The sequence below is a fragment of the Phyllobates terribilis genome, unplaced genomic scaffold, assembly GCF_046119375.1.
Source record: "Phyllobates terribilis strain yellow unplaced genomic scaffold, ASM4611937v1 Scaffold_2__4_contigs__length_985480577, whole genome shotgun sequence".
Taxonomy (NCBI): domain Eukaryota; kingdom Metazoa; phylum Chordata; class Amphibia; order Anura; family Dendrobatidae; genus Phyllobates; species Phyllobates terribilis.
In genome coordinates, this window is record NW_027362762.1 from 604209611 (window position 1) to 604281699 (window position 72089).

Below are 72089 nucleotides of genomic sequence, written 5' to 3' on the forward strand. Positions count from 1 at the left end.
TTCCAGGGTAGCTCGGGACATCTCCATCAGTTTGTCTTGAAGGAGTCTATTGGCTAACCCCATTATGAATTGATCCCAGAGCAAGCGGTCTACCTCTCGGAATGACCCCATGGCCCCTGGGTCTAGTCGCTGCACCTCATTCAATGTTTCCTGTAAAGTGTTCGAATACTGCATCAAAGTCTCACATTCCCTTTGGGGCCTATTGAAAAACAAGGAACGAAGCTGGGCCACACGAGCCCGGCCTCCTGAACTCCCATCTAACAGCTCCAAGATTTTCTCTAACGTGCTCCTCTCTGACTCTTGACGTACCATCACCATCCGCCTAGCGTCGCCCTCTAGTGCATTTAATGCCAACTCTGCTCGTAATGCGGGGGCCAGATTACACATCCACAGAACACTCTGGACCCTCTCAGCCCAATCCTGCAACGGCATGTTACGTCCGTCGTATTTCGGCATGTGCTGGAGTAAAGCTCCTACCGGCACATATCCTCCCACAGTCGTCACGGCTGCCAGGGGTTCCGCTACCAGCGGGGGGGCTGCTGGTGCGGCAGAGCCATTTCTTCCCTCGCCTCCGTCCATGACAAGCACTGGATCCTGCCGACTGCACCAAAAATGTCATGACCGGAGGTCCGACAGAAATCAGTGAGTCACAAACTGAGACAGAGAAAGAAATAAACAACACTTTCTTTACTAAAACAGGGATTAGACTAAAATTCAGTATTGCATGAATCAGTCTCAGGTTCTACCTGGGACACTGTCCCTACTAAATACACACAATCAGCAAAAGCTGAAATCAATGTGCCAATCTCAAGGTTTCCAGCTTATGTGAATTATTCTAAAGATCTGGAACAATTTTACCTTAACACAGTGTCAGTTTAGTGAGGGCGGTCTATAGGGACCCCCTGAGATGGCACACTGAGTACAATCCTACCACTATTAACAATAACAATGCATGAAACTATACCAATTGCTCTTATACCCCTATTATAAGGATACCCGGGTATCAAAGTTACGGTACCGTTAACCTCAGATGTAGTCTATCACAGTTCACACTCTCACAAGACCAATGTAGAGGTTCCGGCAGGGACATTCAGCATAATAAAGTACTCCTTTAGAGCTGCAATTTGAGGGGTTTATGTATCTGAAAAGTTTTGGTGCCATCAAAGTTGACAAATGTCTTGGCTTTCACTAAATTCCAGCAGGCCTTACAATGACCAAAAGGAAAAAAGCCCTGTGGAATGGTAGAGGGTTTGTTATTGTTGGAAGTTGGATCATAGTAACTATGTACTAATATGTCCCTCAGGTTTCTGCATCTCTTTGCCACCATTGATGGGGCTCGAGGAAGGGTTTTGGACAGATTAGGATCCGTAAACAGAACTTTCCAATGCCTATTGATAATTGATGTCAATTCATCCCATTGGTTGTTGTACGTAGATATAAAACGTACTGCTTTGTCATAGTTTGTATTGATCTTTTTAAGGCACATTATGGATAAGCTGCTCTCTTGATGCTTTTTTAGCTCTCATGTACTCGCGTCTAATTTGTCTTCGACTATAGCCCCTGTCTAAAAAGCGTTGAGCAAGATTAGTGGCTTGTTGTTCAAAGTCATGTTCTTCCGTGCAAATCCACTTGGCCCTCAGAAAATGGCCAATCGGAATCCCCCTCATGGTGGAGGGCAGATGAGAAGATTCTGCGTGAAGCAGAGAATTGGTGGCTGTGGATTTACGGTATATATCCGTGATGACACGTCCTTCACTAGAAATATGCATTTTAAGGTCCAAAAAGTCCAGCTCTCTACCATGCTGATACATTAATTTGATGTTCAGGTTGTTGTTATTGAGAACTTTCATCAATATTTCCAAATCCTCCACTGACCCCTCACACAAAAACCATACATCATCGATATATTGCATCCACCCTTGTACAAGATTAATGACAGGAATTGATTCCCCCTGGAATATGTCCCTCTACCAAGCCGCCACTCTCAAGCCATCTTCATGTTTTACAGAAGTATACAAGGCTTCTATGTCTGCCGTTACCATGATGGCTTGGTCCGGAATGTAAAGATGGTTCAAGTTTTGGAGGGCGGCATTGGTATCCTGGATGAACGATGATAGGGTGGATACAATAGGTTTTAAAAAATGGTCAATGACATCGGAAATAGCCTCACATAATCCACCATTGCCTGAAACGATGGGTCTGCCGGGGGGGGGGGGGGGTCAGTGGGTTTTTTATGGAGTTTTGGGATGAGATACAATGTAGGAAGTTTGGGATGGAAGTTCCTTGAGACTGCCTATCTGGATTAGGGTGCAGCTGGGCATCTCATCCAACAGACCCTTGTGGAACGGTTTCAAGTCCCTACTCAACGTCTTTCGGATCCGTTAGCAGTTTCCTCCAGTGCATGGGAAGCTCCTTTCAGAGTCCATCTTGTTCGATACCGAGCCTGTAGTTCTTCAGATGGGAATGCTACACTCTGAGAAAATTTCCTTCTACGTTCTGTCCAGCCTCTCTCATCCTTTGCTGCTAGGTCTGCCTTGGCTACAGAGACACGAGACAGTCTTGAATTGGAGCTCGGGTGAGGTGCTCCGCTGGGATCAGGATTGTCATAAGACCTGCTTGGTTCCTGTCCATCCTGCTCGACCTCTGTACACTCCAGCTAACCTACCTGGCTTGCCGGTACCTTACTGGTCATATGCGGATGTCTTTGACAAAAATGAGGCTGAGATACTACCTCCTCATAGGCCGTATGACTGTCCCATTGACCACATCCCTGATGCTTCACCTCCTCGAGGTCGGATCTACCCTTTGTCACTGGCTGAGACCCGTACCATGTCTGAGTACATTGAAGAGAATCTTGGTAGGGGTTTTATCCAGAAATCCACCTCTCCGGCTGGAATAGGATTCTTCTTCGTCAAGAAGAAAGATGGCTCTCTTCCCCCTTGCATCGACTATAGGGGCCTAAATAAGGTTTGACCGCCAAAAGGGTGCAAAGATCTTCACTAAACTCGATCTTTGTGGCGCATACAATCTAATCCGGATTCGCCAGGGAGACGGGTGGAAGACGGCATTCAACACTCGAGATGGCCACTATGAGTACCGCATGATGCCCTTCAAACTCTGCAACGCGCCAGCTGTCTTTCAGGAGCTGGTGAATGACATCTTCTGAGATCTCCTATACTCATGCATGTTAGTGTACCTGGATGATATCCTGGTGTTCTCCCCCGAGTTGCCTTCTCATCAGAGGGACGTTCGACAGGTATTGCAGAGGCTCAGCAAGAATTGTCTTTATGCTAAGTTCGAGAAATGCGTCTTTAAACAGACTTCTCTTCCATTTCTAGAATACATAATCTCGGAGACCGGACTTAGGATGGATCGCAAAAAAGTGTCCGCTGTTCTAAAATGGCCCAGACCTGAGGGGCTGAAGGCTATTCAGCGGTTTCTGGGATTCGCTAATTATTCCCCCCTCTTCATTCTTCATTTCTCTTCCCTGGCCGGCTCCCAGCTCTGCCCTGACCAGAAAAGGGGCTATTGCCAAGGAATCGTCTCCCGAAACAGAAAGTGCCTTTGTGTCCTTGAAGCAAGCTTTCTCTTTTGCTACGGTGCTACATCTCTCCTGACTGTAACAAACAGTTCTTCCTGGAGGTTTATGCCTCTTCATCAGGGGCCGGAGCAGTACTCACCCAGAAATCCTCGTCCGGGCGTATAGTGACCTGCGACTTCTTTTCTAAGCTCTGCTCTCCTTCCGAGCGCAATTACTCCATCGGAGATCGTTCCTGGGTAGAAAGATGTGGAGGAAAAGGGGAAAGAGTGCGCTACCTGAGCGTAGTAAGTAGAGACTAAAAATTTTAAAAGAATAAAAAATCTTTTATGCTCACCTGAGCAAGTTGTGCTGATAGGCACAACTCTATTTGAGGAATTTGTTCATTATTAGGGTTCTCAGACCACGGTTTGCAGCGCTTCCATAGATGGTATATTGGTCCTACCCGACATACAGCCAACACGTGAACAAATTGAAACAAATGGATTCAGGAGGTGCTCCTGTGGAAGAAAGAGTAACCAAAGAATTGTTGAATCTTCCCAATGTGGTGCAATCACATGGAGGATATTCCCCAAGGGATTAATATTTGTAGGTTTATTAAAAAAATCCAAAACCGTGAATACACATAAGGGACATGGATGTACAAAAAAGGGAAGAGCAAAGGGAGTCTTTAAAAAGGATCACATAACGCGTGTCTGCTCATAGAGCCTTCATCAGGTGTGTATGAGACATTATGTTTGACTGAACTTTTATACCCAGCATCTTTACTTGTGGGTGGGGTCACCCTCAGAGGTAACACCCAACTAAAATCTACTCTCTCTCTCTGTTGCGGAGACTGGAGTCTAATTGATGAATATAGGTGGACTTTTGTATACATATATTTCTTACCAATAGTGTCATTGCTCAAATTTTAAAAATCATCACCCAAATGTGAGCTGGAAGATTTTGTCAAAATCTATAATTATCTACTGTGTGAAGTTCCTACAAGAAATCTAAAAACTGATTTAGGGAGGCATTGGATTGATGTGATGGGTAGCAACAAAACAAAACAAAACAAAAAAAAAACAACATCCCAGACCAGACACACAGATGCATGCTCACTCCTGGAGTCTTACCCCCCCGCCGCAGTCCGCGGAGCGGCCCTGAACTGGAGCGGTCATTGTTATTCTGATACAAATTGTAGTTTGATGAGTCAAATTGCTTATATTTTTTCTTTGGGTTGTTCCCCACATATATATATGTATATATGGATTGGATCTCGATTATAATATGATTAGTGTTGAGCATTCCGATACAGAAATATCGGGTATCGGCCGATATTCGCGGTATCGGAATTCCGATACTTAATTCCGAAACTTTTGCAATATCGTATACCGAAATCGGAAGTTCCCATAATGCAATGAGCCAGTTTCATTTTATTCAGCCAATGAGGATCCTAAGAAGTGTGGGCACATCCTGTTAGGCATGTAGGCATCTTAACTAATGGCATGGCTGTGATTGGCTGCTGAAATGATGCTGAGATTATGTCATGATGCACTATAAAAGCCGCCGCCGCCATTTTGAGCTCACTCTGCTGTGAATTCAGTTAGGGATAGGACGCTGTTGTTCTGAGGGACAGTTTTAGCTACCTATTTGCTCTATTCTGCTTTACCCAAGCTACTTTATAAATCGCTGTGCCTTGCAGCTCTAGTGCACAGTTCTCTGTGCTGTTCACCGCTGTCTGCAAGGTCTGTGTGTGTGAGAGCAGCTCACCCTGTAGTGTGTACTTCTGCCACGTCTTGTTGTAGTGCACTCAGTGTGTGTCACTGCCTCATACATTGTCCTTTTTTGCCAATTCATAATTTTTCCTGATATCTCCTATTAATGTGGTGGTTCCATCCGTATTCAGCTAAATTGGTTCCAAACACACTATATAGGAGTAGATAGAGAAATTTTTTTGGTCTTGCAGCGCTAGTGCACAGTGCTCTGCATCTGCACTGTTCACCGCTGTCTGCAAGATCTGTGTGTGTGAGTGCAGCTCACCCTGTAGTGTGTGCTTCAGCCACGTCTGGTTATAGTGCACTCAGTGTGTGTCACTGCCTCATACATTGTCCTTTTTTGCCAATTCATAATTTTTCCTGATTTCTCCTATTAGTGTGGTGGTTCCATCCATATTCAGCTAAATTGGTTCCAAACACACTATATAGGAGTAGTTAGAGGAGCCTTTCTGCAGCATTGGGCCCTGCAGCCCCAGCCAGATTAGTATTAGCCTATTTTTTGTAGCCTCATCTATTGCATTGTAGGTTACCTTCCTACATTGTAATAGCTACAAAAAGTTTGTGATACTATCGGTATTACATCTTTAGGCACATCCAGTGTCTTTTTGTGACAAAAAAAACCTAAATAAAGTTCACCAAACACTCCACTTTACAGTTGTGTAGGCCACATTAGCTCATATTAAAGTCTAGTCCACGCTTTATAAAATGAGTGTTTCTTATACCTGTTAGCAGCTGTTCAGGAATAAGCACACTAAGCCCTTAGTACTTTTCTGCCTATCTTTATCAGTCTACCAAGATGAAGAAGGCAGGGAGTAAGGCATGTGGTCGTGGTCGTGGTCGTGGGCGTGGAGTTCCTGCAGGGAGAGGACGTGAGGATTCTGTGCCTGCAGGGAGAGGATGTGGGGATTCTGTGCCTGCTGCGGGCACCAGTGACTCAGCATCCCCAAGTTTTAACAGGGAACAGTCCTTTATGCGCAGCTTTGTAGGAGCTAGCCATACCCCACTGCTGCGGGAGGACCAAATTGAAGCCGTTGTCGGATGGATGGCAGCTAATGCATCGACTTCAATTAGTTCCATATCCTCTCAGGTCCTGAGCACTGAAGAGCACCCATCTGTCTCTTCACCACCTGCCAAATTGCCCAGGCAGTCAGAGAGCCCTGGACAGGAGCCATCTCTACTTCTGTTCTCTGAATCTTTTGGCTTGGAAAGAGGGGGCCAGCCAAACAGAATTCGAGAATTTGAAGAAGAGGTAGTATGCAGTGATGCGCAACCGTTTTGTCTCTCTGAATCTGAAGAGGAGGGTGGGCCAGTGCCTATGGTCAGCAGCACACCTCAGTACGCATCTGATGATGAGACTCAGGTGCCACTTTCTGGTGCGTACTGTGCTGTCGAGACTACACAGGAGAAGCAGTTGTTTGAAGAGGGTGGTGTAGATGATGAGGTCCTTGACCCATCATGGCGTGAGGGACAGGAAGGTGGTGGAAGCAGCTCTGAGGAAGAGATTCCCCGAACAGCCAAAAAAGGAGGGAGAGGGAGGGGGCACACTTGGTTGCCTGTAGCCTCCACTTCGGCACCCATTAGGAGCATGGCTCTTCCAAAATCCAAAGCGGGTGCTCCCAAGACTTGCAGTGCCTGGTCCTTTTTTGAAACAGTTGCAGATGACATTAGCTTTGTCAAATGCAAGCTGTGTAATCAGAAGGTGAAAAGAGGGAAAAGTGTCAGCAACCTCAATACCACAAATATGTGGAAACATGTGCGGACCAAGCACGTGGTGGAGTTACAAAAACACACGGAAGACCTAGGCCAACCTACAGCGCCACCTACCACCTCTTCAGCTCGTGTTGTAGCCTCTTCCTCCAGCTCACACACAGCTGGTTCGGCTTCCTCACAGGATCGCCATGGAAGAATCTCTGGCACTGTTGTACAGAGACACAGTGTAATTCCACCCACAGCACCACTTTCCCTGTCATCCTCACACTCCCAGGCCAGTCTACAGCCATCGTTAGCACAGGCATGGGAGAAAAGGCGCCCATACTCGGCAAACCACCCCCGAGCACAGGCTCTGAATGCTGGCATTGCAAGCCGTCCCTGCTCTGCAACATCATGTGGAGGGAAAAATTAAACATGCGCTACAAAACGCCGTCAGTAGCAAGGTCCACCTGACCACCGATGCGTGGACCAGTAAGCATGGACAGGGACGATACCTTTCCCTCACTGCCCATTGGGTAAATGTTGTGGAGCCGGGTACAGATCTTGAGAGTGGTGCTGTACATGTTCTGCCAACTCCAAGGATTGCAGGAATCCAGTCTGTACACATTGACTCCTCCTCATACTCCAGTTCCTCTGAATCAGCGCTGCAGGAGCCGTCACGGTCTACCTCCACATCGACCCGTGAACGGTTACCTGTTATGATGACCGATATGAGCACAGCCGTGGCCAAACGTCAACAGAGCGTATTAAAATTAATTTCTTTGGGGAATCGAAGCCACACAGCGCAGGAGCTCTGGAATGCCATCAAGCAGCAGAGCGACATGTGGTTTGTGCCAGCGAATCTCCAGCCAGGCACGGTAGTGTGTGATAATGGCCGAAATCTGGTGGCAGCTCTGGGCCTAGGCAACCTCACTCACATCCCATGTCTGGCACATGTGCTCAACTTGGTCGTGCAGAGTTTTTTGAGGGACTATCCGGATCTTGATGCACTGCTTCACAAGGTCCGCATAGAGTGCGCTCACTTGCGGTGTTCCAGCAACGCAAGATCACGCATTGCAGCTCTGCAGCGCCGATTACGTCTTCCGGAACATCGCATCATATGTGACCTACCCACCAGGTGGAATTCAACGTTACATATGTTGGAGAGGTTGTGTGAGCAGCAGGCAGCAGTAATGGAGTACCAGCTGCAGCAGGTGCAAACAAGTCGCAGTGCGCGCCGTTCACACTTCACCACCACTGAGTGGGCCTCTATGAAGGACATTTGCCACGTTTTGCGTGCCTTCTATTATTCCACGCGGATGGCGAGTGCAGATGATGCACTAGTCAGCATGACTATCCCCCTTATCTGCCTGCTTGAAAAAACACTGCAAGCACTAAGGGACGAGGTTTTGGAAGAGGTGGAGGATGAGGAGTCACAAATGCCATCTGATTCTCTACAGTCTGCGCAACGTGGTTCCTCACAAAGGCCAAGGCAGGGGACACTTTGTGAGGAGGATGAGGAGGAGTCAATGGATGAGGAAGACATCTGTCCAGAGGAGGGAGGTACACAATGCTCTAGTAGTCAGTATCTAGAGCGAGGGTGGGGTGATGCAGATCAGGCAGAGACCACGCCTCAAGCAGGGGACAGCGTTTCTTGGCCAGTTGGCAGTCTGCAGCACATGGTTGATTTCATGCTGCAGTGCCTGAGAAACGACCGCCACATCGCCCACATTCTCAACACGGCTGATTATTGGGTGTTCACCCTCCTAGATCCTCGCTACGGGGACAACTTACAAAGCCTCATAACACCGTTGAACCGGGAGCGTAAAATGCGGGAGTACCAAGACGCACTGGTGCATTCCATCATGTTCTCCATTCCAACCGAGAGCAGTGCTGCTAGTGCTTTACAAAGCAGCTCAGTGCGTCGAGGCAGTGGAGGAAGCTCTGCACAAAGAGGGAGTTAGAAGCAGCGCCTCAACACAAGGCAAGACCAGTATAACCGAAATGTGGCAAAGTTTTGTGTCCCCGCCGCCACAAATGTCTACACCATCACAGACGGCTCCAGTCAGCAGGAGGCAACGTTTCCGTCAGATGGTGACAGACTACTTGTCTTGCCCTCTTAGTGTACTCCCAGACGGCTTTTCTCCCTTCAAGTTTTGGGTCTGTAAGCTGGATACATTGCCAGAGCTTAGTCAGTATGCATTGGAGGTGCTAGCTTGCCCTGCTGCTAGTGTATTATCGGAACGCGTCTTTAGTGCCGCAGGTGGTGTACTAACAGACCGTCGCATGCGACTATCCTCCGATAACGTTGACCGGCTTACTTTTCTCAAAATGAACAAGGCCTGGATCTCTCATGAATTTGCCAGTCCTCTTCCAGAATAAATAATTGGTTGGCAACAGTATCCAGGTCTCCTGTTGTGTTCATGTTTCTACCACCTGAACTGTAATCCCTGAGCTCCAACACCACCAGTTGGCGCTCGGAAGTGCCGTCTGCACAGTCAACACTTGCTGCCGAGTTATTGGGGTTCAGTAACGTCAGCTGTTCCCCTACTGTGCGGACGGCAATTTCTCCTGCTCTGTCCACATTCTCACTACTACAGATTTTAAAGTTGCTCCAATTACACCTCTGGCTCCTCTGTTTTCAGTATTATCCCTGAGCTCCAACACCGCCAGTTGGCGCTCGGAAGTGCCGTCTGCACAGTCAACACTTGCTGCTGTGTTATTGGGGTTCAGTAACGTCAGCTGTTCCCCTGCTGTGCGGACGGCAATTTCTCCTGCTCTGTCCACATTCTCACTACTACAGATTTTAAAGTTGCTCCAATTACACCTCTGGCTCCTCTGTTTTCAGAATTATCCCTGAGCTCCAACACCGCCAGTTGGCGCTCGGAAGTGCCGTCTGCACAGTCAACACTTGCTGCCATGTTATTGGGGTTCAGTAACGTCAGCTGTTCCCCTGCTGTGCGGACGGCAATTTCTCCTGCTCTGTCCACATTCTCACTACTACAGATTTTAAAGTTGCTCCAATTACACCTCTGGCTCCTCTGTTTTCAGTATTATCCCTGAGCTCCAGCACCGCCAGTTGGCGCTCGGAAGTGCCGTCTGCACAGTCAACACTTGCTGCCGTGTTATTGGGGTTCAGTAACGTCAGCTGATCCCCAGCTGTGTGTCCGGCAAATTCTCCTGCTCTGTCCACATCCACTGTACTACTGATTTAGAACCTCCTCCAAATACACCTCTGGCTCCTCTGTTTTTAGTATCTACCCTGGGCTCCAATACCGCTAGTTGCTGCTCAGAAGTGCCGTCTGCACAGTCAACGCTTGCTCCAGTGTTATTGGGGTTCAGTAACGTCAGTTGATCCCCAGCTGTGTGTCCGGCAAATTCTCCTGCTCTGTCCACATTCACACTACTACAGATTTTAAAGTTGCCCCATTTACGCCTCTGGCTCCACTCTGTTTTTAGTATTTACCCTGGGTTTCAGCACCGCCAGCTGTTTCCCAGCAGTGTCTTTGGCACGGGTACTCCCTCCTGCCCAGCCTGGTTCCAGCACGCTGGTTCCAGTTCCGGGTAGTGTCAACGTCACTTTGCATCCAATGCGTTGTCCTGTCGTGTTGCGGTCGGGTTAGCCGACTCTATGGTGCCTGCAGTTTTGGTGACTCCTATGTGGGCTGCGGGATCTGGCAATGAAGGCTGGTTCCATAGTGCCAATAGGACAAGCACCCCCTTGTAGGACTGTGGGTTTTGGTAACTGCGGCCGGCTCGCGGCCTTGAAACTTTTTTTTACATGGGTACCTTCTGCTACCCATCCGGGTTCCAGTACCGTCAGCTGGTTCTCGGCAGTGCCTTTGGATTAGGTGCCTCCTTCTCGGTATCCAAGTTCCACGATCGTCTGCTGGTCCTTGGTAGTGCTTTCTGGCACAGGTACCTCCTGCTTAGTAACCGAGTTCCAGCACCATCAGCTGGTCCTCGGTAGTTCCATTGGCTCCTGTACCTTCTACAACCCATCCGGGTTCCAGTACCGTCAGCTGGTCCTCGGTAGTTCCATTTGCTCTTGTACCTTCTACTACCCATCCAGGTTCCAGTACCGTCCAGCTGGTTCTCGGCAGTGTCTTTGGATAAGGTGCCTCCTTCTCGGTATCCAAGTTCCACCAATGTCTGCTGGTCCTTGGTAGTGCTTTCTGGCACAGGTACCTCCTGCTTAGTAACCAAGTTCCAGTACCATCAGCTGGTCCTCGGTAGTTCCATTGGCTCCTGTACCTTCTACTACGCATCCGGGTTCCAGTACCGTCAGCTGGTCCTCGGTAGTTCCATTTGCTCTTGTACCTTCTACTACCCATCCAGATTCCAGTACCGTCAGCTGGTTCTCGGCAATGTCTTTGGCATGGGTTCTCCCTCCTGCCCAGCCTGGTTGCAGCACGCCTGCTGTTTCCGGATAGTGTCAACCTCACTTTGCCTCCAATGCGTAGTCCTGTCGTGTTGCGGTCGGGTTAGCCGACTCTATGGTGCCTGCAGTTTAGGTGACTCCTATGTGGGCTGCGGGATCTGGCAATGAAGGCTGGTTCCATAGTGCCAATAGGACAAGCACCCCCTGTAGGACTGTGGGTTTTGGTAACTGCGGCCGGCTCGCGGCCTTGAAACTTTTTTTTACATGGGTACCTTCTGCTACCCATCCGGGTTCCAGTACCGACAGCTGGTTCTCGGCAGTTCCATTTGCTCTTGTACCTTCTACTACCCATCCAGGTTCCAGTACCGTCAGCTGGTTCTCGGCAATGTCTTTGGCATGGGTACTGCCTCCTGCTCAGCCTGGTTCCAGCACACCTGCTGTTTCCGGATAGTGTCAACGTCACTTTGCCTCCAATGCGTTGTCCTGTCGAGTTGCGGTCGGGTTAGACGACTCTATGGTGCCTGCAGTTTAGTTGACTCCTATGTGGGCTGCGGGATCTGGCAATGAAGGCTGGTTCCATAGTTGCAATAGGACAAGCACCCCCTGTAGGACTGTGGGTTTTGGTAACTGCGGCCGGCTCACGGCCTTGAAGATTTTTTTTACATGGGTACCTTCTGCTACCCATCCGGTTTCCAGTACCGTCAGCTGGTTCTCGGCAGTGCCTTTGGATTAGGTGCCTCCTTCTCAGTATCCAAGTTCCACCAAAGTCTGCTGGTCCTTGGTAGTGCTTTCTGGCCCAGGTATCTCCTGCTTAGTAACCGAGTTCCAGTACCATCAGCTGGTCCTCGATAGTTCCATTGTCTCTTGTACCTTCTGCTACCCATCCGGGTTCCAGTGCCGTCAGCTGGTGCTCGGTAGTTCCATTTGATCTTGTACCTTCTACTACCCATCCGGGTTCCAGTACCGTCAGCTGGTTCTCGGTAGTTCCATTTGCTCTTGTACCTTCTACTACCCATCCGGGTTCCAGTACCGTCAGCTGGTTCTCGGCAGTGTCTTTGGATTAGGTGCCTCCTTCTCGGTATCCAAGTTCCACCAACGTCTGCTGGTCCTTGGTAGTGCTTTCTGGCACAGGTACCTCCTGCTTAGTAACCGAGTTCCAGTACCATCAGCTGGTCCTCGGTAGTTCCATTGGCTCCTGTACCTTCTACTACCCATCCGTGTTCCAGTACCGTCAGCTGGTCCTCGGTAGTTCCATTTGCTCTTGTACCTTCTACTACCCATCCAGGTTCCAGTACCGTCAGCTGGTTCTCGGCAATGTCTTTGGCATGGGTACTCCCTCCTGCCCAGCCTGGTTCCAGCACGCCTGCTGTTTCCGGATAGTGTCAACCTCACTTTGCCTCCAATGCGTAGTCCTGTCGTGTTGCGGTCGGGTTAGCCGACTCTATGGTGCCTGCAGTTTAGGTGACTCCTATGTGGGCTGCGGGATCTGGCAATGAAGGCTGGTTCCATAGTGCCAATAGGACAAGCACCCCCTGTAGGACTGTGGGTTTTGGTAACTGCGGCCGGCTCGCGGCCTTGAAACTTTTTTTTACATGGGTACCTTCTGCTACCCATCCGGGTTCCAGTACCGTCAGCTGGTTCTCGGCAGTGCCTTTGGATTAGGTGCCTCCTTCTCGGTATCCAAGTTCCACCAACGTCTGCTGGTCCTTGGTAGTGCTTTCTGGCACAGGTACCTCCTGCTTAGTAACCGAGTTCCAGTACCATCAGCTGGTCCTCGGTAGTTCCATTGTCTCTTGTACCTTCTGCTACCCATCCGGGTTCCAGTACCGTCAGCTGGTGCTCGGTAGTTCCATTTGCTCTTGTACCTTCTACTACCCATCTGGGTTCCAGTACCGTCAGCTGGTTCTCGGCAGTGTCTGTGGCACGGGTACTCCCTCCTGCCCAGCCTAGTTACAGCACGCCAGCTGTTTCCGGGTACTGTCAACTTCACTTTGCCTCCAATGCGTTTTCCTGTCGTGTTGCGGTCGGGTTAGCCGACTCTATGATACCTGCAGTTTAGGTGACTCCTATGTGGGCTGCGGGATCTGGCAATGAAGGCTGGTTCCATAGTGCCAATAGGACAAGCACCCCCTGTAGGACTGTGGGTTTTGGTAACTGCGGCCGGCTCGCGGCCTTGAAACTTTTTTTTACATGGGTACCTTCTGCTACCCATCCGGGTTCCAGTACCGTCAGGTCGTTCTCGGCAGTGCCTTTGGATTAGGTGCCTATTTCTCGGTATCCAAGTTCCACCAACGTCTGCTGGTCCTTGGTAGTGCTTTCTGGCACAGGTACCTCCTGCTTAGTAACCGAGTTCCAGTACCATCAGCTGGTCCTCGGTAGTTCCATTGGCTCTTGTACCTTCTGCTACCCATCCAGGTTCCAGTGCCGTCAGCTGGTCCTCGGTAGTTCCATTTGCTCTTGTACCTTCTACTATCCATCCGGGTTCCAGTACCGTCAGCTGGTCCTCGGTAGTTCCATTTGCTCTTGTACCTTCTACTACCCATCCGGGTTCCAGTACCGTCAGCTGGTTCTCGGTAGTTCCATTTGCTCTTGTACCTTCTACTACCCATCTGGGTTCCAGTACCATCAGCTGGTCCTCAGTAGTTCCATTTGCTCTTGTACCTTCTACTACCCATCCGGGTTCCAGTACCGTCAGCTGGTTCTCGGCAGTGTCTTTGGCACGGGTACTCCCTCCTGCCCAGCCTGGTTCCAGCACGCCAGCTGTTTCCGGGTAGTGTCAACGTCACTTTGCCTCCAATGCGTTGTCCTGTCGTGTTGCGGTCGGGTTAGCCGACTCTATGGTGCCTGCAGTTTAGGTGACTCCTATGTGGGCTGTGGGATCTGGCAATGAAGGCTGGTTCCATAGTGCCAATAGGACAAGCACCCCCTGTAGGACTGTGGGTCTTGGCAACTGCGGCCCGTTCGCGGCCTTAAAACTTTTTTTTATATGGGTACCTTCTGCTACCCATCCGTGTTCCAGTACCGTCAGCTGGTTCTCGGCCGTACCTTTGGATTAGGTGCCTCCTTCTCGGTATCCAAGTTCCACCAACGTCTGCTGGTCCTTGGTAGTGCTTTCTGGCACAGGTACCTCCTGCTTAGTAACCGAGTTCCAGTACCATCAGCTGGTCCTCGGTAGTTCCATTTGCTCTTGTACCTTCTACTACCCATCCAGGTTCCAGTACCGTCAGCTGGTTCTCGGCAATGTCTTTGGCATGGGTACTCCCTCCTGCCCAGCCTGGTTCCAGCACGCCTGCTGTTTCCGGATAGTGTCAACGTCACTTTGCCTCCAATGCGTAGTCCTGTCGTGTTGCGGTCGGGTTAGCCGACTCTATGGTGCCTGCAGTTTGAGTGACTCCTATGTGGGCTGTGGGATCTGGCAATGAAGGCTGGTTCCATAGTGCCAATTGGACAAGCACCCCCTGTAGGACTGTGGGTTTTGGTAACTGCGGCCGGCTCGCGGCCTTGAAACTTTTTTTACATGGGTACCTTCTGCTACCCATCCGGGTTCCAGTACCGTCAGCTGGTTCTCGGCAGTGCCTTTGGATTAGGTGCCTCCTTCTCGGTATCCAAGTTCCACCAACGTCTGCTGGTCCTTGGTAGTGCTTTCTGGCACAGGTACCTCCTGCTTAGTAACCGAGTTCCAGTACCATCAGCTGGTCCTCGGTAGTTCCATTGTCTCTTGTACCTTCTGCTACCCATCCGGGTTCCAGTACCGTCAGCTGGTGCTCGGTAGTACCATTTGATCTTGTACCTTCTACTACCCATCCGGGTTCCAGTACCGTCAGCTGGTTCTCGGTAGTTCCATTTGCTCTTGTACCTTCTACTACCCATCCGGGTTCCAGTACCGTCAGCTGGTTCTCGGCAGTGTCTTTGGCACGGGTACTCCCTCCTGCCCAGCCTGGTTCCAGCACGCCAGCTGTTTCCGGGTAGTGTCAACTTCACTTTGCCTCCAATGCGTTTTCCTGTCGTGTTGCGGTCGGGTTAGCCGACTGTATGGTGCCTCCAGTTTAGGTGACTCCTATGTGGGCTGCGGGATCTGGCAATGAAGGCTGGTTCCATAGTGCCAATAGGACAAGCACCCCCTGTAGGACTGTGGGTTTTGGTAACTTCGGCCAGCTCGCGGCCTTGAAACTTTTTTTTACATGGGTACCTTCTGCTACCCATCCGGTTTCCAGTACCGTCAGCTGGTTCTCGGCAGTGCCTTTGGATTAGGTGCCTACTTCTCGGTATCCAAGTTCCACCAACGTCTGCTGGTCCTTGGTAGTGCTTTCTGGCACAGGTACCTCCTGCTTAGTAACTGAGTTTCAGTACCATCAGCTGGTCCTCGGTAGTTCCATTGGCTCTTGTACCTTCTGCTACCCATCCAGGTTCCAGTACCGTCAGCTGGTCCTTGGTAGTTCCATTTGCTCTTGTACCTTCTACTACCCATCCGGGTTCCAGTACCGTCAGCTGGTTCTCGGTAGTTCCATTTACTCTTGTACCTTCTACTACCCATCCGGGTTCCAGTACCGTCAGCTGGTTCTCGGCAGTGTCTTTGGCACGGGTACTTCATCCTGCTCAGCCTGGTTCCAGCACGCCAGCTGTTTCCGGGTAGTGTCAACGTCACTTTGCCTCCAATACGCTGTCCTGTCGTGTTGCGTTCGGGTTAGCCGACTCTATGGTGCCTGCAGTTTAGGTGACTCCTATGTGGGCTGCGGGATCTGGCAATGAAGACTGGTTCCATAGTGCCAATAGGACAAGCATCCCCTGTAGGACTGTGGGTCTTGGTAACTGCGGCCGGCTCGCAGCCTTGAAACTTTTTTTTATATGGGTACCTTCTGCTACTCATCCGGGTTCCAGTACCGTCAGCTGGTTCTCGGCAGTGCCTTTGGATTAGGTTCCTCCTTCTCGGTATCCAAGTTCCACCAACGTCTGCTGGTCCTTGGTAGTGCTTTCTGGCACAGGTACCTCCTGTTTAGTAACCGAGTTCCAGTACCGTCAGCTGGTCCTCGGTAGTTCCATTGTCTCTTGTACCTTCTGCTACCCATCCGGGTTCCAGTACCATCAGCTGGTCCTCGGTAGTTCCATTTGCTCTTGTACCTTCTACTACCCATCCGGGTTCCAGTACCGTCAGCTGGTTCTCCACAGTGTCTTTGGCATGGGTACTCCCTCCTGCCCAGCCTGGTTCCAGCACGCCAGCTGTTTCCGGGTAGTGTCAACGTCACTTTGCCTCCAATGCGTTGTCCTGTCGTGTTGCGGTCGGGTTAGCCGACTCTATGGTGCCTGCAGTTTAGGTGACTCCTATGTGGGCTGCGGGATCTGGCAATGAAGGCTGGTTCCATAGTGCCAATAGGACAAGCACCCCCTGTAGGACTGTGGGTCTTGGTAACTGCGGCCCGTTCGCGGCCTTGAAACTTTTTTTTATATGGGTACCTTCTGCTACCCATCCGGGTTCTAGTACCATCAGCTGGTTCTCGGCCATACCTTTGGATTAAGTGCCTCCTTCTCGGTATCCAAGTTCCACCAACGTCTGCTGGTCCTTGGTAGTGCTTTCTAGCACAGGTACCTCCTGCTTAGTAACCGAGTTCCAGTACGGTCAGCTGGTCCTCGGCAGTTCCATTGCCTCTTGTACCTTCTGCTACCCATCCGGGTTCCGGTACCGTCAGCTGGTTCTCGGCAGTGCCTTTGGATTAGGTGCCTCCTTCTCGGTATCCAAGTTCCACCAACGTCTGCTGGTCCTTGGTAGTGCTTTCTGGCACAGGTACCTCCTGCTTAGTAACCGAGTTCCAGTACCGTCAGCTGGTCCTCGGTAGTTCCATTGGCTCTTGTACCTTCTGCTACCCATCTAGGTTCCAGTACCGTCAGCTGGTTCTCGGCAGTGCCTTTGGATTAAGTGCCTCCTTCTCGGTATCCAAGTTCCACCAACGTCTGCTGGTCCTTGGTAGTGCTTTCTGGCACAGGTACCTCCTGCTAAGTAACCGAGTTCCAGTACCGTCAGCTGGTCCTCGGTAGTTCCATTGGCTCTTGTACTTTCTGCTACCCATCCGGGTTCCAGTACCGTCAGCTGGTCCTCGGTAGTTCCTCAGCCTTCTTGTACCTTCTGCTACATTTCCAAGTTCAAGCTTTTTGAAATGGTTCTTGGTAATCACTCTGGATCTCCCTGACGAGGACCCTGAAGACGAGGACCCTGAAGACCAACCCGAAGAAGACGAGGACCCCGAAGACGAGGACCCTGAAGACGAGGACCCTGAAGACCACCCCGAAGAAGACGAGGACACTGAAGACCACCCTGAAGAAGACGAGGACCCTGAAGACCACCTCGAAGAAGACGAGGACCCCGAAGACGAGGACCCTGAAGACCAACCCGAAGAAGACGAGGACCCCGAAGAAGACGAGGACCCCGAAGATGAGGACCCCCGAAGACGACGACCCTGAAGACCACCCCGAAGAAGACCAAGAAGATGACCCTGAAGAAGTTGACCAAGAGGACAAAGAAGAGAAGACAACGACCAAGATACAGAAGAACAAGAGACAGAAAACCATGAAGCAGAAGTACAAGAAGCTGCAGAACAAAAAGCGGAAGAACGTTAAGCATAAGACTAAAAATCAGAGCAAAAGATAATATCTAAATTATAAGCAGAAGATGACTAAGCAGTGTATGGGGGTGAGTCCGTTCCTCCTCGTGGTGCCCCTGGAAAAGACCTGCTGCTGCAGGCCAAAGTGAATGCGGACAAATCCTGTTGTAAATCTTTTGTGATGGGCAGAACGAAAGGTGTAATGTCCAAACTTTTATAGATAACAACTACAGGAATGCCTGTCACAAATAAGAATATGATGAAGAAGAAGAATATGAAGAAGATGAAGAAGTAGAATATGAAGAATGTAAAAAAAAAGAATAATACGAAGAAGATGAAGAAGAAGAAGATGAAGAAGGTGAAGAAGAAGTGGATGAAAAAGATGCTGATGCTGAGGATGATGAAGGAGAAAGTGTGGGAGAAGTAGAAAAGAAGGTGAAGAGCATGGAAGTAGTGAAACATAAATATCTGACAAAATATAAAAATACTTAACATAGTCAATATTTCCGTAACTCAGAACGTCTTAAAAAAAATATTAATTCCTGCTATTCCATTTGATTGGGATAAACCTCTATGCCTTTATTGTCTCCCCCACCTCCCCCAATACATTCTACATTATTCTTAGTTGTTTTCCTTCATGTAGAATTAACCTACAAGGAAAGAAAGGGTTTATTTTCATTCCGATATCCGATACTTTTTCGGCATCGGTCCGATCCAATCCGATCCGATATTTCCCGATATCGGAAGGTATCGCTCAACACTAAATATGATGCTTTAGCATCTGCTGGATAAAAATTGGGGCATTTGTTAATAAAAATGAAGTGAAGTGATTTGATGGCATAATTTCGATTGTCTCATGAATTTTGGATCTATTGTTATGTTCTGCTACCAGAGCTAAGGAAAGAGAGGAGATCTGTCCCTACGATAGAACTCAGCTTAATCCCTACGATGTAACAGGGAACCTGATCCTGCGATCAGACCTGCTAAAGTCCTAAGCTAGTCTGTACGGAGACCTATAGATGTGGGGAAGGAATCCCTACAAGTACTAAGGACTGGGAGGAATATGGGACACCTCCTAACAGAAATAGTAGCAGACAGACGAACAAACAAAATATATAGAACATAGAGGTCAGTAGACCAAGCAAACTAACAGAGCAAGACACAGAGCACAGGCTAGCTAGAAAGTAGATATACAATGAAGTCCAGCAAAGCCAGAAGGGCGGAGCAGGATTAAATAGGCCAACAAGGTCATGTGACCAGCAAAGGAAAAAAACCTAAGATCAAGGTTCTAACAGTACCCCCCCTTCTAAGAGGATCCTCCGGATCCCCTAGGACCAGGCTTATCAGGAAATCTCCTGTGAAACGCTCTGATAAGTCTGGACGCGGAAACATCATCCGACCTCACCCAAGAGTTATCCTCGGGACCGAAACCTTTCCAGGCCACAAGATACTGCAAACTACCTCTATACCGTCTAGAGTTAAGGATGCGAGAAATTTCATATTCCCCGTCCTCCACCACCGGAGGAACAGAGGCAGAGGCATCACAATCCGATACAACAGCTTTTTTCAACAGAGAGACATGAAATACCGGATTAATTCTCCAGGAGGTAGGAACCTCCAACCTAACAGCAGATTGGTTGACAACCTGAAGCACCTTAAAGGGCCCTACAAACTTGGGACCCAATTTCTTTGAAGGAATCCTCAACCGCAGATTCCTAGAGGACAACCAAACCATGTCACCAACAGCGAACAAAACCTCCTGTCGTTTCCTATCAAAGTAGTCTTTAGATTTTCTGTTGGCCTCCTGAAGATTACCACGCACATCCGTCCAAACTCTCTCCAAATCACCGGAAAAATTCTCCTCCTCAGGCACGGCAGATCCCAACTCGGAGAACGACCCAAACGACGGATCTCTCCCAGAACAACAAAAAAAAGGCGAACAACCAGCAGAAGAAGATGTATGATTGTTCAGAGCAAATTCAGCAAGTGGCAGAAACTCAGACCACCCCTCTTGATTGTCTGCCACAAAACAACGCAAGAACTGCTCAACATCCTGGTTTTTCCTTTCTGTCTGGCCATTAGATTGAGGATGATATCCGGACGAGAACGACAAATGAACTCCCAACCTATCACAAAAGGCACGCCAAAAACGAGCCACGAACTGAGGACCCCTATCAGAAACAATGTCAGTAGGAACGCCATGAAGTCTGACAATTTCCTTGACAAAGGCCTTAGCGAGAGTTTTAGCGCAGGGCAGTTTGACGAAAGGAACCAAGTGACACATCTTGCTAAAACGGTCCACGACCACCCAGATGACAGTAAAACCCTCAGAGGGGGGAAGGTCAGTTATAAAGTCCATAGCCAAATGTGTCCAAGGAGCACTGGGAACCTCCAAAGGACAAAGCAACCCCGCAGCAGGAGTATGTGAGGACTTAGATCTAGCACATATAGTACATTGACGCACACACTTAATGACTTCCTTCTGCCATCCAGGCCACCAAAAACTGCGACCCACCAGTCTCTTGGTCTCAGAGATTCCGGGATGACCTGCCAACCGAGATTCGTGACACTCAACAAACAAATCTCTCCTAAAGGTCCCAGGCACAAACAACCTCCCATGAGGAGTGTTAGAAGGGGCATTCTCCTGTGCTTTAAGAATCTCATTTTCCAAAACGGAGTCCAAAGCAGCTATCACAACACCTTCTTGTAAAATGTTCTCCTCTTTCTCAGCACCGACTATGGGAGAAAAACTGCGAGACAAGGCATCCGCCTTAACATTCTTAGTACCAGGGATGTAAGTAACGGAGAAATTAAACCGCGTGAAAAACAGTGCCCACCTAGCCTGACGGGCATTCAGGCGCTTGGCAGCATCAAGATATATCAGATTTTTATGATCCGTAAGAACCTGAACGGGAAATTCCGCACCTTCCAAGAAGTGGCGCCAGTGTTCAAATGCGAGTTTAATAGACAATAATTCCCGATTACCAATATCGTAATTCAGTTCAGTCTCCGAAAATTTTTTTGAAAAAAAGGCACAGGGATGTAATCCATCCCCGTTATCCTGAGACAATACTGCGCCAACCCCCACAGAGGAAGCATCAACCTCAACCAAAAACGGCCTAGTAACATCAGGCTGCATAAGGATGGGAGCAGAGGTGAACCTCTCCTTGAGATACACAAAAGCTTCAATGGCCTCAGAAGACCACTGAACCGCATCAGCACCTTTCCTGGTGAGATCAGTGAGAGGTTTGACAATACTAGAAATTTTTTTTATGAATTTTCTATAGTAATTGGCGAAACCCAAAAACCTCTGTATCGATTTCAAACCAATAGGCCTAGGCCATTCCTGCACAGCCTGAACCTTAACCGGATCCATCTCAAAACCTTTGCTGGAGATAATGTAGCCCAAAAAACGAATTCTCTGTACAGCGAACTCACATTTCTCCAGCTTAGCAAAAAGCGAATTGTCCATTAATAACTGTAATACCTCACGCACGCTCCGCCAATGAGACTCCAGATCCGGCGAATAAATCAAAATGTCATCCAAATACACAACCACATTTTTACCGATCAAAGGTCTAAGGATGTCATTAATCAGATTCTGAAAAAATGCAGGAGCATTAGTAAGACCAAAAGGCATAACCAGATTCTCAAAATGACCCACAGGAGTGTTAAAAGCAGTCTTCCATTCGTCACCCTCCTTCATGCGCAACAGATTGTATGCCCCCTTAAGGTCAATTTTAGAGAACCACTTGGCCCCCATTAACTGGTTAAACAGATCAGGAATCAATGGCAGTGGGTAAGGATTGCGTACAGTAATTTTGTTAATCTCACGAAAATCCAGACAAGGACGTAAACCGCCATCCTTTTTTTTTACAAAAAAAAATCCAACCGCCACAGGAGACTTAGAGGGCCTAATGTGACCGGCGGCCAAACTTGTCTGTATGTATTCCTCCAAAGCCTTCCTCTCAGGAATAGTAAGGTTAAATAAACGACTTTTAGGAAGAGTCGCTCCAGGGACAAATTCAATAGAACAATCATAGTCTCTATGGGGAGGCAAAACCTGCGATTCCTTCTCAGAAAAAACTCTCCAAAAATCCTGAATAGGAACAGGCAATTCTCCCCTATCCAAAGCTGCAATACGCCCGTTACAACACTTGTCATAACATTTATGGCTCCAGGATTTAATTTCACTGGTAGACCAATCCAGTGCAGGATTGTGAAATTTTAACCAGGGCAATCCCAATATTACTGGAGAAGGCAAGTTATTCAACACTACCAAATCCAATTTCTCATGGTGAACACCATTAATAGTGAGAGGAAATTCACAGACCTTGAGAGTAATATTCTTCAAAGGGGAACCATCCACAGAAACCACAGCAATGGGGGATGATAAAGGTTCAGGTTTTAAATTGAGTCTTTCCACGAATCCCCCATCAATAACATTCAGAGTAGACCCACAATCGACAAACACCCGAAATTCCATTAATTTTTCCTGAGCAATCGTGGAAGCAGCTAAAAATACACCCTTGGAATTTAAACAGGCAATACGGGCATGACTGACCATTTTTTTTTCTTTCTTCATACGAAGCTCACAGCCTTTAATCAAATGACCAGATTTTCCGCAATAGAAACACAAGCCTTCAAAAAATCGACGGTCTTTTTCTTGAGAGCGAGGTGCCACCGATCCAATCTCCATCGGTTCACCACTGTTAGTACACACATTCTCATAACCAGAAACTGACATAGCAGAGGATTTGCTCTCATTAACCCTTGCACGCAGTCTTCTATCCACCCGTATAGCTAATTGCATAGCCTGTTGCAAATCTTCAGGTGTAGGATAAGCAATTAGCAGGTCTTTAACCCTTTCACTGAGCCCAGCAAGAAATAGACTTTTCAGAGCAGAATCGTTCCACCCTGTTTGAGTAGACCAACGACGGAAATGAGTACAATATTTTTCCACATTACCTGATCCCTGTTTTAAACGTCTCAACTCAGTCTCAGCTGATGCGACATGGTCAGGATCATCATATAATAGTCCCAAAGCAGAAAAAAAACTATCCACTGATCTGAAGCATGTATCACTAGGTTGCAAAGAAAAGGCCCACTCCTGAGGCTCTTTGCGCAAAAGTGACATTATGAACCCTACGCGCTGGGATTCATCCCCAGAGGACTTAGGTCTCAAACGAAAATACAATAAGCAAGCATTTTTGAATGAAAAAAAATTCTCGGTGTTCACCAAAAAATAAATCCGGCAAACATACCTTAGGCTCCAAGGAATGTGCTCCAGGACAGTTACTCACGTGCTGACGGAGCTCGGCCACCTCCAGAGAGAGTCCCTGCAGGCGATGAACCAAATCCTGAACCGACACCATGATGGAACAGAAAAATCTTTCCTTAGAGAATTTGCTGGCTGGACTTACTGTTATGTTCTGCTACCAGAGCTAAGGAAAGAGAGGAGATCTGTCCCTATGATAGAACTCAGCTTAATCCCTACGATGTAACAGGGAACCTGATCCTGCGATCAGACCTGCTAAAGTCCTAAGCTAGTCTGTACGGAGACCTATAGATGTGGGGAAGGAATCCCTACAAGTACTAAGGACTGGGAGGAATATGGGACACCTCCTAACAGAAATAGTAGCAGACAGACGAACAAACAAAATATATAGAACATAGAGGTCAGTAGACCAAGCAAACTAACAGAGCAAGACACAGAGCACAGGCTAGCTAGAAAGTAGATATGCAATGAAGTCCAGCAAAGCCAGAAGGGCGGAGCAGGATTAAATAGGCCAACAAGGTCATGTGACCAGCAAAGGAAAAAAAAACTAAGAGCAAGGTTCTAACTAGTGTTGAGCCACCCCCGTGGTGTTCGAGTTCGGTTCGGTTCGTCGAACACCCGTGTGTTCGCCGAACTGTTCGTCGAACTGTTCGTCGAACACCTTCGAACACCGTTAAAACCAATGGCAGGCAAACAAAAACACATAGAAACACATAGAAAACACCTTCAAAGGTGTCCAAAAGCTGACAAACTGCTCAGAAGACATAACTAACACATGGAAAAGTGACAAGTACATATAGTCATGCGAAAATAAAAGAGGTGGAGGAGTAAAAGGAGGGGGAGACACAGATATAGGCATGTCATGCCCTTCTAAAATCCAAAAAGTGAGAAGCCGACACGGCCAGTCCGCTCCTGCCCGTGCCACCTCCGTGTCGCCGGGTTTGTGCCAGAGCCGCGGTGAACCCTGACGGCCAGCCCCCCTCTCCCAATACTGGTGCCTGTCCGCTGGTGGGTCGAGCGAGCCCCCCTGTGGTGGAGGCAGCTTTAAGCTTTTTAATTTAAATTGTCTCTCTAATTTGAATGAATACACTTTAAATCCATTTACAAGGATCTATTGGAGGGCAAGTCTCATGCCAGCAGCCGCGGTAATTCCAGCTCCAGTAGCGTCCACTAAAGCTGCTGCAGTTAAAAAGCTTTTATAAGGATCGAGCTCGGCTGTCCACCGCAAGGCATCCTACTGCCAGTCCCAGCCCCTATGCCTTGGGGTGCCTCCTGATGCTCTTCACTAAGTATCCCATGGTCCCGAAGCATTTCCTTTGAAAAAATTAAGTGTCTAAACTACAGGTGGTGCAGCTTGCTTAACAGCCGGGATAATCCGCTGACTAGCAGACACTGCTGCTAGGCACAAAGTATTTCCTGGGCTAGATGCAGTTAAAAATTTGTAATTAGATACTCTCGTTGGATGCTGAGAAAGCATTCCATAGAGTCTCCTGGCACGCCATATATGATTCTCTTAAAAAGCTTGGGGTAGGGGTCTAGGGGACCCTTTTATAGCCAAAATCACGGCCCTGTATCGCAATACGTCACCTAGGCTGAAGATAAATGGAACTGTAGCACCCTGAGGGCTCGGTTGCTACAGACGTATTGCACCTCACCCAGAGGTGTGATATCTCACTCTCAGGTAAGGATGGAGTGTGGATCAGGACCCGACACCTGCATGCATTACACCACATTGCCGTGGGGCAGGGCGACCAATATGCCCCTGAGATGGGCACGACAGTCCCTGTCCCTGGCTGGAGTGGGGGGAGGGAACACTGAGGAAGGGGAACCCTGTAGTGCAGGAGCAGGGAGGAAGCAGTTCCTGGGTGCATTGAGAAGGGAGTATAAAAGGTGGGCACCATCTTAGTTCAGTGCAGAGAAGTCTGAGCAGAAGTGGCAGGGAGCAGGGGCTCTGCATGAGCTCTGCTCCGGAGGCGGGCCTAGTAACAGAGGCCCAGGCCTGGAAGAGGGAGAAGGAAGGAAGAGGAGCGGAGAAGGCTCCAGGAACGAGGAATGAAGGGATCCCAGGGGTGCGGACGGGCGAGTCGCCACCGCACGCCCGAATCCACCTGCGTGGAGGGGTCAGGCCAAAGGGGGAGACCGGTCCCTGAACTAGTGGAGGCAGGAAACGACCCTCAGCTAGAAACCGGAGGCTCTGACATTTTATGTGGCGCAGCCCCTCGCTACACCCGCTAGGAAGGCACCACATAGGGTCAGGGAAACTGGCGCCAAGTTTACCAAGAGGAGGCCCGAGGCAGCCGGACAGAAGTGTTGGTAAGAAAGGCCAGACAAAGGACACACAAAGGGGGTCCTGTGAAGTGCTCCAAAGTTATCTGGGAGTTGTCTGAGCCCCTCACCTGGTAAGCACAGTACGACGTGGGCAGCCGTTACCTGCAGACGTGGTCTGGATAATAAGAACTGTGAGTAAAGGCCCTGAACTGCATCACTGACTCCGTGTCGTTACTGCTGCTGCCCTGCACCATCACCCCCATCCTCCGCATACACTGCCCTGAGGCTATACTCCTCCCGTGGGGAGTTATGCTACGCTCTGCTGCACCCACAACACCAGCCTCAGCGGTCTGCCCTGTAGCGGCGGTTCACTCTGACCGCAATCCACGGGTGGCGTAGTCGGACATTTAAACATCAAAACCACATAAATAGTTCCGCCACTGGTTTGACCGCCCTGAGCCACGGAACCGGGTCGCCGCCACGAAGACTACAACCACCAGCATCCACCAAAAAGGGTCCGGCTCCGGGTGTCCCAAGGCCCAGGGGGTGCGTCAGAACATTTTCATCACCTTTCACAATCACCAATGGGACAAGGCAGTGATGTCCTCTGTCCCCTCTCTTATACATCCTAGTGACGGAGCACCTGCTCTCATCAATTCGCCATAACCCCAATATTAGGTGGATTGAGGTGGGAGGCACCGAGTACAAGTGCTCTCTATTTGCTGATGATGTCCTAGTATATATCACTCAATCACATATATCCATCCATGCTGTTATGGCTGAAATAGATCACTTTGTTACATGGTAAAATTTTAAAATCAATGCAGCGAAGTCTGAGGCCCTCGATGTCTCCCTCCCCAAATCCATATAGGATTCCATCCAGTCCAACTTTCCCTTTGCCTGGCCCTCACAGGGTATCAAATACTTAGGAATTCCTATTCATAGAGACCTCTCCCATCTATGTTATCTTAATTTTGGGCCCTTTATTGAACAACTCCATACAGACCACGGTTGGCAAGTTAGAACTGTAAGATTCACTACGTGAACCACTGGTGTTTTGTGGAAAAGCACATGTACACTGCGTTCCAAATTATTATGCAAAAAGTGTTTAGGAGTGATAAGGGAAGAATTTGTTTGTTTGTCAGTTAAACTCATTGATGGTGATGTGTGTCAGGGCTCTTTATATCACTGTAAGCAATTGCAGACACCTGTGCTAATTAGTTTTTTCCAGGTGTGTCCAATGAAAGGCATGACTACTTAAGAAGGCTCTCTCACATTATTAAGCAGCCTACATTTTCTGCCAAAATGGGAAAGAAAAAGGATGTGTCGGCTGCTGAGAAGCAACAAATTGTGGAGTGTTTAGGTCAAGGCATGACTACAATCAACATTGTGCGATGATCAGGATGAAGTGTCTTGGCAATCAAGAAGTATGTAGCTGATTCACAGTACACACGTGTGCGTGCTGATAAGGGCAAATTGAGGACTCTTTCCTATAGGCAATTACGTCAGGTTGAAAGAGCAGCGGCAAAAAAGCCTTGTCATAGCAGCAGACAAGTTTTTGAAGCTGCTTGTGCCTCCAACGTCCCCCGAACAACAAGATGCAGGGTCCTTCAGAGGTTTGCAGCTGTGCATGCGCCATCCTGTCGACCTCCTCTATCCACTTCACACAAGCAGAAACGGCTCCAGTGGGCCAAACATTACATGAAGACTGATTTCAAAACTGTTTTGTTCACGGATGAGTGCCGTGCAGCGCTCGATGGTCCAGATGGATGGAGTGGAGGATGGCTGGTTGATGGACACCCCACGCAAACACGGCTACAGCGCCAACAAGGAGGAGGTGGAGTAATGTTTTGGGCTGGAATCATGGGGAGAGAGATTGTCGGCCCCTTTAGGATCCCTGAAGGCGCTAAAGATGAACTCCATAATGTATGTGGATTTTCTCAAACAGCACTTCCTGCCATGGTTCAAGAAGAAGAACCGTGTATTTCACAGCAAGATCATTTTTCTGCATGATAATGCACCATCTCATGCTGCACATAAAACATCTGCATCTCTGGCTGATATGGGCATAAAAGGGGACAAACTTATGGTGTGACCCCCATGCTCCCCTGACCTCTACCCCATTCAGAACCTTTGGAGCATCATTAAAAGGAGTGTCTATGATGGCGGGAGGCAGTTCACATCTAAGCAACAGCTCTGGGAGGGTATTCTGTCCTCATGCAAAACAATTGAAGCAGAAACCATCCAAAACCTGACAAATTCAATGGACGAGAGAGTTCAGAAGCTCCTTTCGAACAAGGGGTCCTATGTGAAAATGTAACATCACCTAGAATAAAGTTTTGAGTTTAAAACTGTTTGATTTCAGTTTCTAACAACCTGCTAATGCTTATAATTTCAAAAATGACCATTTTTTTGGTCTTTATTAAAATGAAAAGGTTGATCGAAAAGTTTGGGGGATCTAAGAGTGTGGCAACCCAGTAGTCATGATTACTTCGAATTCTGACAATATGAGGGTCATGCTGCAGGTAGTGCAGCAAGAAGGCACTTATGTGCCTTGCGCATCTCGGAGCCCCAAAATTATTTTCCGGGCTAGATGCAGCTAAAAATTATTTTTAATTTTAAATCTGGTGAAGCTTTAGTATATATGGCCTAATGGGATCAGTGCTGCACACTGCTACAAAGCCCAAATTATTTTCCAGTCAAGATACAGATAAACATGATTAGTAATTTGAAAGCTTAAAACGGTTGGTAGGGTGATTTTAACCAATCATCAAGCTTTTACTCTCCCCAGGATGACACAGGGGTAGAAAAGTCGTTTCGGATCCATGATTTGTTCATCTTTATGAACGTGAGTCTGTCTACATTATCAGTGGAGAGCCGCGTGCGCTTATCTGTCAGCACACCACCAGCAGCGCTGAACACACGTTCAGACAGAACGCTGGCTGCGGGGCATGACAAGATCTCCAAGGCGTAAGTGGCTAGCTCCGGCCATTTATCCAGATTAGAAGCCCAAAAAGAGCAAGGGTCCAGTGACACAGTCGTGGCTTCAATGTTTACTTGGAGATACTCCTGTACCATCGTCTCTAGGCGTTGACTATGTGTCAGACTTCTTGTCTCCTGTGGCCTTGCAAAGGATGGGCTAAAAAAGTGGTGAAATGATTCCGCAAAATTGATGTTACCAGCAGATACTGTGGTTCTGTTACGGTTTGAGTGCTGAACACTTGACGGTCCCACGGTTGGCAAGTTGGAACTGTGAGATTCACTACGTGCACCACTGGTATTTTGTGGAAAAGCACATGTAAGATTCTGCAACAGTCTCTGCTGATACTCCTGCATGCGTGCATCCCTTTCTATGGCAGGAATAATTTCTGCAAATTTACTTTTGTACCGGGGATCTAACAGTGTGGCAACCCAGTAGTCAGGATTATTTCTAATTCTCACAATTCGAGGGTCATGTTGCAGGTAGTGCAGCAAGAAGGCACTCATGTGTGTTGCGCATCCAGGAGCACCAAGTCCCTGTTGTGTTGGTGGGGAGGTAACAATTATGCTTCCTTCCTCTGTCCTCTCCCCCCAACCTCGCACAACAGAAATGTGATCAAGGTCTCCCTCATCTGATGAGTCTTCCATCAGTTCGTCCTCCACTTCTTCCTGGGCTCCTGCACCTTCCTCACTAGTTTGGCTGCTACCATGCGCCCTGGTAAAACCATCTCCCCCACCCTCACATGCCTGCCGCCTTGGTGCTGCCGACCGTTTGGACCTTGCAGATGTTAGCCCTTCCGCATACAACTCCTCCTCCTCTACTTCCTCCACCTCCTCTTGTGCCACCACCTGACTCTGAATTCTGTTTAACATGTGCTCCAGCATGTAAATCACCGGAATAGTCATGCTGATAATGGCATCGTCAGCACTAAACATCTTCGTCGCCATTTCAAAACTGTGCAGAAGGGTGCATAGGTCCCTGATCTGAGACCACTCCTCCAGCGTGATTTGCCCCACCTCTGAATCTCGTTGGCCCAGGCTATACGTCAGAACGTATTGCACCAGGGCTTGTCAGTGCTGCCACAGTCGCTGCAACATGTGCAGAGTTGAATTCCACCGGGTAGGCACATCGCATTTTAGCCGGTGAAGTGGCAGGCCCAACGACTTCTGTAGAGATGTAAGTCGCTGAGCTGCGGGATGCGAATGGCGGAAGTGAGCACACAGCGACCGTGCCCTCTGCAGAAGGCCATCTAGTCTGGGATAGTGGGCTAAAAATTGCTGGACAACCAGGTTCAACACGTGAGCCATACAAGGCACGTGTGTGACATTGCCCCGGCGAAGGGCCGCACCCAGGTTTGCAGCATTGTCGCACACGGCCTTCCCTGGTTTCAGGTCCAGTGGAGACAACCATTCATGAAATTGGTTCTCCAGAGCTGACCACAACTCCTCAGCTGTGTGACTCACATTTCCCAGACATTTCAATGTAAAAACCGCCTGATGACGTTGAGCCCTACTGCCAGCATAGTAAGGAGGTGTGCAGGATCCCTTCTGCGCAGTTAGAAAGCTTGTGGCATGACCAGACAGGCTTTGGGTGCAGGTGGAAGACCGAGAGGAGGTTGAGGAGGCAGAAGCAGTGGAGGAACTTTGACATAAAGAGGATTGACGCACAACTCGTGGGGACGGCAAGACTTGGACAGCAGCCCCTTGTCCTGCTGTCACCATAGTTACCCAGTGCCCAGTCAGCGACATGTAACGCCCCTGTCCATGCCTACTCGTCCAAGTGTCTGTGGTGAAATGCACCCTGTCACACACAGAGTTTCTCAAAGAAGCGGTGATGTTATGTGCGACATGCTGGTGGAGCGCAGGCACACCTTTCTTTGAGAAGTAGTGCCGACTGGGCATCTGGTACTGGGGCACTGCGACGGACATAAGGTCTCGAAAATCCTCTGTGTCCACCAGGCGGAAAGGCAGCATTTCTGTAGCCAAGAGCTTGCAGATGGTGAAATTCAACCTCTTAGCTTTCTCATGGCTAGGAGGAAATGGTCTTTTACTTGTCCACATCTGAGGGACCGAGGGCTGGCTATTGTGCTTAGACGGGGTTGATAAGGGTGTCCCCGGCAAACTGCCGGTCTGTGAGGAAGATGCAGGCGGACATGTTAGGTTGCCTTGATCCAAAGGTGGTGCTATCGATGTCGGACAGCGCTCAACACCAGCTGGTGTTACCACCTCCAAAGAAAATGATGACCTGCCAATCACGCTGGCTGTTGCGGGTAAAGAGGTGGCAGGTCTGCGCCCCAAAACAGGTGTGACTGCTGTCCCCCCAGTCACAGAGGATGAAGAGGCCGCGGATGCACAAGATATGGCAGACGGTGGTTGGCCCGGCCGGCTAGGCCGCATTGTAGCACACTGAGCTTCCCACTGCAACTTATGCTTCATGTCCATGTGCCGGTTCATGCATGAAGTACTCAAACTATGTATTTTTTGGCCTCTACTTAGCTTTTGCTGACAAATGTTACAGATAACACGAGTTGGGTCATCTTTATCGATCTGAAAAAATGCCCAGGCTATGCAAGGCTTAGCACCCATGCGACCTGAAGAGCCACCACGACTTGTGGTGAGAGGCAGAGTTGTGTTTGAGGATGCAGTTGTTGACGTGCTTCCAGTACTACGTCTCTGTCCAGGAAGGCGCAACCTGACCTCGTCGTCACTAGCATCTTCCTCCACCTCCTCTGCTGACCTCATCTCTTGGCTGACTGTGGGTTGACAGTAAGTGGGATCTCCGACCTCATCATCATCACCCTGTGCGTTATCACACCCGTCGTCCTCAGAGCCAACCTGTTCCTGCCCTGACAAAAAACTAAAGTTGTCGCTCCAATCAGGTATTTGAGTCTTATCATCGTCTTCCTCATTGTCTCCACCAACCGGAGTTACAGTTTGGGAATGAGGGTCTACATTATGGTCAGAACCTTCTGCGTCTGGTCCTGGATCCGACTCATAAAGATTCTGGGCATCAGTGCAGATCATTTCCTCGTCTGGATTCACAGAAGCGCTGGAGTCGACCTCTGATTCCCAGGCTATAGTATGAGTAAACAGCTCTGCAGACTCAACCATCTGTTCTACCTCATACTCAGACGGGCAGCTGGAGATTTGGGAGCTGTGAGGAAGCAAGTGCGATTTGGGTGACACCTTTGAGGACTGGAGGATTTGTGATGTTGAAGTTGATGTGGAGGAGAGCCCACTTAAAGGAGCACTTGATATCCGTTGAAGCACCTGCTGTTTTTGTGCCTCATCTGGAATTTGTAGCGATTGGCGTGGCCATAAGAAAGGGATCTTATCACATTGTCCGCTAAAAGAAGTAGACATTTTAGTTTGGCTGGAAGATGGTCTTTCTTCTGCAGATGTTACTGTTGCTTTAACACCTACCCCACGGACACAACCTTTTTTCCCCTTCCCAACACGCCTATTCCCCTTTCCACCAGCAGCAGGCCTTTTTCCACTCATTTTGGTGGTTAACTAATTCACAACTCTGGAGTTGTTTGCACAAAAAAACAATGGATGGTAACCGAGCAGAGCTGAGTGGCCAAACTGTGGTATTAGGCCAAAACTATTGGCTGGGTTAGATGCAGAAAAAAATTATTTTGAATTTGCAACCTGATGGAGGTCAGTATAGATGGATTAATAGAACAAGACCCACACACAGCTAGAAGCCCAATATTTTTTCAGAGGTAGATGCAGGAAAAAAATATATTCAGTTTGCAACCTGATGGAGGTCAGTATAGATGGACTAATACAACAAGTCCCACACACAGCTAGAAGCCCAAATATTTTTTCAGAGGTACTGTAGATGCAGATAAAAATTAGTTTTAATTTGCAACCTGATGGAGGTCAGTATAGATGGACTAATAGAGAAAGTCCGACACACTACTAGAAGGCCAAATATTTTTTCAGAGGTAGATGCAGAAAAAAATATATTCAGTTTGCAACCTGATGGAGGTCAGTATAGATGGACTAATAGAGAAAGTCCGACACACTACTAGAAGGCCAAATATTTTTTCAGAGCTAGATGCAGAAAAAAATTATATTCAGTTTGCAACCTGATGGAGGTCAGTATAGATGGATTAATAGAACAAGACCCACACACAGCTAGAAGCCCAATATTTTTTCAGAGGTAGATGCAGAAAAAAATATATTCAGTTTGCAACCTGATGGAGGTCAGTATAGATGGACTAATACAACAAGTCCCACACACAGCTAGAAGCCCAATATTTTTTCAGAGGTAGATGCAGAAAAAAATATATTCAGTTTGCAACCTGATGGAGGTCAGTATAGATGGACTAATACAACAAGTCCCACACACAGCTAGAAGCCCAAATATTTTTTCAGAGGTACTGTAGATGCAGATAAAAATTAGTTTTAATTTGCAACCTGATGGAGGTCAGTATAGATGGACTAATAGAGAAAGTCCGACACACTACTAGAAGGCCAAATATTTTTTCAGAGCTAGATGCAGAAAAAAATTATATACAGTTTGCAACCTGATGGAGGTCAGTATAGATGGATTAATAGAACAAGACCCACACACAGCTAGAAGCCCAATATTTTTTCAGAGGTAGATGCAGAAAAAAATATATTCAGTTTGCAACCTGATGGAGGTCAGTATAGATGGACTAATACAACAAGTCCCACACACAGCTAGAAGCCCAATATTTTTTCAGAGGTAGATGCAGAAAAAAATATATTCAGTTTGCAACCTGATGGAGGTCAGTATAGATGGACTAATACAACAAGTCCCACACACAGCTAGAAGCCCAAATATTTTTTCAGAGGTACTGTAGATGCAGATAAAAATTAGTTTTAATTTGCAACCTGATGGAGGTCAGTATAGATGGACTAATAGAGAAAGTCCGACACACTACTAGAAGGCCAAATATTTTTTCAGAGCTAGATGCATAAAAAAATTATATTCAGTTTGCAACCTGATGGAGGTCAGTATAGATGGATTAATAGAACAAGACCCACACACAGCTAGAAGCCCAATACTTTTTCAGAGGTAGATGCAGAAAAAAATATATTCAGCTTGCAACCTGATGGAGGTCAGTATAGATGGACTAATACAACAAGTCCCACACACAGCTAGAAGCCCAATATTTTTTCAGAGGTAGATGCAGAAAAAAATATATTCAGTTTGCAACCTGATGGAGGTCAGTATAGATGGACTAATACAACAAGTCCCACACACAGCTAGAAGCCCAAATATTTTTTCAGAGGTACTGTAGATGCAGATAAAAATTAGTTTTAATTTGCAACCTGATGGAGGTCAGTATAGATGGACTAATAGAGAAAGTCCGACACACTACTAGAAGGCCAAATATTTTTTCAGAGCTAGATGCAGAAAAAAATTAAATTCAGTTTGCAACCTGATGGAGGTCAGTATAGATGGATTAATAGAACAAGACCCACACACAGCTAGAAGCCCAATATTTTTTCAGAGGTAGATGCAGGAAAAAAATATATTCAGTTTGCAACCTGATGGAGGTCAGTATAGATGGACTAATACAACAAGTCCCACACACAGGTAGAAGCCCAAATATTTTTTCAGAGGTACTGTAGATGCAGATAAAAATTAGTTTTAATTTGCAACCTGATGGAGGTCAGTATAGATGGACTAATAGAATGATGCTATGCCCAAAAGATTTTACTTCACTAGGTGCAGTAAAAAAATTGGTATTCTATACACAGGTGGTATATCTTGCAACACAGATAGGCTACTCCACTGACTAACACACTCTGCAATAGGCCAAAAAGGATTAGCTTTTCTAGATTTAGCCACATGCTGTGAAAAAAACTTGCACAGCACTGGCACAGACCTGCCTGGCAAAAACTGATAGGAACTGATGTAACCTAGTCCTGAAAAGGACTCCAATTACAATTAGTCTTTACTCCCACAACCTATCTATTTAAGAGCACAGACCTCCCTGATAAAAGTCGTAGGAAATGCTGTAACCTAGTCCTTAAAAGGACTGCAATCACAACTATTCCCTACTCCCAAGCTATCTGTATATTTGTGCGAAAATTGGCTTGAAATTAACAAGGTATAGCGCACACAGCAACAGCGGTGCCGTCTAACACGCAGCTGCAGCAGTGAGAAAATGGTGGCGACGGGGAAAATGGCTTGGTCTTATAGGGCAAGGACATGTGACATACACTGCCAATGACACATGCCCTTGCTTGTGTGAAAAAAAGCACTTCGCTCCGTGTGTGCGCTGCTGATAGGCTGACAGACTGCACCTCCCCACTGCAAATGCGGGAAAGAGAAAAAAAAATGGAGATCTTCATTGTTCCTGCAGAGATCCATCCCCTGCCCCTCCCCCCACCCCGCTGTACACTCAAACTGCGTATTAACATTAATTTTCATCATTACTGAGAAAAAATCCAGTTATGATTTTGGTGCACGAACAGTTATCGAACATAACCTCGAACAGCCAAATTTTTCTCAAATTGTTCGTGTTCGCCGAACGGCTCGAACACCGCCCAAAACAGCTCGAATTTGAGATTGGCGAACAGTTCGAGTAGAACAACGCTCATCTCTAGTTCTAACATCTATATTGATCAAAATATATGTAGGTGCTGGTGATGAGTTGAATGTAATTGGGTAAATTGTAGGTAGGGGGATAAAAATCAATAATCCGTGTTACTTGCCACAACAGCGATAATGTTAATTCTCAGATGGAATGATTTGCACGTATGAGCAGATTATATGAGAAAGAGGTCAATTGAGACAAACTAGTCAAAGATATATGATGTATTGGAGAGATATCGGGGATTGCCAGAAAGATGCCCCAGGTTCATAGTTCTGATACGGGACTTTACTAAAAGTATCATGATGTCAATTGCCATGGAAAAAGTGGTGTTATTCAGCTAGCTACATATCTCTTATACTGTCTCAACTGTCTCGCTTAATCTATCTGGATACAGACTGCCCAGTCTGTAGATCCAGTAGGAGTCTTTCACATTGAGGACCGATTTTCTGTTCTTGGTGAGTGGTGAATTTGCTCTACAGGTGTCACTGTTATGGAGTCAAAGTTCTTGTGCACAAGAGTGATGTGTTTGGAAAGGCTCTGTTTGAGAAACCCCTTTTTAAATTTATGCCTGTGGCCATTCATACGGTTTTGTAGTGTCTGGGTGGTCCGTCCTACATAATGTAACCCACATAGATGCCAAATGTTACCACATAGATGACAAAATCCGAGCTGCATGTGAGCTCTTGGGTGGATTTAAAGGTGATCTTGGGATTCTTAGTGTGGATACTTTTCCTCATATCCCAAATGATAATTTTACAACAGTGACATCTTATATTTCCACATTTAAATACTCCCATTTTCTCTTTTTTCTGATGTTTAACATTCCTGTCGTTTATCTCCTTATCTCTTAAAAGACTGGGTGATATGTTGTGTTTTAGAGTCTTACCTCTTTTGAAAACTATGTTGGGTCTAGAGGGCACCATCCCTTTCAGAATTGGTATTTTTTTATGAGATACCAGTACTTGTTTAGCATTCTACGGATGTTTGAATTATCCCTGTTGAAGGCGGTGATAAAACTGTACCTCCGGTTTGATATATCCTTTACCGAATCTTTTTGGGATTTTTCTAAGCAAACATTTTGTGTGTCAGTTTTTTTTAGGTAGGAGGACTGGATTAATTCATTTGGATAACCTTTCTCTTCGAATCTGGATATTAAGATTTTAGATTGTTCCATATAATCTATTCTGGAAATGCAGTTACGCTTGAGCCGGTGAAATTGACTGGATGGAATGTTGCGTTTCTATTTGGGGTAATGAGCGCTGGAGAAATCTAAATAACCATTGGTGTTAACTGGTTTAAAATGGGTTTTGCTCTGAATGGTTTGATATTTAGCAAATAAATCCAAGTCCAGAAAAATAATTCTTTCTCTGGACATATTGCTTGTGAAGGAGATTCCCTAGTTCAGATTTAGTTCCTGGACGAAGGAAGACGCTTCCTCTTCCTTCCGTACCTTTTCATACGAGGAATAAGTCATCGATATATCGACGATAATAACATATATGTTCGGTATATTTTGAAGATGTAATAGGCGATAGGGACTCGAATCGCCCCATAAAAAGATTTGCAAAACTGGGTGCGACCCGAGTTCCCATCGCGGTCCCGAACTGCTGGAGGTACATCTTATCTTGAAAGGAGAAAAGGTCATGCTCCAAAATGAATCCTAGACCTTTCAACAGAAATGTTTTTTGTTCCGATGGTATATTTTTGTCCCCTGATAGAAAGTGGTCTGCTGCATCAAGACCTAAACTGTGTTCTATGTTGGAATATAGAGCACATACATCTAGGGTGAGAAACATATAGTTTTCTCCCCATTGTAGGTCCTTTGTCTCCAGAATGAGTTGGGATGAGTCTCTTAGAAAGGATGGTAATTTAAGGACATAAGTCTGGAGAAAAAGATCAATAAAATGGGATAGAGAGCTAGTGAGAGAGCCTATCCCTGATATGATAGGTCTTCCGTCGGGATTATTTGTGTATTTTTGGTAGGTGGTAAAAGAAAGCTTGATTTGGGCTATTATTTGTTAAAAAACGCTTTTCTCTTTTATTCAATATCTTGGCTTGATAGGCTTCATGTATCAGCATATTATATTCTCTTTCAAAGACATCGGTGGGGTCAGATGTAATTGGTTTGTAATATTTGGTGTTATAACAGAATATTATAGGCTTCCTTTATGTATTCCTCTTTATCCTCTATGACCCCCCCCCCTTGTCAGGTTGTCGGATAACAATGTGGTTGTACTCTGTAACCGTTTCAAAGCTGAAAATTCCCTTCTCTGGAGGTTGTTTTTACCCACCCTATATTTATTGATGTTTTGAAACTCTTCCATTACTAAAGAATAGAAAGTGCCTAAATGATGCCCTTTATGGTGTAGAGGATTGAAATCGGAACTTGGTGCCACAGCTTGATGTACATATGCATCATTACCCATAGGTGGGGGTCACCTTTGTACTTCTGAATTTGGTAGTGACTATCTAAAGTGAGTTTTCTAACAAATCTGTTCAGGTCAAGAAATAGTTGGAACTCATCTGTTTTTTGTGTGGGGCAATAGTTAAAGCCCTTGGTCAGAAAACTGATCTCATCTATGTCTAGAGGGAATTTTTTTTGAGGGGGTTTGATTTTCGAGAGGATTTTCTTTTTCCTTCTCGTTTGCCTCTGGAATTCCTTTTCTTTTTCTGGTGATTGGTGTCTCTATAGGAAGAAAATACTTTGTTATTGGGTGGAAAGAGGGTCGGTAAGGGGGATGAGAGGGGTGAATGAGTACTGAAGGTAGTGGGGGATGTGTGGGTCCCAACTATAAAAAAGAAATATCAGATATGGTGCAGACAAGGGATGTGATGGAGGACAATGACTCCTTGCGCAAATTAGATGTAGTGGATAGAGCTTGAACTACTGTAGTCTGTAGAGATGTATTGGTTTTTATCCCCCCCCTACAATTTATCCATTTACATTCTATTCATCACCAGCACATACATATATTTTAATCAATATAGATCCAAAATTCATGAGACTATCGAAATTATACCCCAATTATTATCCAGCAGATGCTAAAGCATCATATTATATCCGAGATTCAATCCATATATAAATATATATGATGCTAAAGCATCATATTATATCCAAGATCCAATCCATATATAAATATATATATATATATATACACATATATATATATTCATATATATATATATATATATATATATATATATATATATATATATATAAGTACAGACCAAAAGTTTGGACACACCTTCTCATTTAAAGATTTTTCTGTATTTTCATGACTATGAAAATTGTACATTCACACTGAAGGCATCAAAACTATGAATTAACACATGTGGAATTATATACTTAACAAAAAAGTATGAAACAACTGAAAATATGTCTTATATTCTAGGTTCTTCAAAGTAGCCACCTTTTGCCTTCATGACTGCTTTGCACACTCTTGGAATTCTCTTGATGAGCTTCAAGAGGTAGTCACCAGAAATGGTCTTCCAACAATCTTGAAGGAGTTAGCACTTGTTGGCCCTTTTGCCTTCACTCTGCAGTTCAGCTCACTCTATATAGGGAACAACCCCAAAAAAAAATATAAGCAATTTGACACATCAAACAACAATTTGTGTCACAATAACATTCACTGCTCCGGTTCGGGGCCACTCCGCGGACTGCAGCGGAGGGGTGAGATTCCAGGAGTGAGCATGCATCTATGTGTCTGGTCTGGGATGTTTTTGTTTTTTTTTCCCCAAAAAATGTTTTTTTTTTCTTTTTTTGTCGCTACCCATCACATCAATCCAATGCCCCCCTAAATCAGTTTTTAGATTTATTGCAGGAACTTCACACAGTAGATAATTATAGATTTTGACAAAATAGTCATTTGGTCAACATAGGCTTCCAGCTCACATTTGGGTGATGACTTTTAAAATTTGAGCAATGACACTATTGGTAAGAAATATATGTATACAAAAGTCCACCTATATTAATCAATTAGACTCCAGTCTCCGCAACAGAGAGAAAGAGTAGATTTTAGTTGGGTGTTACCTCTGAGGGTGACCCCACCCACAAGTAAAGATGCTGGGTATAAAAGTTCAGTCAAACCTAATGTCTCATACACACCTGATGAAGGCTCTATGAGCAGAAACGCGTTATGTGATCCTTTTTAAAGACTCCCTTCTCCCTTCCCTTTTTTGTACATCCATGTCCCTTATGTGTATTCACGGTTATATGATTTTTTTTAATAAACCTACAAATATTAATCCCTTGTGAAGTATCCTCCATGTGATTGCACCACATTTGGAAGATTCAACTATTTTTTTGTTACTCTTTCTTCCATGGGAGGGCCTCCTGAATCCATTTCCTTCAGAGATAGGGAGCTGCTTGCCATCAAATTACTGCTAGAGGAGTGGCGGTTCTTACTAGAAGGGGCTCTGCATCCAGTGGTCATCTACACGGACCATAAGAATCTCGCCTACTTGCAGTCTGCTCAAAGACTAAATCCTCGTCAGGCCAGATGGTCTCTTTTCTTTGCTCGCTTCAAGTTCACTCTCCATTATCACCCGGCAGACAAGAATATTAAGGCTGACGCACTCACTCGCTCATTCCTGTCTACCGATCAAGAGGAGGAGCCCCTACACATCATTGACCCCTCCAAAATAATGAATGTTGGCCTGTTGGATCTGTCTCACCTTCCTCTTGGTAAGACCTTTGTGGCGGCTCCGGATAGGAGGAGGGTCTTACTCTGGGGTCATTCGTCCAAATTGGCTGGACATGCCGGTCAAAGGAAGACGCTTCTGCTAATTTCCCGACATTATTGGTGGCTGACTCTGCGCAAGGATGTTGCGGAGTTTGTCTCCGCTTGCTCTTCCTGTGCTCGTAATAAGACACCTAGGCAACTTCCGACGGGTTGACTTCTTCCTCTATCCGTGCTTTCTGCTCCCTGGCCACACATCGCTATTGATTTCATGACGGATCTTTCTGTTTCGGCCGGTTGTACTGTCAAATGGGTGGTCGCTGACCTCTTCTCCAAGATGGCTCACTTCATTCCCCTGCCAGGTCTTCCCTCTGCGCCCATGCTAGCTAAAGACTTCATCCGTCACATCTTCCATCTCCACGGCCTACCTCTTCATATTGTATTGGATAGAGGAGTTCAGTTTACTTCACATTTATGGAGAGCCATGTGCAAGTTTCTGGAGGTCGCATTGGATTTCTCTTCGGCCTATCATCCTCAGTCCAATGGCCAGGTGGAACGTATCAATCAGATCCTCACTAGTTTCCTTCGGCACTTTGTCAACGCTCATCTGGGTGGAATTTCTGCCTTGGGCCGAGTTTTCTTACAACAACCATGTGAGTGAGTAATCAGCCAAGTCTCCATTCTTTGTGGTGTGCGGTCAGCATCCCAATATTCCGTTTCCTGTTTCTACTTCTGTAGAGAATCCAGCTTCGGAGTCTCTCATCAGAGACTTTTCAGTGATTTGGGAGGACACTACATCTGCGCTACTACAGTCCTCGGAGCGGATGAAGAAGCATGCTGATAAGAGATGTCTGGATCCGCCTCTATTCTGTCCGGGAGACAAGGTCTTGCCTTCCTCCAAATATGTTCGTCTCAAAATACCATCATACAAGTTGGGCCCGCGGTTCATCGGTCCTTTCGAGATTCTGAGCCAAATAAATCCAGTGGCGTACAAGCCGAAACTCCCTGCCTCCTTACGAATCCCCAATTCCTTTCATGTGTCTCTCCTTAAGCCTGTTGTCCTCAATTCTTTCTCTGATGATCCAGTTATCACTCCAGCTCCAGTCTTCGCTGAGGATGTCTTTGAGGTAGAGAACATTTTGGCCATCAAGAGAGTAAGAGGAAAGACTTTCTTTCTTGTGGATTGGAAAGGGTTTGGTCCTGAGGAGAGGTCATGGGAGCCCAGGGAGAACATACATGCTCCTCTTCTTCTAGAAAAATTTCTTGCGGGCTTGAAGAAGAGGGGGGAACTTGAAGAAGAGAGGAGGTACTGTAGCATCAGCATCTCTGCCTCCTGTGCGGATCCCCTCACCGCCGCGGCTCCGGTCTGGCATCCTCCGGCTCTCCTGTTGCGTCTGCCCAGGGTGCGCTTTTTGACATAAAAGGCATAACAAGTTTTTTCCAGATGTGTGTCATATTATAAGCCCCTCTAAGATGCATTTGGCCACAGTAAGCTGACTATGTAGGACGGGGATGAGTGGAAGACGGTAAGTATTCTAACTGTAATTTTGTTTAATTCACTGGAATCGAGGCAAGGACAGAGACCCCATCTTTCTTTTTAACAATGAAAAACCCAGCAGCTACAGGCAAGGCGGATGGACCGATATGAGCCTTCCATAAACTTTCATTTACATATTCTTTCATGCCGGTATGCACAGGACCCACTAAATTATATAGGTGAGCTTTAGGTAATTTGGCAATAAGAATAAGATAAATAGCACAGTCATAAGGATGATGCCTCTTTTTACGAGATCACGTCTCCAAAGTTTTTCAGGTACTCTGGTAGACCCTCCAGACTAGCAGAGAAAATTTGTAGAGAACTAACACATTTCTTATGCCAATTGGGGCTCCATTTAACACTATCCTTCCGACACCAATCAACAGGATTTATAATACGCAGACATGGAAACCCTAATACGAACCCAACTGGTAAATTGTCAAAAAAACAAAGCAGGGGATGGACTCAGAGTGAAGTGTTCCCACCTTAATTATGAATTTCACTGTTACCAGCTGGACAAAGTTCTTAAGTAATGGTGCCCTGTCAATGGCAACAATTTAATGAGTCTACTCCTATTCTCATAACCAGTTCTGATTCGATGAAGTTAGCTGCAGACCCACATTCAATGAAAGATAATGCTGCTAATGACTGGCTTTGAAAAAGAAGTTCATCAACCAGCAGTACTTTATTTGAGGAGTAAAAATCTACCTGGAAGTCTTGGTGACCTCCTCAACAATCACCTAGACTTAGGCGTTTCCCGAAGGCATGCTTACATATCGAGCAGTCCTTGAGAAAATGCTCAGCACGCCCACAGCAGAGGCAGAGTCTGAGAGCTCGCCATCATCTCCTCTCAACGGTCTGATAGCTGGCGGCTCCAACTTCCATTGGTTCTGCCTCAGCTAAGGTGACAGATTCAGAGGGAATGACCGAAACCCGCTATCGCTCCTCACACTTCTCCCGTCTCCTGAGATCCCACTCAATGGCCTGAGTCATTGCCTGCCCCAAGGAACAGTATGGAGTATGCAGAACCAGAGCGTCCTTAAATGTATCCGAAAGGCCTCGGCAAAACTGACACCTGAGCTGCATAATTCCACAGAACTTCAGTGGACCAATGCCGGCACTTGATCCTATAGTGCTCAACAGTGCGGCCCCCCTGTGTCAGGTTCATGATCTTTGTATCCATGACCTGGATTCTGTCAGGTTCATTGTAGATTAACCCTGGGATTCATTCCCTGATGGTCGGGGTCTCAATGAAAAATATAGCCTACAGCTCTCCCTGAAAACCCTAAACTGTTTTTTCTCCCCCAAAAATTTATCAGGAAGGGCCACAACTGGTTTGGAAGAAACCAACTGCATATCAGGAAATATTGGCGTCAAAACTACTGCCGGCAGTGGAGGACTCTGGGAAACATTCATCACTCTTGAAAACTGACCCTGCAACTGGGACTGCGATCTTTCTAGTTTCTGGTGCTCCCTGGCCAGATCCTGAACCTCCTGGGTGAGATATGTCATCTATTCGCACAGTGTGTGAATAGGATCCATATTGGTGGAAAAAAGTGTCAGCCAGTTGTAATGTGACTCTAGTCACTACTCCTGGACAAGCCATGAGGATGGGTAGTCAAGAGGTCAGGGGTCAGATACCAAGAGGGCTCGTCATAAAAAAATGGGTAAGGCAAAGTCGTAGTCAGGTCACAGTCTAAGGTCAGAATTCTGGGAAGGTAGTGGATCAAGATAAAAGATCAAGGCAAACAGATGGTCAAAGGTAAGGTTCAAGGTTGGGCAACAAAGATCAAATTCAGGAACACAGATAACAGAACAAGAGCACACCATTTGAGCTAAGCTGACACTAATTGCAGGCAGAAAGCCAGCTAAAAAGCGAGGTAATAACTCGGATAGCAGACACATGGAGAAAGCCCCGGCATGTCACGACCCTCATGGGATGACTGAACTATCAATAAATGTACTGACAACTAAGAACGCCTCTACCACCGATTGGACGGCTGAGCTGTCGATCATCATACTGACAGCCCAGCAAGCCCCTGTCCTATATTGGATGGCTGATCTATCACTCACTGCTTCCAGACACACCTATAGACGGATTTGTGACAGTTTTACAGAGGTTGTAGTATGCTTTGGATAATGAGTCGTTCCAAGCCTTCTCCATACTTTCTTCTTCCGATCATTCTGGTTTAGTAACATACATAGTAACATAGTTTTTAAGGTTGAAGGAAGACTAAGTCCATCTACTTCAAACCCATAGCCTAACATGTTGATCCAGAGGAAGGCAAAAAAAAACCATGTGGCAAACACTAAGCTCCACATTGGGGAAAAAAATTCCTTCCTGACTCCAGATGACAATCAGACTAGTTCCCTGGATCAACGCCCTATCAAGGAATCTAGTATATATAACTTGTAACATTATTATTTTCAAGAAAGGCATCCAGGTCCTTCTTAAATTTTAGTAGTGAATCACTCATTACAACATCATGCGGCAAAGAGTTCCATAGTCTCACTGCTCTTACAGTAAAGAATCCGCGTCTGTGATTATGATTAAACCTTCTTTCCTCCAGTCATAGAAGATGCCACCTTGTCCCCGTCTCAGGCCTCAGAGTAAAAAGATCAGTAGAAAAGTCTTTATAATGTCCCCTTATATACTTGTACATAGTAATAAGATCACCCCTAAGCCTTCGTTTTTCCACAGTAAATAACCCCAAGTGTAATAACCTCTCTTGATATTGCAGACCCCCCAGTCCTCTAATAACCTTGGTCGCTCTTCTCTGCACCCACTCTAGTTCAGCTATGTCTTTCTTATGCACCGGAGACCAGTACTGTACACGGTATTCTAAGTGTGGTAGCACTAGTGACTTATATAAAGGTAAAATTATGTTCTCCTCGTGAGCATCTATGCCTCTTTTAATGCATCAAATTATTTTATTTGCCTTTGCAGCAGCTGCCTGATGTTACGGGTCCGGGTGGTGGAACCTCTGTGCCGAGGTGCAAGGAGGGACCCAGAGGGGTGTGACTAAGTATCCACCCGAACCGACCCTGGTCGTACGGCAGCTAACGACACCGTGACCAGGGAGGATCTGGGCTGAGGGACCAGGTGCTACTCTGGGGACGACCTTGTAAGAGAGCAGGTGGCTCCCACGGGTCAGATGGCTGGGACTGACCGGTATGGCGGATGGACACGGCAAGCAGGCGGAAGTCTCTGGTAGCAGACAGGTGGTCACAGTTCGAGAAAGCAGGGCAAGTAGCAGTCTTTAGGTTTAGCAGGAAGGTGGTCACAGCAAGTGACGGCAGGGTCTCCAGGCAGGCTGGCAGGAAACAGGCAGGTGCTCCCAGGTGAGCGGGCAGACAGACGAGGCGGGTAACAGGCAGGTAACTGGTGGGCGCTCCCAGGTGAGCCGGCAGACAGACGAGGCAGGTAACTGGCAGGTAACAGGTGGGTGCTCCCAGGTGAGCGGGCAGACAGACGAGACAGGTAACAGGCGGGTGCTCCCAGGTGAGTGGGCTGACGGACACAGCAGGTAACAGGCGGGTGCTCCCAGGTGAGCGGGCAGACAGACGAGGCAGGTAACTGGCAGGCAACTGGTGGGCGCTCCCAGGTGAGCGGTCTGACCGACAAGGCAGGCGGATGCTCCCAGGTGAGCGGACAGATAGCCAAGGCAGGTAACAGGTAGGTTAACAGGTGAGCGCTCCAGGTGAGCAGGCTGGCAGGCTCGGCAGGTAACACGGACAGATAACAGGCTGGCAGGCAGGACAAGAAGATGAGACACAGTGCAAACAACTTTGCTCTGGCACCTCCATTTTGGAGGAGGTGCCTTATATATGGGAAGTCTTCCGGCTATTGGCCGGGGACTCCTTAGGATGGCGCGCGTGGTCCCTTAAAGAGAGGGGGAGTGCGCGCGCCCTAAGCACAGTGCCCGGGAAGGAGCGCGCGCCGGCAGCAGAGAGGGAAGGAGCGCTGGAGGACGCCGTGCGCTGAACAGGAAGGTGAGATGGACGGCATCTCTGCCTAGCAGGAGGCAGAGACGCCGATGCTACAGTACCCCCCCTTTAGGCCCCCCCTTTTTTAGGCCAGAGAGAAATTTCTCAAGGAGAAGGGAAGCGTTGATGTTCTCCCTGGGTTCCCAAGTTCTTTCCTCAGGACCAAACCCCTTACAAACCACCAGAAAAAAGATTCTTCCTCTTACCCTCTTGGTGGCCAGGATACTCTCCACTTCAAAGACGTCCTCAGCAGAAACCGGAGTAGGAGGAGTACCTGGATTGTCGGAAAAAGTGTTAAGGACAAAGAGTTTGAGGAGGGATACGTGGAAGGAGTTGGGAATGCGTAGGGAGGCCGGGAGTTTTAATTTGTAGGCCACTGGGTTAATTTGCCTGAGGACTTTGAAGGGTCCGATGAATCGATGACCCAACTTGTAGGAGGGTACTTTGAGCCGCACATATTTGGAAGAGAGCCAAACCTTGTCTCCTGGACGGAATTGAGGCAGATCCAGACGTCTCTTATCAGCATATCTCTTCATCCGCTCGGAGGACAGAAGAAGAGCGGACCTGGTACTCTCCCAAATAGTAGAAAATTCGCTGACAAGAGACTCCGTGGCAGGGTTGTCCACAGAAGCGGAAACAGGAATTGGAATCCGGGGATGTTGGCCACCGACTATAAAGAACGGAGACTTGGAAGAGGATTCGCTCTCATGGTTATTATAAGAGAATTCGGCCCATGGTAGGAGATCCACCCAATCAGAATGGTGGGAATTAACGAAGTGCCGGAGGTAGCTGGTAAGGATCTGATTGATTCGCTCCACTTGACCATTGGACTGTGGGTGGTAAGCGGAGGAGAAATCCAGGGTGATGTCTAGCAGCTTACATGTGGCTCTCCAGAAGCGTGAGGTGAACTGAACCCCACGATCCGACATGATGTGGAGGGGTAGGCCATGGAGATGGAAGATGTGGTAGATAAAGTCTTTAGCCAGCTTGGGTGCAGATGGGAGACCAGGCAGGGAAATGAAGTGGACCATTTTAGAAAAGCGGTCAGCAACCACCCAAATGACTGTACAACCGGCAGAAACAGGAAGATCGGGGATAAAGTCCATAGCAATGTGCTGCCATGGAGCAGCAGGTACGGGAAGGGGCAGGAGATGACCAGCTGGTAAATGTCTGGGAACTTTGTTGCGGGCACAAGATGAACAGGCAGAGACGAAGTCTACCACATCCTTACGCAGGGTAGGCAACCAGTAATGCCAGGTAATGAGCAGGAAGGTCTTCTTTTGGCCAGCATGGCCGGCTAGTTTAGAAGAATGACCCCAGCGAAGAACCTTCTCACTGTCTGGAACCGCTACAAACGTCTTGCCGGGTGGAAGACGAGTCAAATCCAAGGGGGCCACATTCATCACCTTGGAGGGGTCGATGATGTGCATAGGCTCCTCCCCTTGATCGGAGGACAGGAAGGATCGGGACAAGGCATCAGCTTTGACATTCTTGTCCGCCGGGCGGAAATGTAGGGTGAAGTCGAAGAGGGCAAAAAACAAAGACCACCGGGCCTGACGCGGATTAAGTCTCTGGGCATTTTGGAGATATGCCAGATTTTTGTGATCAGTGTAGATGATCACCGGGTATAGAGCCCCTTCAAGCAGGTAGCGCCACTCCTCCAGCGCTAATTTGACGGCTAGCAATTCTCGGTCTCCTATGGAGTAGTTGCGCTCAGAAGAGGAGAAGATTTTGGAGAAGAAGCCGCAGGTTTCCATTCTGCCGGAAGAAGATTTTTGGGTAAGTACTGCTCCGGCTCCAGAAGAGGAGGCATCAACCTCCAGGTAGAATTGTTTATTGCAGTCAGGACGGTGCCGAACTGGGGCAGAGGAGAAGGCTTGCTTTAAGGAAAGGAAGGCTTCCTCGGCTTTGGGTGACCATACCTTGGGATTTGCCCCCTTACGGGTGAGCGCAGATATGGGAGCAGTCCGGGACGAGAAGTGTGGAATGAAGAGACGATAGTAATTGGCGAAGCCCAGGAATTGCTGTATCGCCTTCAACCCCTCCGGACGGGGCCACTTTAGGACAGCAGAGAGCTTCTCGGGATCCATTCGCAAGCCTGTCTGGGAGATAACATAGCCCATGAATGGAAGAGAGGTCTGCTCGAAAAGGCACTTCTCGTATTTAGCATAGAGGTGGTTCTGCCTGAGCCTAAGCAGGACCTGACGAACATCCCTCCGGTGTGTGGGAAGATCCGGAGAGAAGACCAAGATATCGTCCAGGTATACCACCACGCAGGAGTAAAGAAGGTCACGGAAGATGTCGTTGACCAGTTCTTGGAAGATGGCGGGAGCATTGCAGAGGCCGAAGGGCATCACACGGTACTCATAGTGTCTGTCCTGGGTATTAAATGCCATTTTTCACTCGTCTCCTTGACGGATACGGACCAGGTTATACGCTCCACGTAGATCCAGCTTGGAAAAGATCCTGGCGCCTTTAAGGTGATCAAACAACTCCGAGATGAACGGCAGGGGGTATTTATTTTTGACGATGATCTGATTGAGTCCTCTATAGTCAATACAGGGGAGTAGCGAGCCATCCTTTTTTTTGACAAAGAAGAATCCGGCTCCAGCCGGGGAGGTAGACTTCCGGATGAATCCCCTAGCCAGATTCTCCTCTATGTACTCAGACATGGCCCGGGTTTCAGCCGCCGACAACGGATAAATACGCCCCCGGGGTGGAGTGGCGCCAGGTACCAAGTCGATCGGGCAATCATATGGCCTATGAGGTGGTAATGTCTCTGCTTCCATTTTACCGAAGACGTCTGCATAGGGCCAGTAAGGAGCCGGAAGACCAGGTAAATTAGCTTGAGTGGGTAGTGGATGAACCGGCCGAACCGGAACCAGGCAGGTTCTATGGCAGTCCGGACCCCACCGGAGTACTTCACTGGATCACCAGTTCAACATGGGTTCATGAGTCTGGAGCCAGGGCAGACCTAGCAATAGGGAGTGAGAGAGTCCGGGGAGCACATGGAAGGAGATCTTTTCAGAGTGCAGCATTCCCACCTGTAGGGTTATGGGTTCAGTGACGAGCAGGATGGTTACCGAAAGGAGTCTTCCATCCACGGAGGCGACTGACGGTGGTTCAGCCAGAGATTTGGTGGGAATACGCTATTTTTCCACCAGGGACTGGGAAATGAGGTTTCCAGCAGCTCCAGAATCCAGGTGGGTGAGTTCAAAGTGACGGTTCTCTCCCCAAGAGATAGAGACAGGCAAAGTCAGGGACAGAGAGGGTTTACTTTTGTCTAGGACGACCTCTCCGAGCGGTCCTAGACACTGGCGTTTCCTAGACTTCTCCGGACAAGAACGGATGAAGTGCTCCTTACTGCCACAATAGAAACAGCTTCCCTCGGCTCGGCGTGAGTCTTGGCGAGATTTGACCATCTTGGTTAGGTCGATCCGCATAGGTTCAGGCGAGTGCGCCAGGGGAGTGACTGGTTGAGAGGCCGGTCTCTGGTAATTAGGAGCAAGGCTTGAAGACTCTCTCTCCCGGGTAGTCTCTTTGGTACGTTCCTGGAACCGGATGTCAATCCAGGTAGCTAGTGACACCAGGTCATCCAGGGTGGTAGGAATGTCCCGACCGGCTAACTCGTCCTTAATCCGACCAGAAAGACCCTGCCAGAAGATGGACACCAGAGCCTCGTTTCCCCAGGCAAGCTCAGAAGCGAGGGTACGGAACCGTATGGCATATTGGCCCATGGTGAGACTCTCTTGTCGGAGACATAGCAGAGAGGAGGCAGAAGAGGTTCTCCATCCAGGTTCATCGAAGACTTTCCGGAAAGCAGCGAGGAAAGACGACAGGTCGGACACCAGGGGGTCCCCTCTCTCCCACAGGGGATTTAGCCATGCCAGTGCCTCCCCAGTGAGATGGGACATGATGAAGGCCACCTTGGCCCGGTCAGAGATGAACTGGTATGCCAAGAGCTCAAAGTGCAGGGTGCACTGGTTTATGAAACCCCGAGCTAAAGCGGGGTCGCCGGCAAAGCGTGGAGGTGCCAGGAGCCGAGGTCCATAGCCGGGTGCCATAATGGGACTGGATTGCGGTGCCGCAGGAACAGGCACGGCTGGGCCAGAGATAGACATAGACGAGTCAAACATTGCACCTAGACGAGAGTTAACGGACCGCAGATAGGACAGCACCACTTCCTGCTGAGTTCTCTGACCTAAGACTTCCTGGTGCAGATCGGAGATCTGGGGGCCACCGGGTTCCATGGCCCGAGCAAACTGTTACGGGTCCGGGTGGTGGAACCTCTGTGCCGAGGTGCAAGGAGGGACCCAGAGGGGCGTGACTAAGCATCCACCCGAACCGACCCTGGTCGTACGGCAGCTAACGACACCGTGACCAGGGAGGATCCGGGCTGAGGGACCAGGTGCTACTCTGGGGACGACCTTGTAAGAGAGCAGGTGGCTCCCACGGGTCAGATGGCTGGGACTGACCGGTATGGCGGATGGACACGGCAAGCAGGCGGAAGTCTCTGGTAGCAGACAGGTGGTCACAGTTCGAGAAAGCAGGGCAAGTAGCAGTCTTTAGGTTTAGCAGGAAGGTGGTCACAGCAAGTGATGGCAGGGTCTCCAGGCAGGCTGGCAGGAAACAGGCAGGTGCTCCCAGGTGAGCGGGCAGACAGACGAGGCGGGTAACAGGCAGGTAACTGGTGGGCGCTCCCAGGTGAGCCGGCAGACAGACGAGGCAGGTAACTGGCAGGTAACAGGTGGGCGCTCCCAGGTGAGCGGGCAGACAGATGAGACAGGTAACAGGCGGGTGCTCCCAGGTGAGCGGGCAGACAGACGAGGCAGGTAACTGGCAGGTAACTGGTGGGCGCTCCCAGGTGAGCGGTCTGACAGACAAGGCAGGCGGATGCTCCCAGGTGAGCGGACAGATAGCCAAGGCAGGTAACAGGCAGGTAACAGGTGAGCGCTCCAGGTGAGCAGGCTGGCAGGCTCGGCAGGTAACGGACAGATAACAGGCTGGCAGGCAGGACGAGAAGTCAGGCTAGCAGCGGGACCTGAGGGCTGAAGCACAGATCAGACACAGTGCAAACATCTTTGCTCGGGCACCTCCATTTTGGAGGAGGTGCCTTATACATGGGAAGTCCTCCGTCTATTGGCCGGGGACTCCTTAGGACGGCGCTCGCGGTCCCTACAAGGGAGGGGGAGCGTGCACGCGCGCGCCCTAAGCACAGTTCCCGGGAAGGAGCGCGCGCCGGCAGCAGCGAGGGAAGGAGCGCTGGAGGACGCCATGCTCTGAACAATAAGGTGAGAGGGACAGCGTCTCTGCCTAGCAGGAGGCAGAGACGCCGATGCTACGCCTGACACTGGCCACCAAACGTGAGCTTGTCGCCCACCAATACACCCAGGTCTTTTTCAGTTACAGTTTTGCCCAGTGTTTTACAATTAAGCATATAATTATACATTTTATTTCCTCTGCCCAAGTGCATTACCTTACATTTATCACCATTAAAGCTCATTTGCCATTTATCAGCCCAAGCTTCTAGTTTATTCCTGTAATATAAAATTGTCCTCCTCTGTATTGATTACCCTGCAGAGTTTAGTGTCATCTGCAAATATTGAAATACTACTCTATATGCCCCCTACAAGGTCATTAATAAATATGTTATAAAGAAGCGGGCCCAATACAGACCCTGTGGTACCCCACTGTTAACTGAGACCCAGTCTGAGTGTGTTCCATTAATTACCACCCTTTGCTTCCTATCATTGAGCCAGTTCTTAACCCACATACATATATTTTCTGCTATCCCCATTGTTCTCATTTTATGTATCAACCTTTTGTGTGGAACCGTATGAAAGCTTTTGAAAAGTCCATATAAACAACATCCACTGCATTTCCTTGGTCCAGTCCGGAGCTTACCTCCTCATAAAAATTGATCAGATTAGTTTAACAGGAACTGTTGTAAACCCATGTTGATATTGGGTCATGAGATTATTCTTCTTCAGATACTCTAGTATAGCATTTCTTAGGAAACCCTCCAGGATTTTACCCACAGTAGAGGTTCAGCTTACAGTCCTATAAGTTCCAAGTTCGGCTTTTGTCCCCTTTGCTGTACGCCAGGTCTGTGGTACATAATGTAAACACTCGGCACTCAAGATAAATTCTCAAAGTTATAATAAGCCAATCAATCAGGAGTGTTAAGTAACAACGTTTCGGTCAGATAGACCTTCATCAGAACACTCTGCAATAATGAAATCAAAAGAAAAAAATAATAAATACATGGAAAATAATATTTATATTACAATATTCATATTCCAGTCATGTATGCTTTTATCACAGCAAAAATTCATATATCTCAATAATAGGATGCATGGAATATATTGAAAATACAATACATACAGAACACAATTAGATAAATAAGTGGCTCAGGAATTGGTGTAGGAAGGAGGGGTTTTGGTTCCGGGAGAACTGGGCCGACTTCTCAATTGGCTACAGGTTCTATGCCAGGGACGGGCTGCACCTCAATGGGGAGGGTGCAGCTGTGCTAGGGGAGAAAATGGCTATAAGGTTGGAGTAGTGTTTAAACTAGGGATTGGGGGGGAGGGTATTCATTTTATGGATGGGGAAGATAGTGCAGATAGTGACCTGGGCACAAATAAAGAAATTGGGGGTGGGGTTAGAACAGTCAATATAGTAAGAAGGAATAGAGGTATAGAGAGATACATAAAATGCATATACACTATTGCCTGAAGCCTCACCAACAAAATGGAGGAATTAGAATTAATTTTGTTGGAAAATAATTATGACATGGTGGGGATATCTGAGACATGGCTGGACAAGAGCCATGACTGGGCAGTTAATTTACAGGGCTATAGTCTGTTCAGAAATGACCATACAAACAAGCGAGGGGAGGTGTGTGTTTATATGTAAAATCATCCTTAAAACCCATCTTGTGTGAGAATATATGTGAATCTATTGAAAATATAGAGTCCCTGTGGGTGGAGATAAGGGGAGGGGGAAAAAATAATAAATTACTGATAGGGGTTTGTTTTAAGTCTCCAAAAATAATGGAAGCAGCGGAGAATATCCTCATAAAGCAAATAGATGAAGCAGCGACTCAAGGAGAAGTCATTATTATGGGGGACTTCAACTACCCTGAAATACATTGGGGAACAGAAACCTGTAGTTCAAGCAAAGGTAATAGGTTTTTGACAACTATGAGAGACAATTACCTTTCACAACTGGTTCAGGACCCAACAAGAAGGGGGGCACTGCTAGACCTAATATTAACCAATAGGCCAGACCGCATATTAAATATACGAGTTGGGGGTCACTTGGGTAATAGTGATCACAAAATAATAAGTTTCATGTATCCTTTAATAAGATGTGTAGTAGAGGGGTTACAAGGACACTAAACTTCAGGAAGGCAAATTTCCAATGGTTGAGAGATGATCTTAGTGCAATAAACTGGGACGATATCGTGAGACATAAAGCTACACAAAGCAAATGGGAGACATTTATTAGCATCCTGAATAGGACCTGTGCAAAATATATACCCTATGGGAATAAACATGCTAGAAATAGGAGGAAACCACTATTGCTAAATAGAGCTGTAAGTGGCGCAATAAGTGACAAAAACAAAGCACATAGAGAACTAAAGCAAGTAGGTAGTGATGAGGCATTAAATAAATACAGAAAATTAAATAAATTCAGTTAAAAACAAATCAAGGCAGCAAAGATTGAGACAGAGAAACTCATTGCCAGAGAAAGTAAAAATAATCCCAAAATATTCTTTAACTACATAAATAGTAAAAAACTAAAAATGATAGTGTTGGCCCCCTTAAAAATAGCCTGGGTGAAATGGGGGATGAGGATGAGGAAATAGCCAATATGCTAAATGATTTTTTTTTAACAGTATTTACACAAGAAAATTGCATGACAGAAAACATGATCAGTGATAACAAAAATTCTCCATTAAATGTCACTTGCTTAACCTAGCAGGAAGTATGGCGGCATCTAAAAATCACTAAATTTGACAAATCCCCGAGCCCGGATGCGATACACCCGCGAGTACTGCAGGAATTAAGTAACGTCATAGATATACCATTATTTTTAATCTTTAAAGATTCCATAATAACAGGGTCTGTATCACAGAACTAGAAATAAATCACTGCACGTCCTATAGGTGGTGCACGAGCAGGGTCCAACGCCAGTAGGTATATAATGTAAATTCTCGCCACTCAAGATAAATTCTTAAAGTTTTAATAAGCCAATCAATCAGGAGTGTTAAATAACAACTCAGAACACTTTGCAATAATGAAATCAAAAGAAAAAAATAATAAATACATTGAAAATAATATTTATATTACAATATTCATATTCCAGTCATGTATGCTTTTATCACAGTAAAAATTCATATATATCAATAATAGGATGCATGGAATATATTGAAAATACAATACATACAGAACACAATAGCAAGGCTGGGATAAGATCCCTACCATTGTTCTCAGAGTTCTACTGAAGTTTAAAAATGATTTGGAACTCTTCCATTTTTCTCTGAATTCTGCTGAAGTTTAAAAATGCTTTGGAACTTTACCATTGTTCTCGGAATTCTGCGGAAGTTTAAAAATGCTTTGGAACTCTTCCATTGTTTTCGGAATTCTGCTGAAGTTTAAAAATGCTTTGGAACTCTTCCATTGTACTTGGAATTCTCCTGAAGTATAAAAATGCTTTGGAACTCTACCATTGTTCTCGGAATGTTATTGTTTTTTTAAATCAGTCTGTAGAACTCTCCCATTGTTCTAGGAATTCTACTGAAGTTTAAAAATGCTTTGGAACTCTTCCATTGTTCTCGGAATTCTGCTGAAGTTTAAAAATGCTTTGGAACTCATCCATTGTTCTTGGAATTCTGCTGAAGTTTAAAAATGCTTTGGAACTCTTCCATTGTTCTCGGAATTCTGACGAAGTTTAAAAATGCTTTGGAACTCTTCCATTGTTCTCGGAATTCTCCTGAAGTTTAAAAATGCTTTGGAACTCTTCCATTGTTCTCGGAAATTTTGCTGAAGCATAAATATGCTTTGGAACTCTTCCATTGTTCTCGGAATTCTGCTGAAGTTTAAAAATGCATTGGAACTCTTCCATTGTTCTCGGAATTCTGCTGAAGTTTAAAAATGCTTTGGAACTCTTCCATTGTACTTGGAATTCTGCTGAAATTTAGCCCTTTTACAACCTATGGCGTACTAATACGCGTTTGTGCACTGGGCTTTAAAAGCCTGTGACATATTAGTACGTCATCGCGATCGCGCCTGCACACAGGCTGTGCGGGCAGCTGACACCCGGTGCTATGTGCAGGGAGCGGTCCCGCACCCCTCCTGGCACATTAACCCCCGCAATGCTGCGATCGAAGTCGATCGCAGCATTGTTGTGGCTAAGGGGAGGTGATCGGTATCCTCACCTCCTCTTCTGGCCTCCAGCGCTGTCTGCCGCTTCTTCCAGGATGTTGCCATGACGACCCGATGTCGTCATGACAACATCCGGGTCACCAGACAGCAGGAAGATTTTTTGGACATGCGCAGTGCATTTCCAAATTATGTTCTCCCTGTCCAGCGCTGACAGCCTGCACGGCACAGGGATGTTGCTTCATTCCTGTGCAATGCAGGCGATCAGAGAAAAAAAAGTTAAAGTCCCAGAGTGGGACAAAGTAAAAAAGTTAAAAAACTGTCAGAAAGTGAAAAAAAAAAAAAATAATTGTAAAAATATTAAAAAAAAAAATAAATAAAATAATCCACCAAAAAAAAATATAATGTACCCATCAATAAATATTATAAAAAAACAAAACAAAAAAAACAATAAAAGTACACATATTTGGTATCGCCGCGTCCGGAACGACCTGACCTATAAAACTGTCCCACTAGTTAACCCCTTCAGTGAACACGGTAAAAAAAACAAAAAAAAAACCAAAGCAAAAAACAATGCTTTATCACCATACCCCCAAACAAAAAATGGAATAACACGCGACCAAAAAGACGAATATAAATAAAAATACTACTGCTGAAAACGTCATCTTGTCTCGCAAAAAACAAGCTGCAATACAGCTCCATCAGCCAAAAAATAAAAAAGTTAAAGCTCTCAGAATAAACCAATGCTAAAAAATAATTTTTTCTATAAAATAGCTTTTATTGTGTAAAAGCGCCAAAACATAGAAAAACTATATAAATGTGGTACCGCTGTAAACGTACTGACCCAAAGAGTAAAGCTACCTTATCAATTTTACCACACGCGGAACAGAATAAAAAAATAAAAAAAAAACAGTTCCTGAATTGTTTTTTTTTTATTCTGCCTTCCAAAATTCAGAATAAAAAGCGATCAAAAAATGTCATGTGCCTGAAAATGGCACCAATAAAAACATCAACTCATCCCGCAAAAAACAAGCCATCACATGACTGTCTGCAAAAATCTGGAAAAATTATAGCTCTCAAAATATGGCGATGCAAAAACTAGATTTTACAAAAAAATGTGTCTTTTAGTGTGTGACAGCTGTCAATCATAAAAACCCCATATGATTCTGGTATCGCTGTAATCGCACCGACCCGAAAAATAAAGTCATCTAATCACTTATACCGCACGAGGAATGGCGTAAAAAATAAACTCTCGGGTTAGGGCTAGGGTTAGGGTTGGGCTGAGGTTAGGGTTGGGCTAGGGTTGGGCTGGGGTTGGGGTTAGGGCTGGGGTTAGGGTTGTCATGGGTTGGGATTTCTTTCAAAAGTAAGAAAAAAAGATGGTGATATGGTGACTAGTGTTGAGCGCAAGTGCTCGCTACTTGAGTTTGCATCGGGTGCTCTGGTATGCATTGAGTATCGTGGGTATTTGAGTGACATGCTCGAGTCTCCGCCCCATATGCTTCGTGGGCAAAAAACTTTGCGGGGATTGCCTGCAATGCACAAGCGATCCCCGCATGTTTTTTTTGGGTGTCTAATAACCGTGAAACATGCGGGGCAGGGGCTCGAGTATGTCCCTCGAGCACACGCAGTACATGGTGCACACCCAAGTACCTGATGCAAACTCAAGTAGCGAGTACTTGCGCTCAAGACTAATGACAACTTATTCAATATGATGACTTAATGTTATCAAATTCTGTGTCGTACCTCTGGGTTTAAAATGTTCACTATACCCCTTGATAAAATCCTTGAGTGGTCTAGTTTCCAAAATGGGGTCACTTGTGGGGGAGCTCCAATGTTTAGGCACACAGGGGCTATCCAAATGCAACATGGTGTCCGGTAACAATTTGAGCGCATTTTCCATTCAATTTGTTAGCGGACACCATGTTGCATTTGGAGAGCCTCTGTGTGCCTAAACATTGGAGCTCCGCCACAAGTGACACCATTTTGGAAACTAGACCCACCAAGGCACCTATCTAGATGCATAGTGAGCACTTGGAACCCCCAGGTGCGTCACAAATTGATTCGTAAAAATTAAAAAGTGAAAAAAAAAAACCTTTTTCATTTTTACGGATTAATTTGTGAAGCACTTGGGGGTTCAAAATGTTCACCACCCATCTAAATAAGTTCCCAGGGGGGTCTAGTTTCCAAAATGGGGTCACTTGTGGGGGGCTTCCACTTTTTAGGCATATCAGGGGCTCTCCAAACACAACATGGCGTCCGCTAATTATTCAAGCAAATTTTACAATCAAAAAGTCAAATGGTGCTCCTTCCCTTCCGAGCCCTGCTGTGCGCCCAAACAGTGTTTTTTCTCCACATATTGGGTATCTGCATGCCCAGGGGAAATTGCACAACAAATTTTGGGGTCCATTTTTTCCTGCTACCCCTGCAAAAATAAAAAAAATTGGGTCTAAAGTAACATTTATGCGAAAAAAGTTAAATATTCATTTTTTTCTTCCACATTCCAAAAATTCCTGTGAAGCACCTGAAGGGTTAATAAAGTTCTTGAATGTGGTTTTGAGCACCTTGAGGGGTGCAGTTTTTAGAATGGTGTCACTTTTGGGTATTTTCAGTCATAAAGACCCCTCAAAGTTACTTCAAATGTGATGTGGTCACTAAAAAAATGGTTTTGTAAATTTTGCTGGAAAAATGAGAAATCGCTGATCAACTTTTAACCCTTATAGCTTCCTACCCCAAAAAAATTTTGGTTCCAAAATTGTGCTGATGTAAAGGAAACATGTGGGAAATGTTATTTATTAACTTTTTTTGTGTGACATATCTCTCTGATTTAAGTACATAAAAATTCAAATTTTGAAAATTGCAAAATTTTCAAAATTTTCGCCAAATTTCTGCTTTTTTCACATATAAACGCAAGTGATATCGAAGAAATTTTACCAAAATCATGAAGTACAATATGTCATGAAAAAACACTCTCAGAATCAAGGGGATCCGTTGAAGCGTTCCAGAGCAACTACGTCATAAAATTACAGTGGTCAGAATTGTAAAAAGTGGCCCGGTCATTAATGTGCAAACCACCCTCGGGGGTAAAGGGGTTAAAAAAGCTTTGGTACTCTTTCATTGTCATCGGAATTCTGCTGAAGTTTAAAAATGCTTTGGAACTCTTCCATTGTTCTTGGAATTCTGCTGAAATTTAAAAATGCTTTGGAAATTTTCGATTGTTCTCGGAATTCTGCTGAAGTTTAAAAATGCTTTGGAACTCTGCAATTGTTCTCTGAATGTTATTTTTTTTTAACTCAGTTTGTAGAACTCTCCCATTGTTCTCAGAATTCTACTGAAGATAAAAAATGCTTTGGAACTCTTCCAATTTTCTCGGAATTCTGCTGAAGTTTAAAAATGCTTTGGAACTCTTCCATTGTTCTCGGAAATCTGCAGAAGATTAAAAATGTTTTGGAACTCTTCCATTGCTCTCGGAATTCTGCTGAAGTTTAAAAATGCTTTGGAACTCTTCCATTGTCTCCCAGAATTCTGCTGAAGTTTAAAAATGCTTTGGAACTCTCCCATTGTTCTCGGAATGTTATTGTTTTTTTTAAATCAGTCTGTAGAACTCTCCCATTGTTCTCGAAATTCTACTGAAGTTTAAAAATGCTGTGGAACTCTTCCATTGTTCTCGGAATTCTGCTGAAGATTAAAAATGCTTTGGAACTCTTCCATTGTTCTCGGAATTCTGCTGAAGTTTAAAAATGCTTTAGAACTCTCCCATTGTTCTCGGAATGTTATTGTTTTTTTTAAATCAGTCTGTAGAACTCTCCCATTGTTCTCGAAATTCTACTGAAGTTTAAAAATGCTTTGGAACTCTTCCATTGTTCTCGGAATTCTGCTGAAGATTAAAAATGCTTTGGAACTCTTACATTGTTCTCGGAATTCTGCTGAAGTTTAAAAATGCTTTGGAACTCTTCCATTGTTCTCGGGTTTCTGCTGAAGTTTAAAAATGCTTTGGAAATTTTCGTTTGTTCTTAGAATGTTATTTTTTTTTAAATCAGTTTGTAGAACTCTCCCATTGTGCTCAGAATTCTACTGAAGATAAAAAATGCTTTGGAACTCTTCCATTTTTCTCGGAATTCTGCTGAAGTTTAAAAATGCTTTGGAACTCTTCCAGTGTTCTCGGAATTCTGCAGAAGATTAAAAATGTTTTGGTACTCTTCCATTGTTCTCGTAATTCTGCTGAAGTTTAAAAATGCTTTGAAACTCTTCCATTGTTCTCAGAATTCTGCTGAAGTTTAAAAATGCTTTGGAACTCTCAAACTGTTCTCGGAATGTTATTGTTTTTTTTAAATCAGTCAGTAGAACTCTCGCATTGTTGTCGAAATTCTACTGAAGTTTAAAAATGCTTTGGTACTCTTCCATTGTTCTTGGAATTCTGCTGAAGATTAAAAATGCTTTGGAACTCTTCCATTGTTCTCAGAATTCTGCTAAAGTTTAAAAATGCTTTGAACTCTTCCATTGTTCTCAGAATTCTTCTGAAGTTTAAAAATGCTTTGGAACTCTCCCATTGTTCTCGGAATGTTACTATTTTTTTAAATCAGTCTGCAGAACTCTGCCAATGTTCTCGGAAATCTGCTGAAGTATAAAAATGCTTTGGAACTCTTACATTGTTCTCGGAATTTTGCTGAAGTTTAAAAATGCTTTGGAACGCTTCCATTGTTCTCGGAATTCTGCTGAAGTGTAAAAATGCTTTGGAACTCTTCCATTGTTCTTGGAATTCTGATGAAGTATAAAAATGCTTTGGAGCCCTCCCATTGTGCTCGGAATGTTATTGTTTTTTTTATATCAGTCTTAAGAACTCTCGCAATGTACTCGGAATTCTACTGAAGTTTAAAAATGCTGTGGGACTCTTCCATTGTTCTCGGAATTCTGTTGAAGTTTAAATATGCTTTGGAACTATTCCATTGTTCTCGGTATTCACCTGAAATTTAAAAAAGCTTTGGAACTCTTCCATTGTTCTCGGAATTCTGCTGAAGTTTAAAATTGCTTTGGAACTCTTCCATTGTTTTCGGATTTCTGCTGAAGTTTAAAAATGATTTGGAACTCTTCCATTGTTCTCGGAATTTTGCTGAAGTTGAAAAATGCTTTGGAACTGTTCCAATGTTCTCGGAATTCTGCTGAAGTTTAAAAACGCTTTGGAACTCTCCAATTGTTCACGAAATGTTATTGTTCTTTTAAATCAGTCTGTACAACTCTCCCATTGTTCTCGGAATTCTACTGAAGTTTAAATATGTTTTGGAACTCTTACATTGTTCTCGGAATTCTGCTGAAGTTTAAAAATGCTTTGAAACTCTTCCATTGTTCTCAGAATTCTGCTGAAGTTTAAAAATGCTTTGGAACACTCAAACTGTTCTCGGAATGTTATTGTTTTTTTTAAATCAGTCAGTAGAACTCTCCCATTGTTCTCGAAATTCTACTGAAGTTTAAAAATGCTTTGGTACTCTTCCATTGTTCTCGGAATTCTGCTGAAGATTAAAAATGCTTTGGAACTCTTCCATTGTTCTCAGAATTCTGCTAAAGTTTAAAAATGCTTTGGAACTCTTCCATTGTTCTCGGAATTCTGCTGAAGTTTAAAAATGCTTTGGAACTCTCCCATTGTTCTCGGAATGTTATTATTTTTTTAAATCAGTCTGCAGAACTCTCCCAATGTTCTAGGAAATCTGCTGAAGTATAAAAATGCTTTGGAACTCTTACATTGTTCTCGGAATTTTGCTGAAGTTTAAAAATGCTTTGGAACGCTTCCATTGTTCTCGGAATTCTGCTGAAGTGTAAAAATGCTTTGGAACTCTTCCATTGTTCTTGGAATTCTGTTGAAGTATAAAAATGCTTTGGAGCCCTCCCATTGTGCTCGGAATGTTATTGTTTTTTTTACATCAGTCTGAAGAACTCTCGCAATGTACTTGGAATACTACTGAAGTTTAAAAATGCTGTGGGACTCTTCCATTGTTCTCGGAATTCTGCTGAAGTTTAAATATGCTTTGGAACTATTCCATTGTTCTCGGTATTCACCTGAAATTTAAAAAAGCTTTGGAACTCTTCCATTGTTCTCGGAATTCTGCTGAAGTTTAAAATTGCTTTGGAACTCTTCAATTGTTTTCGGATTTCTGCTGAAGTTTAAAAATGCTCTGGAACTCTTCCATTGTTCTCGGAATTCTGCTGAAGTTGAAAATGCTTTGGAACTCTTCCAATGTTCTCGGAATTCTGCTGAAGTTTAAAAATGCTTTGGAACTCTTCCATTGTTCTCGGAATTCTGCTGAAGTTTAAAAATGCTTTGGAACTCTCCCATTGTTCTCGGAATGTTATTATTTTATTAAATCAGTCTGTAGAACTCTCCCAATGTTCTCGGAAATCTGCTGAAATATAAAAATGCTTTGGAACTCTTACATTGTTTTCGGAATTCTGCTGAAGTTTAAAAATGCTTTGGAACTCTTCCATTGTTCTCGGAATTCTGCTGAAGTTTAAAAATGCTTTGGAAATTTTCGATTGTTCTCGGAATTCTGCTGAAGTTTAAAAATGCTTTGGAACTCTTCAATAGTTCTCTGAATGTTATTTTTTTTTAAATCAGTTTGTAGAACTCTCCCATTGTTCTCAGAATTCTACTGAAGATAAAAAATGCTTTGGAACTCTTCCATTTTTCTCGGAATTCTGCTGAAGTTTAAAAATGCTTTGGAACTCTTCCATTGTTCTCGGAATTCTGCAGAAGATTAAAAATGTTTTGGTACTCTTCCATTGTTCTCGGAATTCTGCTGAAGTTTAGAAATGCTTTGTAAATCTTCCATTGTTCTCAGAATTCTGCTAAAGTTTAAAAATGCTTTGGAACTCTCACATTGTTCTCGAATGTTATTGTATTTTTTTAAATCAGTCTGTAGAACTCTCCCATTGTTCTCGAAATTCTACTGAAGTTTAAAAATTCTTTGGAACTCTTGCATTGTTCTCGGAATTCTGCTGAAGATTAAAAATGCTTTGGAACTCTTCCATTGTTCTCAGAATTCTGCTAAAGTTTTAAAATGATTTGGAACTTTTCCATTGTTCTCGGAATTCTGCTGAAGTTTAAAAATGCTTTGGAACTCTCCCATTGTTCTCGGAATGTTATTATTTTTTTAAATCAGTCTGAAGAACTCTCCCAATGTTCTCGGAAATCTGCTGAAGTATAAAAATGCTTTGGAACTCTTACATTGTTTTCGGAATTCTGCTGAAGTTTAAAAATGCTTTGGAACTCTTCCATTGTTCTCGGAATTCTGCTGAAGTTTAAAAATGCTTTGGAAATTTTCGATTGTTCTCGGAATTCTTCTGAAGTTTAAAAATGCTTTGGAACTCTTCAATTGTTCTCTGAATGTTATTTTTTTTAAAATCAGTTTGTAGAACTCTCCCATTGTTCTCAGAATTCTACTGAAGATAAAAAATGCTTTGGAACTCTTCCATTTTTCTCAGAATTCTCCTGAAGTTTAAAAATGCTTTGGATCTCTTCCATTGTTCTCGGAATTCTGCAGAAGATAAAAAATGTTTTGATACTCTTCCATTGTTCTCGGAATTCTGCTGAAGTTTAAAAATGCTTTGAAACTCTTCCATTGTTCTCAGAATTCTGCTGAAGTTTAAAAATGCTTTGGAACTCTCCCACTGTTCTCGGAATGTTATTGTTTTTTTTAAATCAGTCAGTAGAACTCTCCCATTGTTCTCGAAATTCTACTGAAGTTTAAAAATGCTTTGGAACTCTTCCATTGTTCTCGGAATTCTGCTGAAGATTAAAAATGCTTTGGAACTCTTCCATTGTTCTCAGAATTCTGCTAAAGTTTAAAAATGCTTTGGAACTCTTCCATTGTTCTCGGAATTCTGCTGAAGTTTAAAAATGCTTTGGAACTCTCCCATTGTTCTCGGAATGTTATTATTTTTTTAAATCAGTCTGCAGAACTCTCCCAATGTTCTCGGAAATCTGCTGAAGTATAAAAATGCTTTGGAACTCTTACATTGTTCTCGGAATTCTGCTGAAGTTTAAAAATGCTTTGGAACGCTTCCATTGTTCTCGGAGTTCTGCTGAAGTGTAAAAATGCTTTGGAACTCTTCCATTGTTCTTGGAATTCTGCTGAAGTATAAAAATGCTTTGGAGCCCTCCCATTGTGCTCGGAATGTTATTTTTTTTTTAAATTAGTCTGAAGAACTCTCGCAATGTACTCGGAATTCTACTGAAGTTTAAAAATGCTGTGGGACTCTTCCATTGTTCTCGGAATTCTGCTGAAGTTTAAATATGCTTTGGAACTATACCATTGTTCTCGGTATTCACCTGAAATTTAAAAAAGCTTTGGAACTCTTCCATTGTTCTCGGAATTCTGCTGAAGTTTAAAAATGCTTTGGAACTCTTCCATTGTTATCGGAATTCTCCTGAAGATTAAAGTTGCTTTGGAACTCTTCCATTGTTCTCGGATTTCTGCTGAAGTTTAAAAATGCTTTGGAACTCTTCCATTGTTCTGGGAATTCAGCTGAAGTTGAAAAATGCTTTGGAACTCTTCCAATGTTCTCGGAATTCTGCTGAAGTTTAAAAACGCTTTGGAACTCTCCAATTGTTCTCGAAATATTATTGTTCTTTTACATCAGTCTGTACAACTCTCCCATTGTTCTCGGAATTCTACTGAAGTTTAAATATGCTTTGGAACTCTTCCATTATTCTCGGAATTCTGCTGAAGTTTAAAAATGCTTTGGAACTCTGCCATTGTTCTCAGAATTCTGCTGAAGTTTAAAAATGCTTTGGAACTCTACCATTGTTCTCGGAATGTTATTGTTTTTTTTAAATCAGTCTGTAGAACTCTCCCATTGTTCTCGAAATTCTACTGAAGTTTAAAAATGCTTTGGAACTCTTCCATTGTTCTCGGAATTCTGCTGAAGATTAAAAATGCTTTGGAACTCTTCCATTGTTCTCAGAATTCTGCTAAAGTTTAAAAATGATTTGGAACTCTTCCATTGTTCTCGGAATTCTGCTGAAGATTAAGAATGCTTTGGAACTCTCCCATTGTTCTCGGAATGTTATTATTTAATTAAATCAGTCTGTAGAACTCTCCCAATGTTCTCGGAAATCTGCTGAAGTATAAAAATGCTTTGTAACTCTTACATTGTTTTCGGAATTCTGCTGAAGTTTAAAAATGCTTTGGAACTCTTCCATTGTTCTCGGAATTCTGCTGAAGTTTAAAAATGCTTTGGAAATTTTCGATTGTTCTCAGAATTCTGCTCAAGTTTAAAAATGCTTTGGAACTCTTCAATAGTTCTCTGAATGTTATTTTTTTTTAAATCAGTTTGCAGAACTCTCCCATTGTTCTCAGAATTCTACTGAAGATAAAAAATGCTTTGGAACTCTTCCATTGTTCTCGGAATTCTGCAGAAAATTAAAAATGTTTTGGTACTCTTCCATTGTTCTCGGAATTCTGCTGAAGTTTAAAAATGCTTTGGAACTCTTCCATTGTTCTCGGAATTCTGCTGAAGTTTAAAAATGCTTTGGAACTCTCCCATTGTTCTCGAATGTTATTGTTTTTTTTTAAAATCAGTCTGTAGAACTCTCCCATTGTTCTCGAAATTCTACTGAAGTTTAAAAATGCTTTGGAAGTCTTCCATTGTTCTCGGAATTCTGCTGAAGTTTAAAAATGCTTTGGAACTCTCCCATTGTTCTCGGAATGTTATTATTTTTTTAAATCTGTCTGTAGAACTCTCTCAATGTTCTCGGAAATCTGGTGAAGTATGAAAATGCTTTGGAACTCTTACATTGTTCTCGGAATTCTGCTGAAGTTTAAAAATGCTTTGGAACTCTTCCATTGTTCTTGGAATTCTGCTGAAGTTTAAAAATGCTTTGAAACTCTTCCATTGTTCTCAGAATTCTGCTGAAGTTTAAAAATGCTTTGGAACTCTCCCACTGTTCTCGGAATGTTATTGTTTTTTTTAAATCAGTCAGTAGAACTCTCCCATTGTTCTCGAAATTCTACTGAAGTTTAAAAATGCTTTGGAACTCTTCCATTGTTCTCGGAATTCTGCTGAAGATTTAAAATGCTTTGGAACTCTTCCATTGTTCTCAGAATTCTGCTAAAGTTTAAAAATGCTTTGGAACTCTTCCATTGTTTTCGCAATTCTGCTGAAGTTTAAAAATGCTTTGGAACTCTCCCATTGTTCTCGGAATGTTATTATTTTTTTAAATCAGTCTGCAGAACTCTCCCAATGTTCTCGGAAATCTGCTGAAGTATAAAAATGCTTTGGAACTCTTACATTGTCCTCGGAATTCTGCTGAAGTTTAAAAATGCTTTGGAACGCTTCCATTGTTCTCGGAATTCTGCTGAAGTTTAAAAATGCTTTGGAACTCTTCCATTGTTCTTGGAATTCTGCTGAAGTATAAAAATGCTTTGGAGCCCTCCCATTGTGCTCGGAATGTTATTGTTTTTTTTAAATCAGTCTGAAGAACTCTCGCAATGTACTCGGAATTCTACTGAAGTTTAAAAATGCTGTGGGACTCTTCCATTGTTCTCAGAATTCTGCTGAAGTTTAAATATGCTTTGGAACTATTCCATTGTTCTCGGTATTCACCTGAAATTTAAAAAAGCTTTGGAACTCTTCCATTGTTCTCGGAATTCTGCTGAAGTTTAAAAATTCTTTGGAACTCTTCCATTGTTCTCGGAATTCTCCTGAAGATTAAAATTGCTTTGGATCTCTTCCATTGTTCTCGGATTTCTGCTGAAGTTTAAAAATGCTTTGGAACTCTTACATTGTTCTCGGAATTCTGCTGAAGTTTAAAAATGCTTTGGAACGCTTCCATTGTTCTCGGAATTCTGCTGAAGTTTAAATATGCTTTGGAACTATTCCATTGTTCTCGGTATTCACCTGAAATTTAAAAAAGCTTTGGAACTCTTCCATTGTTCTCGGAATTCTGCTGAAGTTGAAAAATGCTTTGTAACTCTTCCAATGTTCTCGGAATTCTGCTGAAGTTTAAAAACGCTTTGGAATTCTCCAATTATTCTCGTAATATTATTGTTCTTTTAAATGAGTCTGTACAACTCTCCCATTGTTCTCGGAAATCTACTGAAGTTTAAATATGCTTTGGAACTCTTCCATTGTTCTCGGAATTCTGCTGAAGTTTGAAAATTCTTTGGAACTCTTCCATTGTTCTCGGAATTCTGCTGAAGATTAAAAATGCTTTGGAATTCTTCCAATGTTCTCAGAATTCTGCTAAAGTTTAAAAATGCTTTGGAACTCTCCCATTGTTCTCGGAATGTTATTATTTTTTTTAATCAGTCTGAAGAACTCTCCCAATGTTCTCGGAAATCTGCTGAAGTTTAAAAATGTTGTGGGACTCTTCCATTGTTCTCGGAATTCTGCTGAAGTTTAAATTTGCTTTGGAACTATTTCATTGTTCGCGGTATTCACCTGAAATTTAAAAAAGCTTTGGAACTCTCCCATTGTTCTCGGAATTCTGCTGAAGTTTGAAAATGCTTTGGAACTCTTTCATTGTTCTCAGAATTCTCCTGAAGATTAAAATTGCTTTGGAACTCTTCCATTGTTCTCGGAATTCTGCTGAAGTTTAAATATGCTTTGGAACTATTCCATTGTTCTCGGTATTCACCTGAAATTTAAAAAAGCTTTGGAACTCTTCCATTTTTCTCGGAATTCTGCTGAAGTTTAAAAATGCTTTGGAACACTTCCATTGTTCTCGGAATTCTGCTGAAGTTGAAAAATGCTTTGGAACTCTTCAATAGTTCTCTGAATGTTATTTTTTTTTAAATCAGTTTGTAGAACTCTCCCATTGTTCTCAGAATTCTACTGAAGATAAAAAATGCTTTGGAAATCTTCCATTTTTCTCAGAATTCTGCTGAAGTTTAAAAATGCTTTGGAACTCTTCCATTGTTCTCGAAATTCTGCAGAAGATTAAAAATGTTTTGGTACTCCTCCATTATTCTCGGAATTCTGCTGAAGTTTAAAAATGCTTTGGAACTCTTCCATTGTTCTCAGAATTCTGCTGAAGTTTAAAAATGCTTTGGAACTCTCCCATTGTTCTCGAATGTTATTGTTTTTTTTAAAATCAGTCTGTAGAACTCTCCCATTGTTCTCGAAATTCTACTGAAGTTTAAAAATGCTTTGGAACTCTTCCATTGTTCTCGGAATTCTGCTGAAGATTAAAAATGCTTTGGAACTCTCCCATTGTTCTCGGAATGTTATTATTTTTTTAAATAAGTCTGAAGAACTCTCCCAATGTTCTCGGAAATCTGCTGAAGTATAAAAATGCTTTGGAACACTCCCATTGTTCTCGGAATGTTATTATTTTATTAAATCAGTCTGTAGAACTCTCTCAATGTTCTCGGAAATCTGGTGAAGTATGAAAATGCTTTGGAACTCTTACATTGTTCTCGGAATTCTGCTGAAGTTTAAAAATGCTTTGGAACTCTTCCATTGTTCTCTGAATTCTGCTGAAGTTTAAAAATGGTTTGGAAATTTTCGATTGTTCTCGGAATTCTGCTGAAGTTTAAAAATGCTTTGGAACTCTTCAATTGTTCTCTGAATGTTATTTTTTTTAAAATCAGTTTGTAGAACTCTCCCATTGTCCTCAGAATTCTACTGAAGATAAAAAATGATTTGGAACTCTTCCATTTTTCTCGGAATTCTGCTGAAGTTTAAAAATGCTTTGGAACTCTTCCATTGTTCTCGGAATTCTGCTGAAGATTAAAAATGCTTTTTAACTCTTCCATTGTTCTCAGAATTCTGCTAAAATTTAAAAATGCTTTGGAACTCTTCCATTGTTTTCGGAATTCTGCTGAAGTTTAAAAAGGCTTTGGAACTCTCCCATTGTTCTCGGAATGTTATTATTTTTTTAAATCAGTCTGCAGAACTCTCCCAATGTTCTCGGAAATCTGCTGAAGTATAAAAATGCTTTGGAACTCTTACATTGTTCTCGGAATTCTGCTGAAGTTTAAAAATGCTTTGGAACACTTCTATTGTTCTCGGAATTCTGCTGAAGTGTAAAAATGCTTTGGAACTCTTCCATTGTTCTTGGAATTCTGCTGAAGTATAAAAATGCTTTGGAGCCCTCCCATTGTGCTCAGAATGTTATTGATTTTTTTAAATCAGTCTGAAGAACTCTCGCAATGTACTCGGAATTCTACTGAAGTTTAAAAATGCTGTGGGACTCTTCCATTGTTCTCGGAATTCTGCTGAAGTTTAAATATGCTTTGGAACTATTCCATTGTTCTCGGTATTCACCTGAAATTTAAAAAAGCTTTGGAACTCTCCCACTGTTCTCGGAATGTTATTGTTTTTTTTAAATCAGTCAGTAGAACTCTCCCATTGTTCTCGAAATTCTACTGAAGTTTAAAAATGCTTTGGAACTCTTCCATTGTTCTCGGAATTCTGCTGAAGATTAAAAATGCTTTAGAACTCTTCCATTGTTCTCAGAATTCTGCTAAAGTTTAAAAATGCTTTGGAACTCTTCCATTGTTCTTGGAATTCTGCAGAAGATGAAAAATGTTTTGGTACTCTTCCATTGTTCTCGGAATTCTGCTGAAGTTTAAAAATGCTTTGGAACTCTTCCATTGTTCTCAGAATTCTGCTGAAGTTTAAAAATGCTTTGGAACTCTCCCATTGTTCTCGAATGTTATTGTTTTTTTTAAAATCAGTCTGTAGAACTCTCCCATTGTTCTCGAAATTCTACTGAAGTTTGAAAACTCTTTGGAACTCTTCCATTGTTCTCAGAATTCTGCTTAAGTTTAAAAATGCTTTGGAACTCTCCCATTGTTCTCGGAATGTTATTATTTTTTTAAATCAGTCTGAAGAAGTCTCCCAATGTTCTCGGAAATCTGCTGAAGTTTAAAAATGCTGTGGGACTCTTCCATTGTTCTCGGAATTCTGCTGAAGTTTAAATATGCTTTGGAAGTCTTCCATTGTTCTCGGTATTCACCTGAAATTTAAAAAAGCTTTGGAACTCTCCCATTGTTCTCGGAATTCTGCTGAAGTTTAAAAATGCTTTGGAACTCTTCCATTGTTCTCAGAATTCTCCTGAAGATTAAAATTGCTTTGGATCTCTTCCATTGTTCTCGGAATTCTGCAGAAGATAAAAAATGTTTTGATACTCTTCCATTGTTCTCGGAATTCTGCTGAAGTTTAAAAATGCTTTGAAACTCTTCCATTGTTCTCAGAATTCTGCTGAAGTTTAAAAATGCTTTGGAACTCTCCCACTGTTCTCGGAATGTTATTGTTTTTTTTAAATCAGTCAGTAGAACTCTCCCATTGTTCTCGAAATTCTACTGAAGTTTAAAAATGCTTTGGAACTCTTCCATTGTTCTCGGAATTCTGCTGAAGATTAAAAATGCTTTGGAACTCTTCCATTGTTCTCAGAATTCTGCTAAAGTTTAAAAATGCTTTGGAACTCTTCCATTGTTCTCGGAATTCTGCTGAAGTTTAAAAATGCTTTGGAACTCTCCCATTGTTCTCGGAATGTTATTATTTTTTTAAATCAGTCTGCAGAACTCTCCCAATGTTCTCGGAAATCTGCTGAAGTATAAAAATGCTTTGGAACTCTTACATTGTTCTCGGAATTCTGCTGAAGTTTAAAAATGCTTTGGAACGCTTCCATTGTTCTCGGAGTTCTGCTGAAGTGTAAAAATGCTTTGGAACTCTTCCATTGTTCTTGGAATTCTGCTGAAGTATAAAAATGCTTTGGAGCCCTCCCATTGTGCTCGGAATGTTATTTTTTTTTTAAATTAGTCTGAAGAACTCTCGCAATGTACTCGGAATTCTACTGAAGTTTAAAAATGCTGTGGGACTCTTCCATTGTTCTCGGAATTCTGCTGAAGTTTAAATATGCTTTGGAACTATACCATTGTTCTCGGTATTCACCTGAAATTTAAAAAAGCTTTGGAACTCTTCCATTGTTCTCGGAATTCTGCTGAAGTTTAAAAATGCTTTGGAACTCTTCCATTGTTATCGGAATTCTCCTGAAGATTAAAGTTGCTTTGGAACTCTTCCATTGTTCTCGGATTTCTGCTGAAGTTTAAAAATGCTTTGGAACTCTTCCATTGTTCTGGGAATTCAGCTGAAGTTGAAAAATGCTTTGGAACTCTTCCAATGTTCTCGGAATTCTGCTGAAGTTTAAAAACGCTTTGGAACTCTCCAATTGTTCTCGAAATATTATTGTTCTTTTACATCAGTCTGTACAACTCTCCCATTGTTCTCGGAATTCTACTGAAGTTTAAATATGCTTTGGAACTCTTCCATTATTCTCGGAATTCTGCTGAAGTTTAAAAATGCTTTGGAACTCTGCCATTGTTCTCAGAATTCTGCTGAAGTTTAAAAATGCTTTGGAACTCTACCATTGTTCTCGGAATGTTATTGTTTTTTTTAAATCAGTCTGTAGAACTCTCCCATTGTTCTCGAAATTCTACTGAAGTTTAAAAATGCTTTGGAACTCTTCCATTGTTCTCGGAATTCTGCTGAAGATTAAAAATGCTTTGGAACTCTTCCATTGTTCTCAGAATTCTGCTAAAGTTTAAAAATGATTTGGAACTCTTCCATTGTTCTCGGAATTCTGCTGAAGATTAAGAATGCTTTGGAACTCTCCCATTGTTCTCGGAATGTTATTATTTAATTAAATCAGTCTGTAGAACTCTCCCAATGTTCTCGGAAATCTGCTGAAGTATAAAAATGCTTTGGAACTCTTACATTGTTTTCGGAATTCTGCTGAAGTTTAAAAATGCTTTGGAACTCTTCCATTGTTCTCGGAATTCTGCTGAAGTTTAAAAATGCTTTGGAAATTTTCGATTGTTCTCAGAATTCTGCTCAAGTTTAAAAATGCTTTGGAACTCTTCAATAGTTCTCTGAATGTTATTTTTTTTTAAATCAGTTTGCAGAACTCTCCCATTGTTCTCAGAATTCTACTGAAGATAAAAAATGCTTTGGAACTCTTCCATTGTTCTCGGAATTCTGCAGAAAATTAAAAATGTTTTGGTACTCTTCCATTGTTCTCGGAATTCTGCTGAAGTTTAAAAATGCTTTGGAAGTCTTCCATTGTTCTCGGAATTCTGCTGAAGTTTAAAAATGCTTTGGAACTCTCCCATTGTTCTCGGAATGTTATTATTTTTTTAAATCTGTCTGTAGAACTCTCTCAATGTTCTCGGAAATCTGGTGAAGTATGAAAATGCTTTGGAACTCTTACATTGTTCTCGGAATTCTGCTGAAGTTTAAAAATGCTTTGGAACTCTTCCATTGTTCTTGGAATTCTGCTGAAGTTTAAAAATGCTTTGAAACTCTTCCATTGTTCTCAGAATTCTGCTGAAGTTTAAAAATGCTTTGGAACTCTCCCACTGTTCTCGGAATGTTATTGTTTTTTTTAAATCAGTCAGTAGAACTCTCCCATTGTTCTCGAAATTCTACTGAAGTTTAAAAATGCTTTGGAACTCTTCCATTGTTCTCGGAATTCTGCTGAAGATTTAAAATGCTTTGGAACTCTTCCATTGTTCTCAGAATTCTGCTAAAGTTTAAAAATGCTTTGGAACTCTTCCATTGTTTTCGCAATTCTGCTGAAGTTTAAAAATGCTTTGGAACTCTCCCATTGTTCTCGGAATGTTATTATTTTTTTAAATCAGTCTGCAGAACTCTCCCAATGTTCTCGGAAATCTGCTGAAGTATAAAAATGCTTTGGAACTCTTACATTGTCTTCGGAATTCTGCTGAAGTTTAAAAATGCTTTGGAACGCTTCCATTGTTCTCGGAATTCTGCTGAAGTTTAAAAATGCTTTGGAACTCTTCCATTGTTCTTGGAATTCTGCTGAAGTATAAAAATGCTTTGGAGCCCTCCCATTGTGCTCGGAATGTTATTGTTTTTTTTAAATCAGTCTGAAGAACTCTCGCAATGTACTCGGAATTCTACTGAAGTTTAAAAATGCTGTGGGACTCTTCCATTGTTCTCAGAATTCTGCTGAAGTTTAAATATGCTTTGGAACTATTCCATTGTTCTCGGTATTCACCTGAAATTTAAAAAAGCTTTGGAACTCTTCCATTGTTCTCGGAATTCTGCTGAAGTTTAAAAATTCTTTGGAACTCTTCCATTGTTCTCGGAATTCTCCTGAAGATTAAAATTGCTTTGGATCTCTTCCATTGTTCTCGGATTTCTGCTGAAGTTTAAAAATGCTTTGGAACTCTTACATTGTTCTCGGAATTCTGCTGAAGTTTAAAAATGCTTTGGAACGCTTCCATTGTTCTCGGAATTCTGCTGAAGTTTAAATATGCTTTGGAACTATTCCATTGTTCTCGGTATTCACCTGAAATTTAAAAAAGCTTTGGAACTCTTCCATTGTTCTCGGAATTCTGCTGAAGTTGAAAAATGCTTTGTAACTCTTCCAATGTTCTCGGAATTCTGCTGAAGTTTAAAAACGCTTTGGAA